Source organism: Pinus tabuliformis, chromosome 8 (genome assembly GCF_031772625.1).
Source record: "Pinus tabuliformis cultivar Carrire ecotype Pingquan chromosome 8, CPIR1, whole genome shotgun sequence".
Lineage (NCBI taxonomy): Eukaryota > Viridiplantae > Streptophyta > Pinopsida > Pinales > Pinaceae > Pinus > Pinus tabuliformis.
Window position 1 is genome coordinate 1,122,088,166 of NC_142294.1, and position 72,089 is coordinate 1,122,160,254.

The following is a 72,089-nucleotide window of genomic DNA, read 5'->3' on the forward strand; positions in this document are numbered from 1 at the left end:
AGTTAGGGCTTGAACTGGTTGAACCTTTGCAAGACCAGCCTCACAAATCCCGACGGCCTCCCATGGCGGACGAGAAGAAAGACGAGGGGGCAGGAGATCCCATCAAAATCTTGCTCGAAGAAGCCCTCGAGCGACAACGGAACGCGATGATGGACAACTTTGCCCAGATCCTTCAGCGGCTACCCAGAAGCAACGCATCGGCTTCCAGCAGCTACTCTGGAAACGCCACACCCTTTAAGGTACAAGTTAATTTTGAAATCCCCATATTCGAGGGTCAGATAGACGCAGATGCCGTAGATAAATGGTTAAATCTACTAGAGGGTTATTTTTCTGTTCATGAATTTTCGAGTCGGGAAAAGATTGTTTTTGCTCTTCTCAAAGCAGCGCCCCACGTCAAGGACTGGTGGGAAACCTACTGCGAGCAGAAGGATGAAAGTACTGGCTCACTATTTTCAGCCGCACCCACCTGGGATTCGTTCCGGGATGCCATCAAGGAGCAGTACTACCCTGTCGGAAGCTATGAGGATGAATACATAAAGTGGACCACGTTGCGGCAGGGAAGGGACCAAGACGTGCCGGAGTTCACCAATCTTTTCCATACCCTTCGCACAAAGTTGGGTATCAAGGATTCGGAGCAACATTTGATACTCAAATACCGTGGCTGCCTGCACAAGTACATCCAGAAAGAAATACAATTCCTAAACATCCCCTCGCTTGGCGCAGCATACCGATATGCCGTCAAGGTCGAGCAAAAGTTTAAACAAAAGAAGCGAGACTTTGGATCTGCGAATCCAAAGCAGGGGAAAGGTGCCCCTAAACCACAAAACAAAGGACAAAGCCAAGGCGGGACAACCCAAGACAACCAGCCGAAGCTGCAAGCAAAGAACAGCGCCGCGAAGCCGAGAAAGGACACTGGAAAATGGTGCGAGTTCCATAAGAGCTCCACTCACAACACAAGTGAGTGTCGGGCCAAGCAGTCACTGGTGGCTGAGCTAAAGGTTTCAGAATCATATGCATGTTTCGACTCTGAGTCAGAACCCGATAAGGGGTATGAAAAAGGGAAGCAGATCATTGATGCGGATCCCAGCGCCACTATTGCTACCGCAAAGATCCAGAAAAATGAACCCGAAGATCCAGAGGAGGAGGAGCGTCTCTTCCACTCCCAGATGTGGGTAAAGGGCTCCCCGATACAGTTCATTGTTGATAGCGGGAGTCAAAAGAACCTCATTTTGGCAGAGGTCGTGAAGCGTTGGGCTTACCGACCACAGCACATCCACAACCATACACCATTGGGTGGCTTCACCAAGGACGAGATCTTCGCGTGAGCCAGCAGTGTCGCCTTCCATACAACATCAAGCCCTTCACGGATGAGGTATTGTGTGACATTGCTCCCCTTGAAGTTTGTGATGTATTACTAGGACAACCATACTTGTGGAAGCGACATGCTGTGTATGAATCAAGGCCCCGTGCTGTTATTATTACATTGGGAAATAAGTTGTTCAGGATACCAGAGGTAGCACCACCTGCCGCCATCTCTTTGATTACTGCAAAACAATGCAGTAAGATCATTTCCAAAACCAAGAAATTTGTTTTCCTGATGATACGCCCTCAAGGAAAGAAGAAGACAGGGGCCACGGCCTCCAAACGGGGTCCCTCTGCACGATAACTACAGATGGAAAAGGTTGTGGAGGAGTACGAGGACATCTTCACCTCCTCGGCAGGGGTTCCTTTGCACTGTCAAGTCAAGCACTCCATCGATCTGACCCCAGGTGCGCCGCTACCCAATGGACCAATTTATCGGCGCTCCGTTCTGGAGAACAATGAAATCAAGAGACAGATTCAGGAGCTCCTGCAGAAAGGTCACATCCGTCCGAGTTCATCGCCCTGTGGGAGCCCGATCGTGTTGGTACAGAAGAAGGATGGGACGTGGAGACTCTGTATTGACTATCGGGCGCTTAACAAGATCACTGTCCGTAATAGGTACCCGATCCCGCGGATTGATGACCTCCTAGACCAACTAGAGGGGGCGAAATATTTCAGCAAGATTGATCTGAAGTCAGGATATCACCAGGTACCAATCGAACCCTTCGATGTGTGGAAGACTGCCTTCAAATCCAAGGAGGGCCTCTTGGAATGGTTGGTCATGCCTTTCGGATTGACGAATGCTCCTGCAACCTTTATGACGCTAATGGATGACATCTTGCGGCCATTCACCAACTCCTTTGTAGTATTACACTTGGATGACATTCTGATCTTTAGCCAGAGTTGGGAAGAGCACCTCCACCACATCCGACAGGTTCTCCAAACATTGCGGCAACACAAGCTATGTGCCAATTTGGAGAAATGCACTTTTGGCATAACCCAGGTTCAGTATCTGGGATACATCATTGATGAACAGGGGGTGCATGTCGATCCAGCCAAGATCCAAGTCATTCGGGATTGGCCCTCTCCAACCACTCTAACAGAGCTCCGCAACTTTCTAGGTCTTGCCAACTTCTACCGCGGGTTTGTGTTGGGGTTTTCTCATATTTCTTGGCCCTTGAGTCAAGTCACCAAGGGCGGGGCGAAAGCCAAATTCTTTTTGTCTGAATCTCAACAGAAGGCATTCAGGGAGTTGAAGGATCGCCTCTGCACGGCACCAGTGCTCGCGTTACCAGATTTACAACAACCATTTGAGGTCGAGACAGATGCCTCTGACTATGCTATTGGGGTAGTCCTTACTCAACATGGACATCCAGTGGCATATCACAGTGAAACACTTTCAGACACAGTCCGGAAGTACCCCACTTATGATAAAGAGATGTATTCCATTGTACAGGCCTGCCGACAATGGAAGCATTACATTTTGGGGAAGGAAACGGTCATCCACACAGACCACCGACCTCTGCAGTTCATACAGACCCAAGGGAAATTGTAGAATGATCGTCATCAGAAGTGGTCTACATACCTGCAACAGTTTCACTTGAATATCAAGTATAAAAAGGGCAGCACCAATAATGTTGCAGATTGCCTCAGTCGGCCACCGATCATGGCGCTAACCACCGTGCTCAACTCTTGTGGGCACGAGACTTCTGATTGGCCACTTCTCTACAAAAGCGACCCAGAATTCGGCCACACATACCAGACACTCTTGGAGGGTCGGCATGTTGCAGATTTTCACCTCTAGGACGCCCTATTATGCCACCTCGGTCACCTTTGTGTTCCTTCAAGCGAGCGTGCCAAGATGATTTGGGAAGCACACTACAGTCGGGCTACTGGGCATTTCGGGGTTGAGAAAACAGTGGCAGTACTGCAAAATTATTTCTATTGGCCGAATCTTCCACAGCCTCTATACCCCGTTGCCTACCCCTAGTCGACCTTGGGAATCCATCTCCATGGATTACATGTCAGGCCTTCCTTCCACTAAGCATGGAAATGACTGTGTTTTTGTGGTCGTCGACAGGTTCTCGAAGATGGCCATTATGATGGCCCGCAAGAAGAATATCACAGCAGAAGCCACTGCTAAACTCTTCTTTGAACGAGTGTGGGTGCACTTTGGGATCCCACAGTCTATCATCTCAGATCGGGACAGTCGGTTTCTCAGCACATTTTGGTCCAGTCTCTGGTCAATGCTGGACACCAAACTCATGAAGTCCACAGCCTTCCATCCTCAAATTGATGGCCAGACAGAGGTTGTCAACAGGATGATTGTGCACATTCTGCGCATGTATAACTCAAAGCATCCACGCACATGGGACGAGAGCCTCCCCTATGTTCAGCACAGCTACAACCGAGCTCTTCACAGCTCCACTGGCCATAGCCCTTTTCAGGTGGGTTTGGGATTCCAGCCACTATGCCCCATTGATGTGGCCATGCCCCTTGCAGCTACTCACATGAATTCAGCTCATGTCCAGTCCGAAACAGATAAGGCCACCAGCTTCATTGAGCGCATCCAACATATTCGCCAGCAGGTCCATGACATTCTTGAGAAATCAAATGCCAAGTACAAGCAGCGACATGATCAACACCGGGTGCCACACAAGTTTCAGGTGGGCGACAAAGTCTGGTTGCATTTGCAAAAGGAACGCCTTACTGGAGCCTATCGGAAATTGAGACCACTCCGATATGGTCCTTACACCATTACTAAGGCTATGGGAGACAATGCATTTGAGCTCAGCATTCCCCCATTCCTTGGCCTGCACCCAGTGTTCAATGTGGACCGCCTTCGGCCATACTTTCCACCATTGCTAGACACATCCGACATTGCAGAACAGCTCAAACCCACAGAATTAAATCCAGATTGCATGGAACAAGCTGCAACAGATCGGATCATGGACACACAGATCAAGAACACTTGCCAACAGAATATCCAACTATATCGAGTTGTCAATGCAGGCCAACTCCTTCAGCAGGGCAAGTGGCTCACCAGGGAACAAGTTCAGCAGAAGTTTCCTCATCTCATGGAGGAGCTCAACGCAATGGGGACCATTGCTTCCTAAGGGGGGAGGAATGATCCAGGTGGATATTGGTGGCCACCTGCCAAGTCCACCTGGACCCCCACCATTGTCTTTCTCAGCATTTTCAGTTTTCTTAATTGTAGAACAACTTACTATTTTTAGCAGTTTTTCGGGTCCTGAACTTCCGGAGCCGTTTTGAGGCCCTAAACGACGTTTTTTGGGGAATTCAGGGGCACCATGGGTCCATGGAATGGACCGATGTTGCCCATTCCAACAATGATAGTGCTCGGATAGATCTTTCTAATGAGCTATTGTACGCGTCAAACGGAGATCATATGCCAAAGTTACGACCCCGGGAAGTTGATGTACCAATTTACCCCCAAACGGGGCCCACAGTTTGGCGTTTCATCTCCTAGGGTTAGGTTTTGGAATGTTAAGGGTTTTCCATTGTTTCTCAACAATAAATAGGCCTTCGAGCCTCATTGTAACACAGTTCAGAGGCATGTAGCCATCACATCTCTTCTCAGAGATAAGCTACCATCGCCCTAGCTGGTTTATTTCCATTTCTGGTTGTAAGCATATTTCAGTATTTTCCATTAATGAAATGAAGTATTATTTCCGCTGCATCTTTGTGTATATGGTTATCTCTGTAATTTGTTGCGTTCCTGTTTAAATCCGGATCAGGGTCACCCACTAGAGGACCCACCCAACCCTAAATACAATGAAGACATGTGGATGGAGGCCAACGGGGTTCAAACTGCCCTGCCCTAGGTGGGTTGATCCGCCAACAGGCAGCCCCAAGTTTGAACACCGTCGAAACCGTTAAAACAAAATTTCGTTCATTAAAACAAACCGCACCAAAAATATAATGCGGCGGAGCCATAACTGGGGGTCCCACAGGTTGGACCTCGATACCTCCCCCAACCGAACGCCTTAATATGACTCTGCCAACCAACGGGCCAATGAACCATCATTTGTAAACTTCGTCGCCGATGCTACATAAAACACTTCTCAAATACACCAAAGGGGGGAGTGGCAGAACCGAGCAGTGGGATTTGAGTTGCAGGTGGAACCAAGAGCGTGCCCATGCGGGCATTGATTTCGAGAAATATTCCTAGGGAATCTTGGGATAATATTTATGCAAGGAATCTTGAGGGAATCAAATATTCCTTAGAGCTCCAGAAGTCAATTGATTAGAACAGAGTCAAGTTTATAGTCATTTGACACGATTTCGTGCCACGAATCCAACAGTGATGTCTCTTTCTGCATCTGAGTTTTTCATTTTTATTCCATGCCGCAAAATGGAGGTATAAGGGTCATTTATGTAAATTTGATTGTAATTTATTTATGTTTTCATTTAATGAAAGAGGCCTCCCCACATTGAACAAGGCATGGAGACGTAGCCCACACTGGGTGAACCCCGTAATCAAATTGTTTTGTGCCTTTGATCTCATGGTTTCTTTTGATTTCCATTTATTTGCTTGTGTTTAAGTTACTTGGTTACATTCTCTTTTATATGCAATTTTGTATACATCCATGAAGTAAAAGATTTGGATCAAGTTTGGTATCAGAGCAAGTCTTCTTGATGCGAGTTGCATGAGTGAATGCTAACCAAGAAAAGCTCCAAAGAGGAGAAGGAAAACTTAAATCCTTTGATCCCGAAGTGGGGCATGTACCACGAAGACGGAACATGGCAAATGAGGAAGCTCAAATGGAGGAAGAGCGAAATTATCACAAGATCTTCTTCACTATGGCAAAGAAAGTTGACAAGTTGTTTGCAGAATATGAGAAGACAATCAAGCCTGAGAAGAAAGAACCAGATGACCATGCCTCGGTAAATCATGAAGGTGGAAGAGGAGAGCCTCTTGAACCGCCCTCTCCATCCTCTAATGATATTTCTTCTTCTTCCTCTTCTCATCACTATAAGAAGCATGATAGGAATACATCTAAGAATCCATTTTTTAAGCTAGATGTAAAGTTTGACTTTCCCACATATAATGGAGAATGTAATGCGGAGATACTAAACAATTGGATTAGATAGATTGAGGAGGATGAGGCTAAGATCCAATTAGCATTTCTTCGGATGAGTGGCACCACTCGCGTCTAGTGGGAGAGAAAGTTGCAGAAAGACAACAAAAACTTGGGTAATCTCATTTCTTCTTGGTCCAATTTTTTTCTGCATTAAAAGATCAGTTTTATCCTTTGAGTTATCAACAAAAGGCTTTAATGGAATGGCAATATTTGAGACAAGGAAAGGGTCAAAATGTACAAAGCTTCACAGAAGAGTTTAGAAAACAAGTTTTGAATTTGGGCATTTCACTTGATTCACCAAAAACTGTAACAAAATATATTGGTGCTTTACATAGTTACATCATGCATTCTTTGTTGTTATTTGAGCCTACTACTATTAATGTGAATAGTGTGAAGGCCATTCACCTTGAAAGCAAGGGAAAGAATGATAAATAAGAGCAATCGAAGAAATCATCTTTCAAACCTCATAATGGAAAGTTCAAAGGAAAAGGCAAGGGAAAGGACAAGAAGGCAGCTACAACCAAGAAGGAGGAAGGAGCAAAGCCATCTTGCACACATTGCAAGAAGGAAGGCCATGATGATGAACATTGTTGGAAGTTGCATCCGGAGTTGAAACCAAAGAGATTTGGTGGAAAGAACAAGCAAAAGATGGTGGCATCTGTGCAGTAGGACCTTGGATCCAATTTCAATGACGATACATATATCACAGTAGTGGGCATACAAGGTACTCTTTGTGTTCATGCTAATGAAAATTTTGAATTGCATGCAAGTACAAGTTCTTCAAATGAGTCTCTTGTTAATGAATGAAAGAGGACTGAATTATTCCACTTTAGAGTTGTAATGAAACATACTAATGTGGAAACCTTGTTTGATCCAAGCTCACAAGCAAATTTGGTTTAAGAATCCTTGGCTAAGAAGTTAGGGTTAGAAACCAAGCTTCATCTGGAGCCATACCCTCTTGGTTGGGTGTGTGATAAAGCCAAATTACATGTAACCAAGCAGTGTATATCTAGATTTGTGATTGCATCCAAACTAGTAGATGAGATTTATCTTGATGTTGTACCCTTAGATATATGTGGCATTGTATTGGGGAGTCCATATTCGTTTGACACAAAAGAAGTTTTCTTTTTCCATGAAAACAAGTATCATCTCACGAAAGATGAGGTGGAATACATTGTTAGAGCTCATCGCGCCAATATCAGTGCCAGTCTTGTAAGTGTGGGACAGATGAAGAGATCGATCAATTTGAGCAAAGGGTGCATGCTCATGATTGTGAGAGAAAAAGATGCAGAGACATCTGAATCTTTCCAAGGTTGTGATCCCACTCATAAAAAATAATTGTATGAAGTTGTTTCTAGCTATGATGGGTTTTGTCAGGAACCAAGTGGGTTGCCTCCAAAGTGTGCGATCCAACATGGGATTCTCTTGTAGCAGGATGCTCCTTTACTCAACATAGCTATGTACATGTTATCATACATTGAGATGGAGGAGATAAAGAAGAAGTTGCGGGAAATGTTGAACCAAGGGGTCATAAGGCCAAGTTCTTCTCCATGTGGCTCACCCATTGTGTTGGTGACAAAGAAGGATGGCATATTGAGGATGTGTGTGGACTACAAAGAACTCAACAAAATAACGGTGAAGAATCGGTACCTTCTCCCTCGCATTGATGATTTGTTATATCAATTGAAAAATGTTGTCTATTTCATAAAATTGGACTTGTGCAGTGGCTATCATCAAGTCAGGATTGCAGAACAGGATGTATGGAAGACTGCATTCAAGACAAAACAGGGGTTGTTTGAATGGTTGGTGATGCCATTCAGACTATGCAATGCTCTGGCCACATTCATGAGGGTGATGAATGATATTTTCAAACCTTTTCTTGATGATTTTGTACTTGTGTATCTTGATGGCATTCTTATTTTCAATAGAACATGGGAAGATCATGTCAGTCATGTTAAAAAGGTGCTTTATGTTTTGCAAAAATAAAAATTGTATGTCAAAATGCCTGAGCGTGAATTTGGTAAGACCTCTTTGGTTTACTTGGGTCACATTGTCGGAGGTGGACAATTAAATATAGATCCTTCTAAAATTGATGTGATTGTAAAGTGGCCTAAACCCACCAATTTTACAGAGGTTCGTAGATTTTTGGGTGCAGTACAATATTGGAGAAGGTTCATTGCCAACTTCTCCATCATTGCATCCCCCTTGCATGCATTGACAAGTGTGAAGCAAACCTTTCAATGGGGAGGAAAGCAGCAAAAATCCTTTGATACACTGAAAGAGAAGATCAGTACTGCACCAGTTTTGGCCTTACCTAACCTCCATTAGCCTTTTGAGATTGAGACATATGCCATTGGGTTACGCCATGGGAGCAGTATTGATGCAGCAAAGGAAACCTATATGTACCATTCAGAAACGTTCTCCAAAGTTGTTGTGAACTATCCCACATATGAAAAGGAGTTGTATGCCTTAGTTCAAAGCGTGAAGAAGTGGGAGCATTAATTGATTGGTAAGGAGCCCATCATTCACACAAATCACCATCCCTTTCAGTACCTCCAGTTGCAGACCAAGCTTCAACAGGCACGTCATTTCAGATGGATGGGATTCCTCCAGCAGTTTCACTTGGTAATAAAATACAAGGGCACTAGCAACAAAGTGGCAGATATGCTTTCTCGCCCTCCTATTTCTGCATCTATAGTTTTGCAAAATGCTTCTTTATCTTTTGAAAGTTATGTTGAATAGTATGTTGATGACGATGATTTTAAGGATATTTATGCAAAGCTTACTCATGAATCGTAGGTGAATAATTACCATTTGCAAGGTAAATTATTGTACCACCTTGGCAAACTTTGTATCCCCACCAGTGAGAGAAGCACATACCTCTCTTATGTCAGGCCATTTTGGTGCAAGGAAAACTTTGTGTCATTTGCAGAGGTTGTGTTATTGGCCTCACATGAGAAATATTGTGACTCGATATGTAAAGGGATGTGTGGTGTGTTCAGTTAGCAAGCCCGCTAATAGAAAATTGGGGCTCTAGACACCACTCCTTGTTTCAAGTCGTCCATGGGAAAGTGTGTCAATGGATTTTGTTGGTGGTTTTCCTTTGTCTAGGAGAGGTCATGACTATTTCTATCTCGTTGTGGATCAATTTAGAAAAATGTGTGTCTTAATGCCTTGTAAAAAGTAGGTCACTACAAAGCATATTGCTCATCTCTTCTTCCAATTTGTATGGGTCCACTTTGGGCTTCCCACATCCATTGTGTCTGATAGAGACTTTCGCTTTCTTGGATAGTTTTGGACGATTTTGTGGAGAATGATGGAACCAAGTTTAAGAGGATCACAACATTTCATCCGCGGACCGATGAACAAATAGAGGTTGTGAACAACACAGTGATACATTTAATCTAAGGCTATTGTGGCAAGAATCCCAAGTTGTGGGACGAGCATCTTCCTTATGTACAACATGCATACAACCAGGTAGTGCATTCATCCACTCAGAGCTCACCGTTCGAGACATGCTTTGGATATTTTCCAAAGGATCCCTTAGACATGGTCTTTGGGAGAGATGAATATTCCATTGGAAAGATGACAAAGACAAAGCACGGAAGTTCATTCAACAGATCCAGATGATTCACTAGCCAATGCAGGAGCAGTTGGAGAAAAGTCAAGCTCAATACAAAGCTCGACATGACAAGCACCAGGTCGATCACCAATTTAAAAATGGAGAGAGAGTGTGGCTCCACATTATCAAAGACGGGATGAAAGGGGAAGGAAATAAGTTGAGACCAATCTGATATGGCACATTCACCATATTAGAAAATATTGAAGACAATGTTTTTCGTCTCGGTTTGCGAGCATACATGTAGATGTACTTAGTGGTGAATGTTGAAAACTTGAAGCTTTATGAGCCTCCTTTGATCATGGACACCGAAGAGGTTGGACATGTTCCTACAGTGGATGAATTTTCACCTGAATACTTGGAACAATGTAAATTTTGAAACGGGAACCATAAACTCAAAACGAGAACTCTGCCCAAAAAACCCCGAAAAAAACATGAAAAACAGTGCTAAAAACGAAAAGTGTGTACACTAGAACGATGGTTTTTTTTAGGGTCAATTTTGAACATGTTTTAAAAATGGCAGTAAGAACGAATTTTTTGTGCAAAAAGTGTGCAAAAACCAGCCTGAAAATGAAAAGTGCTAATAATGGAACGATGGATTTTTTTTTTAAGGTTAATTTTCAACATTTTAAAAAAATGCCAGTAAAACCAAATTTTTATGTGCAAAAATAGTGCAAGAAACACCCTCAAAACGAAAAGTGTTGATGCTCGAATAACACTTTTTTTCTTTTTCTTTTTGTAAATTTTCAACATTTTGAAATAATGGTGTAAAATATTTTGTTATGACTTCAAAAAACATTAAAATTTCAAACAAATAATGAAAACATAAAATTTAAAATAAAAACAAAAATAAAAGCAATGAAAAAAAAACACAATAAAAAAGGTTAAAGAAAAAATACCTAAAAAAAACAAAGGTAAACTAAACTATAAAATATAAGAATTAAAAAAAAATAAAGAAATAAATAATAAGAAAAACATATTTTCAAAAAAATAACATTATTTTTAATGTGGTAAAATATATATATATATATATATTATTAAATTAAGTAAAAATAAGAAATTTAAAAAAAACATTAAGAAAAACTAAAAAAAAATTAAAAACAAACTACATTTAAAAAATATATATATATATATATTTAAAATACTACAAAAATTAAGATTAAAAACATTTCAAAAAACCCTAAAAAACAAAAATATGTTGAAATTAAAAATAAAATAAAAACAAAAAAAACAATTAAAATTTAAAAAAAATACATTTTTTCAAATTAAACATCATTTAAAAAAAAACATTAAAATTAAAAAAGCTAAATATATTTTTGATATCTTTTAAAATAATATTTAAAATATATATATTTTACAAAAAAAAAAAAATATTTAAAACACACACACACACACATATATATACAATAAGCATATTTAACATTTTTTTTTATTAAAAAAAAAAATTTATCGACCATCGCCCCCACGAGCGGCCGAACGGTCGCTATTCGATTCCGTGAATCGAATAGCCACTTCCCGACCACCCCCACGGGCGGTTGGGCGGTGACTATCCGATTCTCGGAATCGGATAGCCACCACTTAGCCACCTGCGGGGGTGGTCGGGTGGTGGTTATCTGATTCTCAAAATCAGATAGCCACCGCACGAGCGGCCGAGCAGTGGCTATCCGATTCTGAGAATCAGATATCCACCTCAAGGGTGGTCAAAGGGTGGTTATTCGATTCTGAGAATTGGATAGCCACCGCCGGTGGGGGTAGTTATCTGATTCTCGGAATCAAATAGCCATCGCTCAACCGCCTGTGGGGGTGGCTATCCGATTCTCTAATTCGAATAGCCATCCCCCGGATGCCCGTGGGGGTGGCTATCCAATTCTCGGAATCGAATAGCCATCGCCCGGTTACCCATGAGGGTGGCTATCTGATTCCAAGAATCGGATAGCCACCGCTCGGCCGCTTGTGGGGGTGGCCGGGCGGTGACCCCCATGGGCAGTGGGGTGGTGGTTATTCGATTCCGATTACGGGAACTAATACTGTTATGCATTCAATATTTGTAATATGTGATTTTCGCATTAATTTTTAAGTTAATCATTATTTTTTGGGAAAAAAAAAAAGAAGAAGAAGGAGGAAGCGATTATTATTATTTTTTGACATTTAAAAAAAAAAACTATTATTTAATCATTTGTAGTTAACTTTTTCGTATAAAAATTGTGATTTTGACATGTCAATTCTAACAAAAAAATTATCAAAACGTGTAGTTTTTTAGTTATATTTATGTTAAAAATGGTTATTTTTATGTCCATTGTTAAAAATTATTGTTTTTTAGAAACAATTATTTCATGTGGATTGAAAAATTAATTAAGGATGTATAAATATGTAAAATATCGAAAATTCAAAATATCGACCTTCTAATTTAAAAATGCAAAACAATAAAAACCTCACTACAAAAAATTAAAATTAAAATAAAAACAAGAAAATATAAAGAAAACGACCACTTCAAAAATTATTAAATTTGCAAAATAATTATTTACATTTCATACATTAGAAAATTTAAAGTAAAAAAAATAGGTCTTTTAAAAAAGGGTTTGATGCAGAATTACCACTTTTTAAAATCAGCATGAAAATCACTACCATTCTAAAATGCAATGTACATAAAAAAAATTAAAGTGCCAAAAACTATGCTCTAAAAAAAACATGTGTGTTCTGCATCACCCCTTTTCAAAATCAGGTCACTGTTTTGCTATCTCTATGAAACGGATAACAGTATCAGTTCTCGTTTCAAAGTTTACTTTGTTTTGGACAAGCTACCAGAGAATATCATTATCGACAGGAAGACCAGGAACTTCATGACAGGGAGACATGGACTACCTTCGTATCGGTTTCAAGGGAATGCATCCAAATAAGGCACGATGGATTGAAAAGGAGAAAGTGAGGGAGAAATTCCCTCACTTGCCAATTGACTAATAAAGCTTTTTGCAGCCCAAAATATCATCAGTGGGGAGGAATGATCTAGGTGGCTCCAGAGATAGAACTGGCCTTGAAAAAACTAAAAAAAATATAAGTCGTCGGATTAAAGTGAAACTAGGACTAGATCGTAGTGTTCGTCGTCCTGATTCCAATTGCGTGAATGGCACTCAAATCTGAGTTCGTATGCTCAAGATATTCACGGTCAAAGTTATGGTCAACCTAGGCCATGTGGCAGCTACCAACGAGGCAACAATTTGGAAAATTATCAGCGCACAGAATCCCGCCGCCGAAACGGACGAATTTGTCGCCTCTTTAATTTGTCCAGTGACCCTTAAAAACTGCCATCAAAATTTTAACTATTATTATCAAAAAAATAAAAATATAAAATATAAAAAGTGGGGTGGCAAGCCGCCACCCCCCAACGGCATATGTTTAAACATAATATGGTGGGCAGGGCACCTACCGGCATACCCGCCTAACCCTCAATACAATGAAGACACGTGGATGGAGGCCGACAGGGTTCGAACCCGCCCGTCCTAGGTGGATAAGCCTGCCAACGGGCAGCCCCAATTTTGAACACCGTTAAAACAACATGTCGTTCATTAAAACAGATCGCATCGAAAATATAATGCGACAAAGCTATAACGAGGGGTCTCACGGGTTGGATCCCGAGACCTCCCCCAACCGAACGCTTTAATATGACTCCTCCATCCAGTGGGCGAACAACCCATCCTTTGTAAACTTCGTCGACAATGTTATATAAGACCCTTCTCAAATGCGCCAAAGGGGGGAGTGGTAGAACCAAGCAGTGGGATTCGAGTTGTAAGCGGAATTTGGAGCATGCCCAAGAAAGAACCGCGCCCAGGCAAACACATATTTCGAGAAAGTTTCCTAGGGAATCTTAGGAGAATCTTTTTGAAGAGAATCTAAAGATTCCTTAGAGCTCCAGAGGTTACTTGCTCAGAACAAGGTCAAGTTTACAGTCATTTGACACGATTTCGTGCCACGATTCCAACGGTGATGTATGTTTCTACAGTTGGGTTTTGCAATTTTAGTCCATGCTGAAAAATGGAGATATAAGGTTCATTTATGTAAATTTGATTGTAATTTATTGTTGCTGCCATTTAATGAAAGAGGCCTCCCCACATTGAGAAGGGCCCAGAGACGTAGCCCACATTAGGTGAACTCCACAATAAAATCGTTTTATGCCTTTGATCTCATGGTTCATTTTGATTTCTGCTTCTTTTTATGTATTTAAGTTACTTGGTTACATGCTCTTTTATATGAAATTTTGTATGCATTTGTGAAGTAAAAGATCTAGATTAGAGACCTTTATCTAAAGCTAAAAACTCAGCAACATTATTGGTGGTGGTGCCACATACCGCTGCGAATACTTTGAGAGTCTCCCTTCCGCACCCTGAATTAGGCCACCCAAGCCAGCAGGGTTGGGATTACCTCTGGAGGCACCATCAAAGTTTAGTTTGGCGAAACCTTGAGGAGGATAGAGGAAGTTGTCCACCAAGGGTTTCACCTCCACTCGTTGTCTATGAGATGTCGAAGAGGAAGTAGAGTGGCGAAGATCTAGGTCTCGAATAATTTGTGCCTCTCTTCCATCCACCTTCCAGTGTTCATCCTCCTAACATTCTAAAAGGATGGTCTCTTTAATATTAAGCTTGGTCGTTGTCCAAATGTGATTAATTCACATGGGATTTGATTGGAAGATCTCTCCAACCTTCACAGTAGCTTGCCTTACTTCGTCAAGTTCACCAACTTCAGTGTTTTGCTTGCACAAAGGTAGCCTGTCGATCACAACTTGATGCATTCCCCTCACAGGTTGTTCACCCGGACTTACTCTAGCTGCAAGTTGAGCAACTTCCCCTATAAAATTGCGTATTTCTAGAGGGCAACCAGCCTTCCCTCCATAAATTATGCAATCCTGTCTGGTAGCCAGCTGGGCTCCAGGATCGCGCAATCCTATCAGTCAACACTCCCAGCAGGAATTGCGCAATTTTCCCTAGTAGGGCTGCTCAGCCTAGAATTTGCACAAATCTGGGCAACAGTCAGCTGCTCTGCCCATAAATTGCACAAATCTCTTGGGCAGTCAGCCCAGCTCCTAACCAGAATGCGCATTTCCTTCAAGCAGTCGAATAGCCTCTTGCATGTGCAGCTGAGTTGATCGGTTCCCTCCCGGACTGAGAAAAATTGACTTTCATGCATGGGCTACTTCTACCAAGGCCGCATGCAAAGGTATCCCTTGTTTCAGGGGTCTATGTTTAGCAGTTAGAGGTTACATGCAAGGATCATTTCAGAAACCTCCCACCAAGTGTCGCTTTCCCTAAATTTGTGGCATGAGCATCACAACCTCGATGTTATCAAAACTCATCAACCGAACGCTGCAGAGCTCATTTCTCACATCAACCTTGTAGCTCTGACATCCCACATCGCATCTAGGAGCAATCAGCACACTCAGCTCAGTTGTTTTGGGGAAAGCACGCTTCCCATGCCTTGTGTTGAATTGTTGTCACTTTTTGTGTTTCTTGTATGAGTATTGTTTGCTTGATTTCTTTGAACACTTGCTATCGTTTACATGTATATTAGCTTGTCCTAGCACCGTTTCAGTTTTCGTCAACATCTCACTGTTGTCGCATGCATGAAATTGTTTTTCGCAAACAGTCACTGATTCGGCGACTCGCCTCACCCACATGCATGTTGTTCCATTTTCTGAATCTATCATTCACCATTTTCATGCATGATCATTCACTTATGCTTACACTCAGTATCAGCATGCATTCGCACTCACATTCACTTTTAGTTGCCCGTCGGCAAGTCTGGCCAACCTCGGTCTGGAATCTGCCTCACCAAGACAACATTGTGCAATCCTGAGAGAGAAGGCTCTTCCTTCCTCTCCATAAATGGACATTTCTGCCCAACAGCTGTTCCCCAGGCCTACTTTGCACAATCCTGAGGGACAGTGACTACTGGCCAATAAAATTGCATAATGCAGTCACTGATCATGCAACCATTGCCAACTGAGATTGTGCATTGCGCAATTCCAACAATCAACAGCCAAACTGGACTATGCATTGCACAGTTCCAGTAGTCAGTTAGTCTCTCGGCAGCCTAGACTGTGCCTTGTGCAGTCTTGGTAGTCAGTCTCCCGACTTCCCAGCCGAAATTACGCAACCTTCATGATCAGTCACACAGGTATGTTACATGTTAGTTCTCAAGTTCATTTTGGTTTTAGACTGACAAATTGTTCGTCATGAGTGTTGCCATGTCCCCAAGTATTGCAGGTGTTCATATGCCTCTCAACAGTGCAGGTACAATGGTTTCCAAGAGAGCGGAGTTGAAGACACCGTTCAGAGCACACCTGAAGATGCAGTCGATTAAGTGTCTATGAGCTTGCCTACTCATGAAGATATCAAGTTGTTCATAAACAAGGACATTAAGATATGACAACAACAACATCACAATGAGCAGCATCATGAACAGCAACTGAAGGCAACATACCGAATGTAGCGAATGCAAGAGGAAGGTTGTTGACAACACAGAGGCGGAACGAAGTTGCAAGATCAAGCAGATCCATTGATAACAAAAGAAACTTTGGAGACTCAGGTTATGAGGTGACGACATGACATGAAGGTTGCGCAAAGACAGAGAATGGAACAAAGAAGGAGTTGCATGTGTTGAAGCAGCAACTCAAGAAAGAACATGAAGTTGCACAGATAGACGAATGAGTTGCAGCAGGATCAGGAACAACAGTGGGCGCAACGTGCACTCACGAATGAAACTGCGCCTATACAAGTTAAATATCCATCCCAGCAACTAACACAGAGCAGACATGGTGAGCAGTGTTGTTGATCGCATGCAAGGGATTCAACAACATGCATGTCATTGTGCGCACACATGCAATCCAACCCATTCAACACACTCACCAAGGCGAAGACAAGAAGCAAGTCCAACTGGAGCTGAACATGTACTTCGACAAGTTGATGTGCATGACCACCAGCACACACTTGAAGATTAGCACAGACACTATGCATCAGTGTGTTGTCGGTTCAGCCGCACCCAAGAAGACCATGCACATGTTAGTAGACGAGTTGGATGAAGGGGCCGAACCAATGCACCGGTTGCAATGGAGGCAAGAGTTCGCTTCAATAAGATGTCACCATGAGGTGCATACACACCATCACGGATGACCAAGCTTGGCATCAACTCACCACCTTCACGATCACAAGCATGTCAAAGAGTTGGTCTATCACAGCAATCTGAGTGTCAGTGATGTCTTGCAAGGCTTGCTCAAGCCATGTTGTCTCACATAAGTACATGTGCATTGTAATGTTGAGTCATGTCAAGTGTAAGTTAAGTGTCAATAGTTGTATGTAACAGTCATAAAGTAGGTGAAGAGTCACGAGGGTAGTTAAACTGTCACAAAGGGGAATGTCAAGGGTCACCCCACCCTTTGCTATAAATAGTCCCTCGTAACTCATTGTATAGGCTTTTGGTCCTCTAAGCTTCTAATAAGACTATCCTGGAAAGTGCTTGGACAATACTGTAACGCACCTTGGCTTCTCCATTGCACGGAGCTAGTTCATCTCTTTGGAGGAGCAGGCGGATGTGGCTATAACGTTCCACTGTTGGGGCTAACAGGTTTACATGTATGTATTGTATGATCGGAACTTACACTTCTTTATATAATAAGAGCCAACATGTTTTCACACATGTATTATACATGTTGTAAGACTGATCTTTAACACTTGTAATGCATGTTGCTTTAACTCGTGTTCTAAATTTGAACTGTTTCATTTGTTGTAATGCATAATATATTAATGGAAATGTGTTGTATATGTTGTTAATGCTGTCCCATCCGTGTCAACTGCTCTGTCGGACATCAAACAGACCTTTCATATGAAGCTCGTTGTAACAACCGTTGCACTTGTTCAGACTGATCTGTGAGTGTTGTATGTGTTATCTTACCTTGTATGTTGTGACTGCTGCATCCGTGTGGACTGCTCTGCCGGAAGCTGTGTATGTCATGTGTGTTGTGTGTTCCTAGCCGAGTTGGGACTGATCCCTTTCAACCTGGAACTCACCTTCACCCTCATCTCAACCCACCTGTGTTAGAACCTCTCATACACCTTCCTTGACTCACTGCAGCGTTCACATCCTTACTACTGACAGAGTTATCTTACTTTCCTTTGTGCGACATCGCGGTCAAGGCATTACCATACGACCCACTGTTGGGACTCCTATACCAAACGGTCTAAGGTCTGATTGGGACCTCTTACTGGGGAGATCCCCTTACATGTTGGCGGGTCCAGCATCGTCAACAAAGCTTATGATGTGAACATGTTAGTTAGTTATTGTTATGGATGTCATGATTTATGTTTGAGTTGATATGTTGTGAAGTTGTATTGTGCTAGTATGGATTGATTGTGTAGACAAGATTGCCTCCCCTGAGATACATTAAGGTATGAGTTTGCTTATGTCATATATTTGGTACTTGATTATTTGATTATGTTGTCTAGTAGATTTATTTAACATGGTATGGCCGCAAGTTGGTTGAATGTTTGATGAATTGCATAATATGAGTATGTGTTCAAATGATCTTGTTTTAAGATGGTTGTACTTATACATATGTGTTGAGACAGTTGACATGTACTTGAGTGTAGTAGTTGATAGTTGTAGCATTATGTCTAATGATTGTGAATTTACTATGGATTATGACATGAATGTTAGTCTTGGTAAAGGTTGATTTCAAATTGATACATATGATTGTCTTGATGTTTCGAACATGTAGTTGACATGTGTGAGCAGTTGCAGGAATCATGTTTGGTAGTAGTGTGACAAGGTAATAGTTGATGTGTTTATATAACTAACAATTGGATGATGTGACAATGCATAGTAAGCCTTAATTGCAACAAGGTAAAAAGGGCAAAAGAAAGGAATTAGGCAAGAATTCCTTTGGCTATGTTTGGAAACCCTTATTCCAAACAAATGAGTGTTTTTCATACAAGGATTCTTCTTAACCTTGATGTCGTCTGACATTATGTGGATATGTGCTAGATTCATGAACATGTACTTGACATGTATATTAACTAGTATTTAGTTACAGGTGGATCTATCAAAGGATTGGAGTCCCTTGAGAGATGGCGTGGATGTGTTCAGTTGCAAGCAATGTGCTTGGCACAACAAGGTAAGGTAACTAGTATGTTGTTATGTTTATTTGTGCACTGACAGTTATGTGTTTATGGTAGTATGATGCAGGGGATTGCATGGCAAGAGACTGCCATGAAATATTGAAGAAGGCTTGGGTTGAGCTTTCCCTGGGAACCATGGGGATTGAGTCATGGTGTCTGATATTAGTCTTGTGCTTTTGGTCTTTGTGATTTGTTTGTGCTTGATTTGCAGTTTTGTTATGTCTAGTGCATGATCATGCCACTTTTTTGTGGTGTCATATTGCTTTTGGTTTCCATGGTTTTCTTCTTGCTTGTTCCTTGTGCTTGCATTTTAAGTTTTGAGTCTTGGGAATTGGTCAATAAAGAAGAAAGTTGATGGAGCTCGGGGAGAACTGTGTGGTACCCAACAGGTAATGTGAGATTCAGATGAAGCTTTGTGCATAAGTAAGCACAACGGAAGGTAAGAATATGACAATCGATTAGATTGGTTCGGTCCATTGGTGTAAATGGATAGTGGCAGTATAGTCATGAGAAAGGTGATATGAAAGGTGAACTAAGTGGATTTGAGACATCATATGCCTTGGCTATGTTGGGAACGATTGTTCTCAATGTTGTGCATGATGTGCATGGATAAGGAATTTCTCTTAACCTAGACCTTATGTTATCTAGTAATTATGTTATGATTATGATTATGCTTATGTTTATATATGTATACATGTAGGTGTGTATGTATGTCATATCTGACAGGGTCATCGTGGATCATGATTATTAACGCTAACATTTATGTGTATATATGTGTGTATGTATGTCGTTGTCTGACAGACCCATGATGCTTTTATGCTAATGTTTATATATATGTATGTATTTATGTACCCATGTCATTGTCTTATAGGGTTTTTAGGGATCATTCTTGTGGAGGAATGATTGCTTATGCAGGTGAATGACATGAAGAGGTTCCTAGTCTCACGAGGAATCAAGTGGAAGAATAGTCATGACAAATGTATGAGGTCAGTATCATGTGAATATGAATTTATATGCTTGTATTATGCCTATGTTTATGTTATGATAGGTAACGTTGAAAGATACATCAACAAAACAAAAATAGCGTGGTCCACGACATGGTAAGACAAGCATGGATAATACATTGGAAGCAGGGTTGCTTGGTAGAGTAAGTGTGGTTTTGGATGTATGGTACCCTTGTTGGGCATATGTTGTACATGTTGCGTTTGTGATGTTGTGTGCATGTGGTGTGGTGTATATTTAGTGTGTGTACCTGTTGTTTATGCAATGTTATGTACAGGGTGTTAGTACAGATAGTGTTGTATGAATGTTGCATATTCAGTGTTGGGTATAGATGGTGCTATGTACATGTTGGATATACGGTGCTGTGTATATATTGTACTGTGTGCATGATGGATATGTGGTGTTGTATGCATATGGTGCTCTGCGCGTGTGGGATATGCGGTGCTGTGTACAGATGATGTTATGTACGTGTTGGATATGCAGTGCTATGTACATGTGGTGTTGCGTGCATGTTGTAAATGTGGTGCTATGTACATATAGTGTTGTGTGCATGTGGTTTTGTGTACATGTTGTGCAAGTGGCGCTGTGTGCAGGTGGTGTTGTGTACATGTTGTGCATGTGGCATTGTGTACATGTGGTGTCGTGTACATGTCATGCATGTGGTACTGTGTACATGTGGTATTGTATACACATTGTACAATGACGCAGTGTACATATGGTGTTGTGTAGGTGGTGTCGGGTACATGTGATGTTGTACCCACGTTGTGCAGGTGGTGCTTGGTACATGTGGTAGTGACATATGTGTGGGATTGAGTGCATGTCATACAGGCTGTGCTGCGGGCATGCGATACTATGTATCTGCATTGTGTGGTCACAATATCGTGATGTGTGTATTCATTGTGTTATACTTTGTGTGGGTACATGTATTGTGTGGTGTTGTACATCGGGTATAGGTGTATGAGTTGTGTTTTATATCAGGTGTATGTGTATGAATTTTGTGGTGTCTCATGTTGTGTGCGGATGTATGTCTTGTGATGTATATTGTGTACGTATACTTTTTGTGTCGTGTTGTACACCAGATGTAGGAGTATGTATTGTGTTGTGTTATGCACTGAGTGTAGGTGTATGCGTTGTATGTTAGGTGTGGATGCATGTATTGCATGTTGTTGTATGTCGTGTGTGGATTGTATATGTGTGATGTACACTACGTGTGTGTGCACACAGTTGAGGAGAAGGCACTGAGTGTTGTCGGGTGCGACAATCGATCCAGTGTGTGTACAAAAAGAACAAAAGCAGAAGTAAGGATCGATTAAAGGATAAGTATCGATATATTATTTCAGTTTTACTATGCATGTGATTTATGATGACTATATGTGATCTATGATTCTGATTTATGATGGTTACATGTGATTTATGATGTTGATCTATTATGGTTGTGTTTTGAGCTAACCAGATGTGATATGTTTGTACATGATGTTTTGATAAAACAATTAGTTTGACTTGTTGTGACAGGAAGCGAACAAAATTGCAAGTGTATCTTATTGACAAGCTACCAATGAGGTATGACGTGAATTTATTTCGATTTATTTTAAATCTAAAGGAAGTTATGTGCTTGGAACAAGAATGCATGAACATGCCCAGTTGGGTGGTTGAAATCGGCTGCAAGGATGGGCAGCAACAACAAAAGATTGAAACATGCATCAATATGCTGGTAAAGCATTCATGAGCAGGGCCATTGTGGGACACTGGTACCCAATAGTGTCCACTAATTTCCATAAGCATGTTATAACCGGTATGATGGTTTTGAGACAAGTATATGCCTTGATTTTTGTATCTTCTGATGCAAGGAAGCCTTGCCAAGGGATGGATTGCCCGAGATGGTGGTGTCAACGAAACTTGGAAGGTGAGCGACTGCACGGAAGTGTTTGACCAGATTGCCTGAGGGACTGTATAGCAGAGAAGGGAAGGCCGGGATGGATTTGTTTTGGTCATTAACATTGCCAGATGGAATCAGATGCACATTGGGAGTGCACCTTGGAACAATGAGGTGGTAACTGTTCACTGAGAGGACAAGTGGCACGGATTATAGCGTTGGACATTGGATGCAGTTTGACTTTTGCAGTGGATTCTGGACTTCTTGGGAAGGAGGCGAATCCCGATATTACTTCGAGGGTTGAGGTGTGAGCCTTTGGATTCCCTTGTTGCATATGCAAACATCATATCCTTTATTCGTTGGTTTAACAAATGTGCATGTGTATATGTGGTTATTGTAAATATTGTAATGAGCTGTGTTATAAATCTCAAGTATGTGGTATGATTGTTATTTGGTCATGTTGTCATGATGTTTTTATTTTGAGTAGTTCTTTCATTATAAATACTACATCGAGTTGTGTTATAAAGCTCCATGGGAAGTATCTTTTGTTTTCAGCAGTCTTGTTGGTTATAGGTGTCATTGAACACCGAGGACGCTGTCCCCCAAGGGGGAGGGTTTTGTAACAGCCCTGGTGAAAATTCCATGTAAAATATATAAGACCATGGTTGATGGGACACTTATTCCAAGCTGAATGTTGGGAAAAACATCCTAGGGGGTGTTCATTTGGTTGTTTATGGATAAGGAAATTGGAAAAGGCAATGGCTAAGGCTTTGAAAAGCCAAAATGACATTTTGGCACATTTATTTATGAAAATATTGGAAAATAGGAGAAAAGGAAGGTGAAAGGTCAGAGGTAGCATGTGAGGAGGAAAATGAAGGAAAATAATGGAAAATGAAGAAATTAGAGGCCTCATTAATAAAAAGGCTTCTGAGGATCAGTTGGAAGGCTCTTGGTCAGTGTAACCTTTTGTCACTTGAGTTTTGGAGCTCTCTCATTATTCTCTCTCTCTCTCATACTCTTGGACACTTAGAGTTTCTTGGAGCAATTTTGGCATTGGAGCAAGAAAGGCAAAGAAGGCAAAAGGAAGCAAAGTTCAAGCGGGGAAAAGTAGCATCAATCAACTACATGAGGCTTCATTGCAGGTATCAACTTGCATGCGTATTTTCCTTGCTAGATTTGGCATGCGTGGCATTGCACATGGTTCTTTTCTATCATGGCATGGGTTTTTCCAAGTGTAACAGTGTTTTCAGCCTAACGTTGCCATTTCCAGATAGCCATTGTGTGATGGGGTTCTCATGTTTTGGTTGAGATGGCTTGTCAGATGGATTCAAAGTTGAGTGGGGTGGATCTTCGAATGATAGAGCACATGGCCTAGTGGTCCCTCACCCGAACTATGGATCACTGTAAAGCCACTGGCTTAGTGACCCCTGAGTTAGACTATGGATTGCAGTAAAGCCAAGATTTTGTTGCCTCGGTGGGCCTAGGAATCCTTGTTGGTGAATGGCAGGATATACGGTAAAGCCAAGAGGTGGTTTGCTCTCCGTTGGGCCTAGTAATCCCAGGTTTGGGATATGTGGTAAAGCTTGGAGAGTGGGTTGGAGAGTGGGTCTTGGTTTAGGGCCTAATGATCCGGGTTTGGATTGCGGTAAAACTTGAGAGACTAGGAGATAGGAAAATTCCTCATGGTGTAGGTGGATAAATCCGGTGGCATTCATGCTTTTTTGGCCTAATGATCGGGTGGAGATCACGGTAAAGATCGTTATGATGTGTTCATTGTGTTGGCATAGTGATTTAGGATGGATTGTGGTAAAGCCTAGTTTATGTTGATGAGGGTGAGGTGGTTTAGCCTTGATATGCCCTGGTTGGTTCTTTTGGTTTGAGTCCCACATTCATGCTTGGAATATGGCATAGGGGTGAATGACAAAAGAGAGATTTCGCTCAACCATTCTATGGTCGGGTGGAACATGGTAGTCCCATCTCCGATTGGTTTATTGCATTCATTAATTAGAAATTCATTCCCTTGATTTCCATTGTGCAAATGTATTGATGTATATGTGGATTTTGATGGCTGATATGTTTATGATAATTCTTTTCCTATTATGCTGGTTATATGTATATTTCATGACAACAACTATGTATGGCTCTCAACATGTTTTTAGTTGTAAATGAACAGATAATGTATCTATGGCCTAATAGATGATAATGTAGTAAATGACATGAGAGAACAATGGTTCATATCGATTCTCAAATAAGTATGAGATCCCTACACTTAATTCTACTGTTTACACGTATAGGTTACATGTTGATGATATGTTTGACGAAATGCCTGGCATGGATAGTAGGGGTCTGATAAAGGTCTTGTTTGACTTATTGCTTTTGCATCATTGTTTCCCTGTATTTTTACTGATTTCAAGCTATCACTCCATTCTGGGCAGTGGTCTCGGCCTGAAAAAGTGGCTTAAGTCTTGGTGTCGCTAGCACAGAACTGGCAATTTTGGTCTCTGGTCGCTGGCAGGCAAGTCTATGAGAGCGACTTTGGGTTGCTGGTCACTCCCTTGCCCATAGCATGAGAGCGACTATGGCAAAAGAGATCCAAAACAACAGTGGGACCCAAGGACAGGCTGTCTGAGTCGCTGACATGTCTCTTGAGGATTCTGAAGCTGATGTTGGATGATTGTGTGTGATGTTTCCATCGATTCCACTTCCTTAAGGTCACATGGGGGTTGAATCTGATCATTGTAGCCTCTCGTCTCATGTTGACTCCGATTGGCATGGTTACTTGGGTGGATGTGGGAGTTGGGTGTTACAATAAATTCCATAGACGAACCCATTACAACATGTCTTTGGAGAATCTGAGTCCATATGTTTGACAATGATCCATGTGGATATTAATTTAGGATTGACACATAATCAAACCAACATTAAGGGATGTTACATGTGGTGTGCACTTCATTTTGGACAAGTTCACCTTAGTTTAATGTTATGACCCTTTTGGTGCATGTATTAGCTTTGAAGTTGAGCTCACAACTCACATGGAAGGATGAGACCTTATCCATTAAACTGGCCTCTTTTTTGTCTCAAGCTATAACCATAGCAATTTTTTTTCCCTTGGTGCAAATCTCCCACACATGGCTTTGATACTCACCATGATGTCCCTTAAGACAATCAATGATTTGACCTTTACTATTTTGGTTATTTGGAGACCTCTCATGCTTTCAAAAAAACTATTAAATCCCATCCCAAAACACCATCCACATATTTATATTGCTATTCTTCTAAAACATAAAAATCCCCTCACTCCCATCACCATTGTGTGCCATCTTTAACTATAACTAACCTCAAGTCTACCATCCTAAAAACCTAGCAAACAATCAATAAATTCAACTTTCCCATTAAAGAATGGGAGGAAAATTTGTGACAAACTAAAGATTGGTATATTTGCTTGGAGGCATTTCACTTAGAGAAATTGTGGTAGGTGTTTGGTTCTAGTACATTTGAGCACTTGAGTTGGGGTGCTAGTGGTCTTGTCCTTGCCCTTTTTCTCTCGTAGCTCGACTTCGTGGTAGTATCGATAGTAGCTTCATAAAGTTGGGTAACGAAGCCATTATTTGCTAGTATGTTGGTGGTAAATTGCTTGGGAAAGGTGGTTTGAAAACCCTAACCCTACACTGCTCTTACGTGCAACGTGTAGCATTTATTCGAGCAAACGAACCCGCCTTACCTTTCTTACCATACGTCCGACAAGTAGTATAGCATCCCCACCTCGCCTTTCTTTAGCATAATCTGTGAGGCAGATAGACGCCATCAACATGCAGAACGAAGAAGGACAGAATATCGATCTTTACATTCCAAGGAAATGGTAAAATTGTTGTTGTGTTTTTTTCCGGTTTTTCTAGGGTTCACACCAGTTTTTGTTTTTAATTTTTTGGTTTTTGTGGGGTGAGGTGTTGAAGAAATTGAATTTGTGTGTATTCGACAGCTCTGCAACCAATCGACTGATAACTTCAAAGGACCATGCATCGGTGCAATTAAATATCGGGCACCTGGACGAGAACGGAATATACACGGGCCAGTTCACAACCTTTGCTCTCTCTGGCTTTGTCCGAGCACAGGTGTGTATGAATCCCTTTTTATTTTATTTTATTTTTTGCTGGGCTAACCTATAAATGCCCAGAAGCCCTCCGAAACTGGCCCTTTTTCCTGTGTTTTTTTGCTGGTCTGCTCTATCCTGTAGTGAATGTGACCACAGGTGACCAAGAAGACTAAGTAGCACACCAAACCAACTAGGGCATCCACGATCATAACACGGGCATTTTGTGCTATTTTCTTCTTTCACTATGCACAAGGCAACAATTATGGACATCTGTTTATATTTTGCAGTTTATGGGCACAGAATAGTTTGATATAAATGAAAATTTATCTTTTTTCATAAAGGCGTTTATTTATTCTTTTATATTTTTGTGCTTTGCTGAGATTTTCACTAGTTTAGTCTAAATCCTGGGTATTCTGTCTGGTCGAGTATGTTTCCAAGCGGATTCCAGTGCCAGTGGTTGAGATTTGTTTTGATGCAAGTATCTAGGAGTGGATGCCACTCAATCTATCCCACTCAAGATATAAATCTGTATTTTCTCGGACTAGGGCTTATTGACCTTTGTTGAGATCAGTGTTAACAGGCTTGAGAGTGCTTGAAATTGACTACATTTGGCCTGCTAACGAGGCTAATCAACCTATCCAATTCAATGTATAAATATATATTTTCTTGACAAAGGCTTATTTGCCTTTGTTGAGATTAGTGCTATAAGGTTTGCGAGTCCTTGAGTTTGACTCTGCGTGGCCTTCAAACAAGCAGTTTTGACTCTCAGGGAAGTTAAGCTTGGCCTTCTTGACGATGGTCAACACTAACTAAACTTGCAAACCATTGTACATTTTAAAAATTAACCTCTCCTACAATTATATCTTGAAAAGCCTAATAGGTCGGACCCCTCTTAAGAATTTATGGCCATAAATTATTAAACTTTGTGAAAAAGATTCAGTTCATAATCATTGCATGAAGGTGGCTATCCTAAAGTAACTTATCATAAGATCCAAAAACAAATGTTAGTGTCTCATTATATGTGTAATGTGGAAAATGGCTAGTTGCAAAATGGGATGATGTGTTATAATTTAAGTTTGCTTCATATGATACGGTGGGGTGTCATTCTTTTTACATTATAACATATATATATGCACCATGACCGTTGATAGACATTTTATGGCGCAATCTATTGATTACATATGATTAATAGTCGTGGTTTTATGGTATGTTTTGACGCTCGACGGATATGTTACGTGGGATTGTTGCACTGATTTGATTTTTGACTAATTTTGAAGATTATAACAAAGGTATTCGACAATTGTTTTGATTGGCATTTCATTTAAATGTTATATTGTATGGTTATGATTCCTCGACCATTGAGTTTGATATTTCGTGGCATTAATATGGCATTAATATATATTTGATGAGTATAGCCGATTTAATTTCATGACATGAGATGTATTGCTGAGCTTCGTTCCCACTAGAAAGCTTGTATTGTTATGTGTGATGTGACTATGGCGGTAAAGTTAATGTTGTGTGATCTCCACTTGATTTGGTGTGACCTCTGATCTTTTGCATTGTTGATTTAGAATTGTGTCGATATAATCGGTTGGCAGTTGACTTGGCATTATTACACTTGTTTGATTGGTCGGTTCCATAGTTTTAAAAACTGGGCGGCATGAACCGGAAACCGGTCAAACCATTTGGTTCATTAGGTAACAGGGTTGAACTTGCAAAACCCTATGATATTGCTATTCTCGTCATTTTGCAATTCTCCAATCTCTGCAAGTAAGTTCCGGTGGTCATTGAGTGTTTGTTGTTTTAGTGTCTAACCTTTTGATTTAGAAATCCCAAAACTAGCCTTTAGAAGTCCCTCCTCTTGACTCTAATCAACTTGATTAGGAATACAACTAATCTGTTCTTTTAAGTTTGGATATTGCCAAAACCACTCGAGGCCTCTTTAAAAAGAGGAGAGGTCTATGAAGGCAAAGGAAGAAAGAAGAGAGTTCTATCTCTAAGGGAGAGACCAATTAAGGTGACTTCCCTCAATTATACAAGGATTTCTGTAGAAAGCAAGCTGCCCATTCACCCAAATTGCTTGAAGGAGCGATATGCTGCCATTTTCATTGGGTTTCTGTGACTATTAAAACTGGACACCTACTTCAAGTTCAATCCTATTTTAGAAGTAGACACTATCTAAGTCGCCACACTACACCTAGAAGGAGAAGCACATGATTGGTGGTATCATGGACTGGTTATGTTGGAGCATGAAAATATCACTTCTTATGTAGAATTTACGCTTTAGAGAGTTGGCAGAACTCAAAAAGACTGGATTGCACAAAGAGTATATCGTAGAATTCGCATGGACTACAGTCATGGTCACAGACATAGAGGGGTTAGTCGAACCCCTACAGGGCTGAGTTAAGGCATTCAATCCTACAACCCTACAGGACGCCATCAAGAAGATTCGAGATATGGGATGTGCAACACCAAAAGTGAAGACTCCATCCATGCCACAAATCCCTTTAAAAGACAAGGGCAAGAAGATATCTTTAGACAATGTAGCCAAGAAGGAACAGTTGGATGAAGAGACTTGAAACAAGCTTAGAATGAAGAAGCTTTGTTTCACTTGCAAAGAGCCATGGGAACTAGGTCACCGGTGTTTGGGAAAGGGAAATATTCACTACATTGAAGTATTGCCTGATAGCGACAATGAGAGTGATACAACACAACTGTCAAGCAAGGTGCTTAGCATTTATGAAGGAGCACTACCCCTAAAAGCAGCTAGGAAGCCACTCTTGAGAATTGAAGAAGCTACTATCGCCACTCTCTCAAGAGTTCCTAAATATCACACATTCAAAATCAAGGGTGCTATACAAGTGCAACAGATCATAGCGTTGATAGATGGTGGAGCAACATACAACTTTATCAATGCAGCCATTAGTGGTAAGGACTTAGGAGAGGCATCCTCGCCCAAGAATTTGAGGGCTTCGAAGTGAGGGCAACTAATGGATATCATATGACATGCTCAAAGGTAGTTCCACGTTTGAGCATCACATTTGGTAAGCATATACTTACTGATGACTTTTATGTAATAGAATTGGTGGATACTAATGTGGCGTTGGGAGTACAATGGTTGTACTCGTTGGGAAGATTCATAATGAACTACCAAGCGATGGAAATAGAATTTCGAGATCCAAACAATAGTAAGGTAGTACTAAGAGGCATGACTAATAGGGGTCCCTGAATTGCCATAGCCCAGCAAATGGAGGTCATACAAACACAAGACAAAATCACTTTCATGACAACTTGTAGAACTACAAGTAACAATTTACAATCTAATGAAGCTAGGAAGGAAGAGATTACAGAACATAACACAATCTGGAGAGAACGGAGAGCCCACCTCTTAGTAGAGTACTCCAAGAATAAATTTTCTTGCGAAGTATGGGACAGACTCATTCATGATGATAGGTACAAGGTGGAAAATGAGATTTACTTCTATAAAGATGAGATATACTTTCTCCCTGAATCTACACTCAGGGAGAAGCTTGTCAGAACTACGCATAACAAACCAGCCGGAGCTACACATCCTCAGCTCAAGAACTATACAACAACGTGTATAGAACAGACTGCTAGTGCAAACAGGGGCCACGAAGAACAAATTGTAGTAGCAGACCCTTCCAAAAAGCTTAAGGGAAGAAGCACATGTTGCACTGGTTATGTGCACTTCAAGGGATGTGGAAAAAGGTACACAACAACAAAAATGCCTCTTGGGATGACTGAAATTATAGGAAGAGAAGATCTGATCTATGGAAATAAGATGATTCTTAGCGCACTTACAAGTCAGGTCGTCATTATGAAGGCTGCCAAATCATTCTTGTCGAAGGAAACGGTTGCAAGATTGGAAGAGGAATTGTTGCCACTAAATCTTTGCAGTTTGATATGCTGTTTTCCCACACAAGGCTGACGATTTTCAATGACTAACCATGCCTAGAAGACAACACCCAGAAAATTAGAAATAAGTCACCCTCAAGGTGAAGGGAGCCAGCTGCAAAGCATGGACACCATGTGGAAAATATTGCAAAGGGTTCACTACTTAAGGGGAGGATCCACCACCAACAAAGTGTTTCTAAAGAATTACAGCTGTATCTTTTGCACAGACTTCACGTATAATGAAACAAGTGAAAGTAGTAGCTATGGCGTGATGATGATCATTGCCAGCATGTTAATTATCCGGCAAAGAAAGGAAGTTACTGTAATGGGGTAACAAATTTTTTTGCCCTAATTCTCTACAGGGTTTCTCAGCAAATATAAAATTTAGATTAATAAACTAATAACTGTGGTACTGTTCAAAGTAAAAACTTCCAATTTACCAATCACATTCACAAAGTATCGTTGAAAAGTCAATGTAAAACCAATTTTTTGCCAATTGAAATATACATCAACTCCAACAGTGCCAGGTTCGTACTTCATAAGGTTCTACACTTTTTGCTACAAAAAAACCAGTCTAATAGTACCTCAAATTCTCTGCTATGTACTATACTTCTGGAAGCTGACTAGACAAGTAAATGCAGATGACAAACCCTAACTAGTCTGTATTAAACCCTGACCCGTTTCTCTGTTTGGTGGTATTATCCAACACGTTGATCACTACAGGCCGAGGTCCTGTAGGTACCTTCTAATGCGAGTTGGGTAGGTTAGTTTCTCTGCAGCTTGTTCTGACTGTGTATTTGACCCTCCGCAACACAATGAATCCAAAATCTGTTCAATGCCATCACAGACAGGACCCTGGCAGCAGTCTGGACGTGCCCCGCTAAGGTTTCTGTGCAAAAACAGGAGATCTGCTTCAAGGGTGCTTCGCTCCAGTTATTCTGTGTTGAAACGGGATCAGATATCAATAAAACCCTTTGCTGTTCTCCACAGGGTTGTTATCATGCTGAGTTCCAGATTCCTCAAAACTTCGCTCTCCTCTATGTCTAATAGAGTAAGAAAAGGAAACTCGCTGCCTCTCCAATGGCTTTGCTGCCCTCACAGGTTGACCCAGAAATGAAACAGAGATAGAGAGAGAGAACTCGCTGCCCTCACAGAGTTGCCCAGCAAACGAAATAGAGATAGAGAGAGAACTTCACTGCCCTCAACCAGGACCCTTGTGCCCAAGAGCAAAAAGGTAATCAATGCAAAAGTTTGATCTTCCTTCAAGGTATTCCTGTGCAAACAGAGAGAGAGAGAGAATGGAAAAGGTGTCAACTAGGGTGGAATCTTTCACCACCACAATTGGCAAAAGAGAAGGGGTCTTAAAACAGCTAATGCTCAAGAAACAAATGAGATGCTTCACAGTGATACCCCAAATGAATTCAATCCTCTATTTATAGATTTTCTAAAGGGGTTTTCATCTTTTCAATTGATTGAGTGAACCTTACTCAAAACCCCAGTTTTTGTATTTCCGGCCAGCTGACCCAAAACTTGCCCAACAATGGGTATTTTGGGTTTTTATCCCACTTTATGGAGGACCATAGCCTATGGGGATGGATAGGCTAGTAAGTCCCATTTGTCCTCAATTCGTAGAGGACATTACAGTTACAAAGGCTGAAGAAGAGTTTTTAGAAGGGCAAATTTTGCTGCACCCAGATCTGTCATTGCTTGAGGACAAGCAATGTTGGGAAGTATAGGCTAATAAGTCCCATTTGTCCTCAATTCGTAGACGACATTACAGTTACAAAGGCTGAAGAAGAGTTTCTATAAGGGCAAATTTTGCTGCACCTAGATCTGTCATTGCTTGAGGACAAGCAATGTTGGAAAGGGGGGACTGTAATGTCCCCAAGGGAAGAAGTAGCCTATCAATCCCCGTAGGCTACAGTCTTTGATAAGGAGAAAACCCCAAAATACCCAATGTTTGAGCAGCGAAGGGCAAGTTTTGGGGCAGCTGGGGCAAAAAAGCCCAAAGTCGGGGGCTTGCTATGAACCCCACTCAATTAATTAAGGAGGAGAAACCCCCACAAGGAAATCTATAAATTCAAGAGAGTTAGAATCATTTGATCATCATTGGATTGGATCAATTTGTCTCTGTTTTCTTTGAGCCTGAGGCTCTGAGGGTTTTAAGACCCCTTTTTCCTTTGACTAGTTTCAGTGGAGGTGATCCCACCCTTTCTAATGACTCCCTCTTCTTGTTCCGGCACAGGTTAAGCTTTGGTCCAAGGAAATCACAGAACTTGTGACATATTGTTAATTTTAGATAACAATGGTATGTTCTATGTATGCTTTAGAGCAATTTACTTCATTTTTTCTTATTAGCCCAATATCAACTTCCAGATTAGCAATCACGTTAACATTGATAGTAAATACAGATAGAACATAAACAATAAGCAGAAGACAAGCCAAGACAAGAGGACACAATATTTGGCGGATGCCAGGGAAAAGCCCCAATGTGGGGAAAACCCTTTGATCAAATCTTCTTATTGTTCTTCAAAAGTTCAGCAGAGAGAGTACATCATACAAAATTTACTTGCTCTATCACTGTAAAACAGTCCAGTCAAATTGCAGTCAACAGGATGCCCTAACCAGAAAGTCAACACTGGTCAAACCAGCAGAAAGTTTCCTCCAAATAAGCTCGGTCAAACCCAGTCAACTCAGCCTCCAAAGACAGTCCGAATCAGCCCAAAACAGTCCTGAAATTCTTGGTCAAACCTGGTCAACCCAGTCAATGCTGCTGTCAAAGGCACTGTGGTCAATGCTGGTCAAACAGCTGCAAATTCCTCGATTTCTGTGCCAGGAGATGTGGCCGAAGGAAATCAAATTTCGTGCCTGAAAAATGCAGTCAAAGGAGAGAGTTTGACCTTCGGTCAATGCTGGTCAACGTCCCTGTAATTTGCCCAAAACAGATCTGTAATTTTTGGCCTGAAATTTCAGTCAACCCAAGTCAACGCATGAAGAAGATGCTCCTGTTAGCTGTATGAACCAATGAGAAGAAGAGAGAGAGATGTGTTGATGATGTGTCCAAATGAGGAAAACACCTCTTCTATTTATGCACAACGTTGAGGGTGAAGAGACACAACGGTTGGGCATTTGACTGTAGCTGACCTTAACAATTTGTCCATGGAATAAATAAATTCATAATTCCATTTCTGCTTGTCAGAATGAGATGATCTTTAGATCAATCCTGCACCTCTCCGAAAGAGGAATCCAATAAAAATATCATCTCCATCATATGAGCTGTCGAAGGTGGAGTTTGGCCCTAGTTGCCAATTTTAAAACATATCTATTAATTTGGGACATAAAAATGGTGCATCTCATGAAGAAGATTTGTGGCTTAAAGTGGTGAGAATTGTGGGCTTCCTGAGGCAGCGAGATTTGGGAGGGAAGCCTGAGTTAGTCGAGGAGCAGATTTTCAAGTTTGGCCTTAATTAGGCTGTGGATCCCTTTTTGGAAATTCACTCTGAGATAGCAGGGTTAGACAGGAAGGAAATTTGGGCTGTTTTGGAGCTGGTATTGAGAAGTGAGGTTGCGGATTAACTCAGGGAGTTGTAATGAGGCAGCAAGGTTACAAGAAGGTCAAGACGTTGTGTGAACAGGAATTTTGTGGGGGGACCAAACAACCTTCCTGAAGCAGTCCGAAACTACTGAGCATAGTTGGAGGTCATTCAATCAGAAATCAAGCCCTCCCTGAGGCTAAAGCCTATGCGAAGCTCCCCTGGGACAGAATGTGATAACCCCCGTGAAACAAGTCGAGAATCTTCTGCGCATAAACGTGGATCACTCAAGCAAGAAGTCGAACTCTTCCTGAAGGGAAATGAGAGGAATGATTAGAGTGGTAGCATACCCAGTGTTCTTTGAGACAATACAAGGCCCTCTGACAGGCTTCGAAGGAGCTTGCTGAAGATCTTAAAGGACGAGAACAAGATAGATCCTGAGACAGAGTTTGATCCTCCTCTTGCATAGTTGGTTATTAGCCTGTGGAACTGGGCCTTACCCACTGACTCTTGGTTAACTTTTCTGTAGCAGATTCAGTCTGAGGCTAGCCAGCATCTGGTCTGTTCAAGGCTTGCAAGGAAATACAAGCTGGGTACTACCATCAGTGTACGGATTAGTGTGGAATAGTTCAGGTCATTTGGTAGATAGGATACAATTGCACATTGGTGAAGTCTGGTGAATCTGGAATTTATTCTGAATATATTGATTGGGTTGAATGTCAATACTGTGTTGATGAACTATTGTATTGCATATTGTTGAATGAATGAGTACTCTTGTTGTGGATCATGTTGTTTGCTCTTACACTGTACTACTGGTTAATCTATTTGTTTCATAACCGAATTATCATTTATTATTATTATTGGGAACCCTAGTTAGCTGAGGAAACCATAGGGCTAAAATTTCCCTAGGATATTACAAAGTTCAATGAATCTTGTAACATAGCACCAAAGCGACTAGGGCATTTGTGAGCTTAGCTATGACATCGCAACAGAGACGGTTTCTGCTGGTTTCTTGTTCCACCATGCACAAGGCAACAATTATAGACATCTATTTATATTTTGCATTGTATGGGCATAGAACAATTTGATATAAATCAAAATTAATTCGTTGTCTTTAATGTGTATATTTTTTTAGATTTTGTACTTTGCTGAGATTTTCACTAGCGGAGTCTAAATCTTGGGTTTTCTGCCTGGTCGAGTATGTGATCAAGCAGAGTCTGGTGCCAGTGGTGTAGATTTTTTCTGATGCAAGTTTCTAGGAGTGGATGGAGATGATAAAATCCCTTCAGCAGATCATGTAACCCAGTAACAGCCATAAGAAATACAGTTAATGCTGAAGAGGTCTTTTACTAATTATTAACTAATTATTCATCTAGGCACTTTATGATCATTTCTGACTTGTCCACTAAGTTGTACAACAATAAAAAAAAACTGACTGGGATTTAACAATCCTCATAATTTGCTAAAATCATCAAATGATGCCCTTCTCTAATTTGACCGTATGATATCTATGGCATTTTATTTTTCTGCACAGATAATTGGTTGCTAACTACAATTTCCTTTGTTTCCATTTCCATGCTGCTTATTATTCCACAATCTGCTGAACTGCTCTTGATTGAATTTTCTTTGTTTTGTTTTCCAATTGATTGCAAGTTAAATTTTCATGGGACTTCTTTATTAACAGAAATTTACTCCTAAAAGACTTCAGAAATAGGGCTTCCAACATACCATATCCCCAACCACTCCTGTGCTGATAACTTTTTATCACTGGGACTCAATGGAGGTGATTCGACAAAATAAATTGTAATTGACCGAGTTGATATAATGCTAAAAATTGGTATAATTGCCAATGCTGTACAGTAATATGAGTACACGATTCAGTGCATATGTTGTAGTTTGTTTACACTGAGTTTACCTTTTCGGATTATAGAATTTTGCAAGATCTGTTTGTCCAATTTCCAAAATATGAGAGATAAGGAGATGTTGCTGTTCTTTTCTATAATCTGTAGGCCTTTTGTTGTTCAAACCAGCAGCATCATCTACTTTACCTGCACTTATACCATAGGACTAGGAGTGCACAATGAAGTCTAAGAGCTTCACTTATATAAAAATGTTACATATCATATGCAATTGATTGCATGAATAACTTGTAAAACGTATTCTAAGAATACATGGTAGTTCTAACTTTTATCCCCTTATTAAGGAGATGCATGCATCCAAGGAGAGGTTGCTGTTCTTTTACATTATCTGTAAACCGTTTTTTGCATAAACCAGTCACATTATTTACTTTAAGAATGAAAGGAGAGCACAATGAAGTAAGTGTTTCACTTAGATAAAATTGTTAGAAATCAAATGGAATTGATGACATGACTAACTTGTGAAAAGTATTCGAAGAGTACATGGTAATTGTATCTCCTTAAAAAGGAGATGCAATCTGAGCAGAAATATAAATGAGTAATAGTTTTATGGCAAATACCCTCCTCGCTTTGCACAAAATGGAAGATAAAACACATTTCTGTTTCTACCCTTTCATCATATTCTTCATTATTTCCAAGGTTCTTGGAAGAGAACAAAATGACAATAAATATATAGATGTGAATCTGAGCATCAATCTGATATGCATTCAGTCAAGTCCTTGCTAGATCTGAGTCACAAGAAAAAGATTAATTCTAATATTTTTCCTTTCCAGGTAATAACATATCCCAGGCAAAACTTTCTGGGCACTTCCCCTCATTCAGAGGATAGTACCTAGGGTAAACTATAGATTCTTCAGGGCTCAAGATCAGGTCATCAAGTCATGATTAGAATGTTTATAGTTCATCAACAATTGGCTAAAGAGCAAACGTGTCAGATAGTCGGATTTGAACTGGGTAGAGAGCGTAACAATTTTTTCCTCAAACATTTGTGCTACACTTATTATCTCTTCATTAGCCGAAAAGAAAATGTGCACGCTCTTGACAAGATTAACAATGTTATTTTCTTTCCAATGAAAATCTTGTTGGAAAACCCAAGGATTGCTTTCCCACATTTATGGATAGCATCCCTAGTAAACCTTTTCACTAAGATTAGTGTCTCACCCAGGGGGATTTGTAATGGGCACCTGCTTGCATGGAACTAGCTAAATGCCCAGCAACATTGGCAACAATCAGTTGAGCTAACCTCTTGGGCTAAGAGGATTAACAATGTTTTGCCCATGTTTTAGAAAGGCAAGCTCGCAGGCATCGCATATTTCAGATATTTGCATGATATACATTCCAATGGCACTTCCATGGGCCAGGATGTATATGATTATTAGGGTTTATTTCTTGCCACGGATGGTTTTATACGGCCTTAAATACTTGTTTTCTTATCAATGAACAAGCTTAAAAGATTCTGACTTATTTTCAACCTAATTAAAGAAATTATCCTTAATCTAATGCATGTCAATAAAATTAAGACAAAAAAGCTACCATGCAAATAATTGTATGTATTAATAATGAAACTCTGTAATGATTTAGCTTCCTGAGAACTTAATAATACTCTGTACTTGGGATTGCATTTTTTTTCAGTAATTAGGACGCACATTAATGTCTTGTCCGTAGATCTATTTTGTGGCTTGCTATATTTGTGTTGGATAATTTTATCATGTAATTTGCAATTCTTGTCCTTTGCAGGGGGATGCTGACAGTGCGTTTGATAGGCTCTGGCAAAAGAAGAAAGTAGAACTTGGTCAGTAATTTTTGCAAGATGGTGAAATGCAGGATTTGAATTTGAGAAAAATGTGTAAACTTTAAATTGCTTTATGGCAACATATATTTATAGACACAATTGGGGTTCTGTTTAGTTTAGTAGTTAAATATGATCTCGTAGGACTTTTAATTTTGATCATCTCAATTTTTTAATTTAAAATAGCTAAACTTTCCTCATTGTTGAGCATTTCTTTTTATTGGTTGATACTGTAATGAAAATTCATCTTGGGGTCTATATAATAGTAACAGTGGGAGGTTAAATAAGCCATGTAAGGTGAAAGACGCTTTTTCGATGTCTGATTTTTTGCAGGATAAAAGCAATTGAGCGATAAGCCATGTAAAGTGAAAGTTTTCATACAATGATATCTTTTTACATGCATGATTTTTTCGCGGGATAAAAACAATTGAATGAGCGTATCACTATTGCAGTCTGCCCACAAATGAATTAATGATAATTTAAATTTCTAACAGGAACCATCATAACCAGTTTCGATCAGGAAACCAAATTGTGGGAACTCAATTGTATCAATTCTGTATAATTGTTATGCATATATGTATACTAGCCCATAAATGAATTAATGAGAAATTCAATTTTCTAACCCGAACTATTACAACCAGATTCAATCAGCAAATTGTGGGAACTCAATTGAATCAATTTTGTATCTGCTATGCATATATGTATACAAGTCACCGGTGTTCATCATCGGGATTTAATTGGAAAAGTAAGTTTTGGTGAACTTGAGAAGCAAGAGCTTGGCAGATTTTGCCACAAATATATGCCAAGGTCCAGATTATGCGGGTCTCATAAAATTACATAACAGTATACTAGCCCATAAATGATTAATGATAAATTCAATTTTCTAACCCGAACTATCACAACCAGATTCAATCAGCAAATTGTGGGAACTCGATTGAATCAATTTTGTATCTGCCATGCATATATGTATACTAGTCACCGGTGTTCATCATGGGGATTTAATTGGAAAGGTAAGTTTTGGTGAACTTGAAAAGCAAGAGCTTGGCAGATTTTGCCACAAATATATGCAAGGTCCAGATTATGCGGGTCTCATAAAATTACATAACAAACATACATTTCTTAGGATTGCAGTGGGGTGAATCTGATAGTGAACCGTGTCATTCCTTTTTTTGGTTGTATTGGCGTTATTTTGTAAGATTGCATCAGGGGGTACTTAACAGTGAATTTATCATCTCTTTTAGCATTGGTGATTATTTTTTTTAACACCAGTCACTTAAGTTAAACAAAAACACAAACTGAGGTGGCTTAGTGTGTGTGCATGGCATGCGGTACCTTCAGAAATGATTTATTTATTTAAATTATGATCTTCGATGAGTTACATAGAGGTGGAATGTGCTGAACTTGAAAATCGTTGCATCAAGAGGCACATTTAACAGTGCAGGTTGGTGAGATGCATAATGCATGTGGACTCAACTGCCTGTGCCATATAGCTGCATTTTCTACAGCCCGCGAGATATAATTTGGTATATTATAACCATCGAGGATGAGAGGAGAACTAGCCTCATCTCGTACCAAAGGACAAATGCTAGCGAATGTTGCACAGGCCAATTGTGTAGAAATTTAAAAGAGATTGCAGGGAAGCCTCGAGTCATCTCTGTCCCTCATCCCTAGAATTTGTTTTCACCTCACATCAGAGTAATTTCATTCGTGGGGAGACTTACGGAAGGAAGGGAGTTTGAGACTAAACTTGTTGATAGGATATTTGTTGCAAGTATTGTAGATTATTACTGAATGTTTGGAGAGTGTTTTGTCAATCAAATGACCCATATTTTTGGGGGCAACCTTATACCTAGAGGGTGAGAATAATACATCTGCCATCAAATAGATGGCATGGTAGGTTAGGAGAAAGGAGACGTCTATTCCAGGAGAAGGCTTAACTTAAGAAGACACTATCCCATAAAGTGTAGGATTTCAGAGGAGAAAGAAAAGGAACTAGGCTCATCAAGGGCTAGGGTGGATGCCATTGTAGCTGCTAAGTGGTACCATCAAATATTTATGAACCATGTCAAGCATGAAGCATATCACATTGAGAACCTTGTTAGATAAGATAAGATAAGATAATTATATTTATGCCCAACTAATGACCAAAAAGTAGGTCAAAGGGACTGTTGAGTACACTGATATATATATAAAGCAGGAGAACCAAATGGTCTCCTATAAAAGATACAATGCATGAAGTAAAGGAACATCTGGCCCTAGCGGAGAAGATCCAAGAGCTAATAGGTCCGAGGATCAAACTCATCTCTCTTAACATATGACGCTGAATGAATAACTCTGAAGAAACTCAACAAAGTTTGTTGGCCCGATGAAGAGCCGATGGCGAGTGCATACTGTCCACTAAATCCTATCCTGGGGGGGTTCACACGCTGCTGAATGCTGGAGGACCTAGTCTGTCTTCCAGGAATGGATCCGAGACGAAACTGTTGCTGAGATCTCATGTGGTATGGTGAGGTCCCACGGAACCTCACTGATCTGGAGTCTGGATACGTACTGGTAACAATCGATCTCTTGGTGCCCCTGTTTGAAGGTAGTACCCTAAAAAATGTCGTGATCGTCTGTGGGGTCTGGTCTGATGGGAGGCTGAAGAATAAGTGCTCGGAACCTAAGAGCCTCTTGCATATATAGGGCCAAACATGTCTGATTGAGTTACCTGAAAAAGTCGGCGAGGGTCCGAGAATCTTTGAACAAGCAATGAGACCTTCATCTGATCTCATAGTAAACAGGGCATCCAAGGATGAAGTGCACCTCGGTCTCCACTCCCTGTAAATGACATCCCTCGACAAAGTCTGTCTAGTCTATCCACCTGGTGGTCTATCTCTACCATAAGTCTATGAGAACCTACTCTGAACTGGCCTAGAGGAATGCAAAGAGCATGTATCCAGTGGTGAAACGTATATTGGGGTTGAACAATGAGCCCGTCTCTCAACTCCAAGAAGTGCTCAGCATAGAAGGCCATCTTTAGGTGCAACCCTCTTGGAGGATTGACCCAGGTGACCTGGACGAACTGCTTGTAGATGTCCTCCACTCCCTGATGATCTTGTTTAGCTCCTGTCTAGTAGGTAAAAGGTGACCAGGAGCATCTAAGGAATATCAAAAAGGAGGAAGGCATAGAAGGCCATCTTTGGGCGCAATCCTCTTGGAGGATTGACCTAGGTGACCTGGATGAACTGCTTGTAGATGTCCTCCTTGATGATCTTGTTTAGCTCCTGTCTAGTAGGTAAAAGGTGACCAGGAGCATCTAAGGAATATTGGAAAGGAGGGAGACGATCCAACTGAATTCCCACTAACTCTAAGAGATTTGAAACTCCTGTAAACCAATATCTGGCTCTGCTTGAGGGAGTAGAATGGGCAATAGTCTCAGAAGAGCAATATACCAAGTAAGGATATCGGTCTCTACTCTTTATCGAGTCTGCCAAGCCCTGGACACGATGCAAGAATGAAACCAATCTGAAGATCGTCTCAAGCCAAAAGCGCTGAGCTCCAAACTTTGCAAGGATGATGCGCTGCGACATTGTCAGTTTGCACCTAATGATGCGGTGGAGAAGAAGAATTTGGACTCTCTCCATTGAAGCCCAGTCCGACTCAAGTAAAGACGGCCCCCAAATCTCTGAGCCATATAGAATAGTGGGATGGATCAAGGTGTCCATGAGGCTCATCTTGGACGAGATGTCCTAGAAGTGATGCCAAAGGCACTGTCTCTCGAGAAGAGCTAAGGATTCATATCCTTTGTTGATCCGACGCTGAAGCGTTGGTCGCAAACTGAAGTGGGGACCTGAGAATTGCACCTCGAAGTAAGTACACGTTCTGGTGATCTCAATCTCCTCCCCTCTTAATAGAAAGTGAAGGGTTGAGGTTTTCTTCACCCCATTGAAGATCATAACCTTGGTTTACCCAGGTTTTAGAGAAGAAAAGGGAATATATATACTAAGCAAATTGATGTAGAGCTGGGAAGAGATGGGGCTTCCCAAGAGTTGTGAGACCAGTATTTGAAAATAGTGGAGCTTTAATGACATATAAACACAATCATGGCAAATGTGGTGGAAGATAAGAGCACTAAGCACCGTGAGCTCTTGAACAAACTAGATTGGCCAAATAAAAAAATATGAAGCTTTGAAAAGTACCATGTGAGCTCCAAGGCAGTGAGTGAGGACCAGGAGGATGTAGGGTCAGAGAGGAAGATAGGACAACAAGAGCCCCAAAGGATCGGCCCACTCCACCAATGTGGATTCTGATTTCGAATTTGGAGACGACATCAACTACTACGAGTTCTGAAGCTATCAACAATGTTATTTACATTGAACCGTGGAATAAATTGATAAAGAGCATAGCTGACAAAATGGCTGTCTTCTAGTAAATGACGTGTACTATAAAAGGAGGAAAGATTTGCCTCTGAACAAATCTGAAGCTCGCAACAAATTGATTGTGCATTATTTTTGTAAATTATTAATACAATAAAGTAATTAAATTATAAAAACAATTTAAAAAAATTGAAGTTAATGATATATGATACTGTGGCTTGACTTCGTTCCCATCTTTTGTGAATCTACAAGGGGTAAGTCAAACAATTATTCCAACTTTTTGAGGAATGTTATTGTGAGATACTGAACATATTTTCAGGTTAGAAAATGAAAATCCTAGACCTCATCATTAATATCAAGTTAATGAAGAGAAAGAATAAGAACAAGTAAAATATTTATAGTGGTAAAACATATACAATGTCTATAAGAAACATCTATTATTAAATATTAATCATTCTTATTTCCTTGTTATATAAGAAACATTTTTATTGTTTTGTTACAATAAGCCTCATTCGAGCATAGATGATCCATGGATAATATTGATCTTTAAATGATGAGGTATCAAGACGTTGAGATCTCAATATATAGGTCTCATAATGAAAGACAATGCCACCCAATGAATGTTGGATAAGTAAAATTTTACTTACCAAGCTTTGGTAAAATCTTACTTATCAAGCCCATATCAAAGGTTAAAGAGTCACATAAATATTCAATATATAGGTCTCATAATGAAAGACAATGCCACCCAATGAATGTTGGATAAGTAAAATTTTACTTACCAAGTTTTGATAAAATCTTACTTATCAAGCCCATATCAAAGGTTAAAGAGTCACATAAATATTTATTGTTTATTTTCTGTAATAAGTGTTATATGAGTGATTCTAGTGAGTTTAATGTTGTCACATGCACATTAATGTGCTGTCAACTGATAATCTTAATTATTACACATCATCATAATGATACTAATTCTGTCAACAAATATGACCACTAATCACCATCATCACATGTTCCAATAATGTAACATTACATTATATTGTAATATAGTATATATGTTATTGAGTTAATCATATATTATGTTTGACCTTGTTCTATTTCATGTGAATTTGTAGTATGCATTAGGTGAGAGGTGAGACAAGTTTCGCATATGTTAGATTCAATTGCCAATCTATGACACATATGTTATTGTTCAAAGTTCACATCGAAGTTCATTATTTATCTTCATATAATGAGCACATATTCAATAATTATGGATACAATATATCATTAGTAACATAATTGTCTCCCTTCTATATCTAGAGGAATGTATATTATATGAGAGCAATCAATAGGTCCATGCAGGGGCAGGGAAGGGCACTGTTATAAGGAAAAAATTCTCACAAACATTATGTAAAAGGTATGCAAAAGTGAAGTTCATTGGTGTAAAAAGCCAAAATTCCCATTATACAATTCCCACAAAAACCATATGTTCCTTGAAAAAGTAGAGATTTGTTCATTACTCTCTCGATAATGGAGCTAATCTATTTCAATTGTATTATATGTAATTTGGGCAAGTAAAAATATCATTGAATACTCGAAATGAAAATATTTTATTGATGTTTAATATTTTTAAATAATTATAGCCATCTTTTTAACACTTGGATTTCATAACATAATTAGTGTGTTCTAATTATTATACAAGATACTTATGTTGAGATGTGAGGGAGTGGTACTTGGTCAATTTAATTATGTTCATTAGGATAAGGAGAATGATCAAAGCAATCTTGAGTTTACCTCTTAATGTTACATTTCCATTAATTTGGCATTGTGATCATATTACTTTTTGTTACCTTATCTGATATACAAACATACGCTTCTCAAGAGGCTTTCTTTGATTTTATCAAGTGTTGAGTATCCACCACCTATCAAGAATTGTGACACGATTTGGACATTTTTCTAGCTTGTCAGAAGTCAACTTGACTTTATAGCCATGATGGCTCCCTTGTGAGAGTGCACTGATCACTTTTTTGAGGAATCAAACCTAGTGGGGTATATAACACTATACCTCTTCCACCAACATGATTGTCATATATATATATATGCCCAAGGGGTTAGGTTAACTAATTATCATGATGGTTCTTGTGCATTTGACTAGTTTTGTGCTAGTAGGTTCTCAACTAAAATATCTTTGGGTTAGGTAAATTAATATATGCTGATGTGTTTACTAGTGACGTTATTCAAAAATGTGTAGAAGCATCCTTTGGGTTTCCTTGTGAAGTTTCCTTTTGTCCTCTTTAACATGATCCACATGAACATGGAGACCCTTGTCAAAGTTAGCTCATCCATCTTGAGTAGGATTTTGTGCTTCTTGTGCTTTAAACTCGGGCTTTTGCATGGCTATGTCCAATCTCGACCACTCACCACAACTCACCAAGTTATCTAACTATTTCTCTATCTATCTATCAAGGAAACCCAAACTAACTTGTTAGTGGTGGCTATGTAAATATAATTGGTGTTTAACATGTACTCATATTCCTAACCCAAACAGGCTACTAGTGTTGAATTTGTGGCCTCTTAGTGATGACATCTACCTTTGAAAGAGGATTGTTCAACTTGATTGAACTAACCCGTGATCTAATATACATACATACATATACATATACATACACTCCCCCCTGAACACACATGCATGCAATAATGATAAACAAAAGGTCACAAAGTTACCCAAATGATAAAGATACAAACATCAAAAGAAATTTTGGTCTCTTGCTAGTGGACAAAACCATGTTTCATAAGAGAGATCTCATTTCAATTTTGCCTTTTACTTTCTTTTTTTATCAATACTACATGACTATTTCTTTTACAAACTAATTACCTAGCAATAAATACAAGTTAAATGTTTAAACACAATGCATGTTAATTTGGAGCTATACTTCCATCCATCTTAATTGGAGGAGGATTGAGTAAATTAGGTTCCAAGTGCCTTAATCATTTCTGCATGCCGTTCCATGACATTAATTTTAATCCTTCCTAGCATGTCAGGGTTGATGATGAAATGGGACTTGAAAGAAGCATAAGTTTGAAAGTGGTTTTATTTTTAGGCTTTTAAAGAACTTTCTTCATCTGCCATTACTTATTGTCTTTTTGAGTGAGAAAGGGATTTTGCCATTGCATCACCTAGAGGGATACTAGAGTTAATATTCTTGTTATCTTTCTTCATGGTGGATTATGTATTTTCCTAAATATTGTCCTTGACTCCTTGATAAGTTTTTTATTTGAATTAAGCATGGATTTGGACCTAATGTTATTCTCCAAGGGCTCTTTTCTTGGGAGAAACTCTAGGACTTTGAAACTACTTTTCATGTTTGCAATATTGGCAATTTCTTTCCTAGGTGGTGAAAGTGTTTTTATTTTTTATTTTTTTCCTAGGAAGATTTGGAAACACATTGGAAGCTACCTTCTTAATTATAAAGGGGGGTTGTTGTTGAGAAATCTAGGGCATAAAGAGTTAAAATATTTCTCTGCTTGATAATTGTTTGTGATATACTTTTACTTCTTAGCTTATAGTCTTCTCTTCGTTATATTATTAATGTGTTCTTTTCATCAAGGCAATTATCAATATGCAAAATAGAAGACAAGTGACATAGTATGTAGGCTTGTCATCCAAGGCCAAAACCTCTCACCCCTTCAGAGGAAAACCCGATCAAAATTCTTCTTATAGATCTTTAATTGACGAATACCAAGACCATGACAAAGACCCTTGACACTAGTATCCTTCCAAGAACCTTGTCACTAACCTTGATGACTCGCTTCTTCCTTGCCTCGACTTCCTTGTTGATCTCGAACTGCTCTCCTTAGTTTCCTCTAGAGAATCTTGGTCTCTAGACTTCACACTGCTCTTCTCGACTTCCTCTAGAGAATCTCAATCTCTAGATCAAAAACCCTAGAATATGCCTCTTAACTAGTCTCCTTAAGAGAGATACCTTTGATTCTTCTCTTCGGCTTCCTTCTGCGAGATTCTATGCCCAAACAAGGTCACTTCAATGCAACAATAAGTTCTCATTTTATCTTCTCTTGATGCCTTTGGTCCTTCTTCTTTTGCACCCAAAACAAGTACCCCAGAAGAATCCTTCCTTTGTTGACCCCAGAAGAAACCTTCCTTCGCTATACCCATAAGAACCCCTCCTTCGCTATACCCAGAAGAATCCCTTCTATCTCTTCTTTGTACTTATACTTTGTAGGTCTCTTCTTTGCACTTATCTTCATCGAGTTGCTTGTCAAGTTTCTTGCCTCTAAGTGAGGCTGAGTTGTGCTATTTATACACCTCATCTCATGTCCCTTAGGTCGACATGATCTCAAGTAGGTAGGCCGACTTCTTCTAACAAGTTCTTCCATCATTGTAGACCAAGTTGAAGAGGATAAGTGACAAGGTCTTGGAAGATACTTTACATTGACAAGTTTGACATTTTACAAAGTGTAACATGACTTCATTACATTACAATGACTATCATTTTATGACTAGATGACAAATAATTCCTAAAGAATCTCAATGGGAGTCTTGACTCAAAAATAAAATCTCTTGCTCATGAAACCCATGAAGCAAGCAATACAATAATTTTATTTTCTTTATATATCATTACATAAAATCATAATTACTTGGCATTATTCAAACCAAACCTAGTTACACTTTTCAACACTCCCTCTTAACTAGGGAGGTATTCATAATGGTACTTGGTCATTCTCAATCTGAAGAATTTCTCATAAGAATAATTCGGATTGGTAACTCATTTGTATAGCATCATATCAACTAGCATTGTCACATAGCAAGGCCTTGACTAATAACTCTATCTCTTCACAAGATCTGAGCTCAATGCCGACGAGACCAATGATTTATAGATATACTCATCATTGTCTCTCCCGGAACATACCCTACCCGGCTACTCACGGTGTGTTTCATCAAGACTATTCTTATCTTGGATTCCCAGTCCTCAAAGAATATCGGTCCTCTATGATCACTCTTCTTTTGGATGCCCTATCTCATCCTCAAAGTGTATCGAATGCCAAATGATTACCCAATCCTCCATTCTATCTTCCCAGGTGAAGAATGATGTGTCTATCTCTCCCTCTAAAATAGGGAGGACATATTCCAATAAAGGAATGTACCTAAGCTCCCTCTTGGCTTAGGAATTTCGAAGTTTCTTCCAAGTAAGAAACTTTCCAGGCTCTTAATTAGGGACCTACAAAAACTTCTCAGGTGGAGATGATGGGACAACTAATTGCTTGAAGAACTCTCTTCTTCGATGTCATGAATTTCTTTTGTCATGGAGTCATATTTTAGGACTTCTTCATATGGCACAAAACATCCATCACTTTCATTCATGAGTCAGTGACGTCCTCGTTCCTTTTATCATAAAGTGATCCATCAGGTTTCCATCTGGCTTTGCTTCATGTCATGTTGCTTTCTTCTTACCATATTTTCCGAAGGATCTTACATCCTTCTATATGGTCTTCCTGGAAGTCATCCACAGATATTCTCTTTGATAGTCCTACATAAGCCCATCCAGATATTAGTTCAAAATAAGAAATGAACACTTAAACAAAAAATTATCTTTGTGATCGTCTTTCATCATGACCTCTTCCTGTAGGTATCAACATCATGCATGCAGGTTGACACATCTCTCAAAGATATCCATTATAAAGGGTCTCTATCTTTTTCCGACTTTCATCAGAGCCTTTATATCTTTCTTGGAGATATCCTAGTCAAATATTCTTGATCTTTGGATGTTGAATTCCTTCTACCATTGTTGCATATCTCATTATCTCTTCCCCCATTTTCATCACACTCTTCATAATTAGAGTTCCTTAAGTGTAGTCAGCTCCCTCATGCTTCATATGAGAACATATTATGTTGATTTCATCTAGTGTGACCTATGCCTTTCTGCAACTTTCAGAGGAGGAGATCCCTATTTTCTTTGATCATGTTTCCCAAGATGGAAATAGTGATCCATATTATCTGCAACCATATGACATGACTTTCATAATAACCTATGTAAGCATACATACCTCATCTTTCCTTTGGGTCATCCAGACTTCCTGCAACAACTTCCTTTGAACGAAAGAGCTTTATCCTTTAGACCTGCTTCATTGTTATGTCATCATACCATCATCCCTTGAATCCCATGAGTTGGAATTCTTGATGAAACATTTGCTTCCTTTCTAGATCAGTGAATCCTCTGATAAGGATTCCATCAGAGAAACTTGAGGATCTTTCATATCCTCACCCAACAAATGTTTCCTTATTGACTATTGTATGATGATCCCAGTCGATGATGACCTCTACTTCTTTCTATAAGTATCACTTGAGATTTCAATGAGGTTTCCAAGAGCTCTTATTCTTTGTAATCAATAGAATTTATTCCAAACATTCTTTCTGCTTCCCATGTCAAGAGCTCTTACTTCTAATGCTTCTATCACGATGTTATTTTCTAATCTAATGCATCCTATCTTATTTACACTGCTTCCTATATATAAATTACAAGTGAAAAGTACCTTGTAGTGAATAAGATCATCTCAGTCATAGTAGAGGTCTTTTACTTCTTCCTTCTTAGGCTTCTTTATCTTAGGTTCTTTCACTTCCTCAATAATATGGGCTTCTTCCCTATCCCTCTTGTCCTTATTACGTTTAGGACAATCTCTTCTATAGTGCCCAATTTCCTGACATCCATAGCACCTTACCTTAGCCATGTTCTTCCTTTTCTTTTGAGGACCAAACTTTCCAAATTTCCCTCTTCTTCTTGTCATAGCAGCGTATGCTCGATTCTTCTCATTTGGTCCTACATCAAAATTTTCCTTTAGTCTGGTTTCTTCGATCTTACAGAGTGACCATAAATCTTGAAATGGAGTAGTCTCTTTCTTCCCATATAAACTTGAAGTGAATTTACCCCATTCTTTTGGTAGTGCATTCAATACCACTGTGGTCATCTCTCTATCAGACATGACTTCTCCCAACTCTTGTAGTTGATCTTGAATTTTTGATATCCACATGAAGTATGAGGCTATTCCATCTTCCTTGGACATCTTTAGTTTGTAGAGTTCTTGCCTTAACGATATTACTTCTCTTGTAGTACTTATAGAAAACGACTCTACCAATTTGTCATATATAGCTTTTGTAGTTTCCAACTTTGATACATATGGGATCAGAGAGTCTTTTATAGATTCTATAAGAATCCTCTGGGCTCTCACTTAATAAATCTAGCATCTGCTTGAGTATCTTCCTTTGGAGGTTGGGTTATCGATCTCTTGATGTGATCCATGACCTCATTCTCAATAAGATTTAGGTTCGTCCTTTTCTTCCATGCAAGGAAATTTGTAGCGCCAACCAATTTATTGCTTTCCTTGCAAAAAGACATTTTGTTATTATCTGATATAGTCATAGACTTACTTGAGAAATTGATGCTTTCTTCCTCCTTAATCTTGATTTTGATAGAGGATTTGCTTCTTGAGAGATTTATGAGAGAGAGCTTGATTTATGATCCTTCTTGAATGTTCTAGTCTTCCTTCTCTCTTGAAGATGGTGTCAAGATTCTTGCTTGAGTAGATTTCTTCGATCTAGGGTTTTGAAGATCTTGCCCTTGGTAGCCCTTGAATGTAATATTATTCTTCTTTGAGGCTTGATTTCTTATTGATTGAATGCCCTTTCTTGACTTTAACCCCTAAGCTTTGAAACCATGTTGAGAAATCTAGGGCATAAGGAGTTAAAAAATTTCTCTGCTTGATAATTGCTTGTGATATACTTTTACTTATCTTATAGTCTTCTCTTCGTTATATTATTATTGTGTTCTTTTCATCAAGACAATTATCAATATTCACAATAGAAGACAAGTGACACAGTATGTAGGCTTTGTGTGTTGTTTTCTTCCGGAGTTCTCGCATCCATGATTGTTTGTATCGACGTTTCGAGCCATCCACCATGGCTCATCATCATGATAGATCAATAATTGTGTAGGACAGATCTCATTGGATTTGAATAAATAGGGTTAAGAGATGCACAAGGAATGGAAGCCGACCTTGCCAGACTTATTTTGTAATTTATGGGTTTTGATTTTATTATGTGCTATTTAATAAACTAAAATAATTTAAATTGAGTTTGAAATATTTAATTATGTAATTAAATTGTTTAACTATTAATTTTTATTTTTATGTTCATATCAGTAATAATTTAATTGTTTAATTTGGTATTCTTTGTTTTTTAGTTAGAATGTAAATATATATATATATATATATATATATATATTTTTTTTTTTTTTTTCTTTTTTAAATGAGAATTTATGTAATGGGTTTTTTAATTTATTCTTATTTCTTTTTATTTTTATTTCTTCTTGTTTTTATTTATTATTTATTTATGAATAATTATATTATGTTAGTTATTATTTTATTTTATACTTACTTTTATTTTAGTTTTGTTTTTGTTGTTTAGAGTTATATGGAAATTTTTAAATTATGTGATAGGATTATTTATTTATTTCAATTTTTTTTTTGTAAGCTTAGGTAGGCCCCTCTCATTTTCGAGTTTTTACATGTCCATTATTCACCCCATTTCCAAGGAGGGTAGCACAAGAATCGAACCCAAGATCTCCAGTTTGGTGAGACTTCATTTCCACGGCCATTGCCACTTGAGCTACCCCTTGCAGACTATTTATTTCAATAATTTTTTTTTTAACATGATCGTCTACTCTTGTATTATAAAAAACTGCTGAAAGCAGGAGCTGTTACATAAGATGAAAAGAGAGAGAGGGAAGAAGTCCAAAATAGGCTCGCAGTCCTTGACTTCTGAGAGTTAAGCTTAGTGAAAATGAGTTGAAATAGGTAACGGCTGTATTGCCTAACGAAGAGGCCGGCCAGAAGACAAAATTTGCTTGACATATGACTGTTTACCAGAACTGGTTAACCGAGTCTTCCACCTGGGGCTCCTTTTTGCTGGCCTTGGTAGATGCTTCTGCTTGCATGCTTTGCGCGATGGACTTTATGTAGGTAATGGCCTCCTCCAGGTGTTGGCATCTTTCCTTGAGTTTCTCTATTTCTGCCTTCTGTTTCTCGAGTTTCTTCCTCTTGGACCTGCTGTCTGCATGAAAGTCATCTTCGAGCTCCTTGTGGTGTTTAACGAACCGGGCAATCATAAAGCAGTGTTCTTTGCAGAGGGTGCAGGTGTCATTTCCCAGAACGCGGTCCAGCGGGGTCTCCTTCTTTTCTTGGCCCTTCTGGGCTTCTTTCTGCTTTCTGTTCTCAGATGGCTCTGCCATTTCTAAAAAAGAAGGAGTTAGATAACAGAGATACGATGAGTGATGCGGTTTATACCTGAGAGCTGAAGAAGGAGCTATCTCTGCACGGATGCTTTGCTGTCGGCCTCGCTTGATGTTGAATGACTGATCCCGGTAATGAAGCAACAAGCGCTTGGTGAGACAAGCGCTCAGTTGGCTTCTGCTGCTGAGGGCGATTCTATTCCTATCAAAACCCACTTCGATCCACAACTGATTCAGATTGCACAGAGAAATGCTGGGACGGTCTGGAGAGGGAAGATGGATATAAAGAGGAGAGGGAGGCCTGTCATGATGAGAGGTCAGATTATTTTTATTGGGGAAATCTGAATGCGTATCCTGAACCATATCCCTGCTGCAGTCGGTGAGGGGGAGGAGGGGACGTTTACCAGCATTCGAATGGAGAGAGGCACGCGTGAAATAGAGATGCTTTGCGCTGATAACTGAGGTGTAGGATGAGGAAAGCATGGAGGAGAGTGCGTGGTTGAGATCGAGGAGAGATTGGCTTCCAGATTGACTGAGGAGAGGACGAGTTCTGAGGGCGCTGGACAGATTGTCTGAATGACGGCTGAATCTGCTAAGGGATTGCCTTGTCATAAATCTTTTCATTCTCACGCACTTGTCCTTGCTGTCTGCTGACAGCCTTAGTTGCTAGGTGATCTGCATCTGCGTTGTTTTCTCTTAGAATGTGAAGGAAGGTTGGGTCTCCCAGGTGTCTGAGGTTGTCGTGAATCCTGATCTTGATGTTGTTGAGGCCTTCCTTAATAAAATCTCTGCCTGAAACCATAGCGGCAATAATAATAGCCGAGTCCCCCAAAATTAGTGCATTCCTGATTCCCAATCTAAGCAGAAGAGAGGTCCCTAGGAAAAGGCTGTATGCTTCAGCTGCATTGTTGGAAGCGTTCCCCAGGCCCCATTCATAACTGAGAATGCTTTTCCCGTTTTGATCTTTGATGATGCCCCCTGCACCGGCTTTTCCCGGGTTGTTCTTCGAAGCACCGTCGAAGAGAAGAACTGGGCGCTTCTGATTTGAAATCCACTGTTGGACCTCTTCCTTGGAACCTCTGAGTTTCCAATTTGGCCTTGTTTTGTTAATTGATGCCTGAGAAGGCTGATTTTGATTGTGATTGAGACTAAATTTGCTATACCAGTCTCTCTCTTCTTGGAGCCAGCTCGTTTGGTCTGGAGGAGCTATGTAATTTGCACTGATGGATTCAGAGATGCTGGCTATTGTCTTTGCCAGAATACTAGCCATGTTTGGCTCTTTGTTGTTAAAAACATAGTTGTTTCTTGCTAGCCAGAGGTGCCAGCAAAGGGTGGCAGGGATGCATTTCCACACTCGGATGAGATTGTGCTTACCTTTCCTGGTGTAGGGGTAGCTGTTCCTCCAGTTTTTCTGAAGGTTGGGAATCTGATCAAGGCTTTCTCGAGATTCCATGGGACTTATCAACTGTTTCCAGCAGCGATGTGCTAAGGGGCAGATTAGGAAGGTGTGCTGGATGGACTCCTCCTCTGCTCGACAGAAGCAGCAAATTGAAGGGCCCTGAATTCCTTTTTTCCTTAAGTTCTCAGCTGTAAGGATTTTCCCCTTGAGGAGTGTCCAATTGAAATATTTCACTTTGGGGAGGCACTCTGACTTCCAAGCCACTGCGTGCAGATTCCACTTTGCTGAGGGAGATAAGTTTTGCAGAGTTTTGTATCCTTCTTTCACTGTGAAATTCCCTCCACAGGGGTCCCAGATATATCTATCTTCAGTCCTCATATTTGTTGGAGCAGAGCCAGAGAGAGAAAGCTTGAGGTTGATCCATTGATCCTTGAGGACGGGGGGTGTTTGAATATCCTTCCAGTCTAGCCATCTATTGTGGTTCCATAAAGAGATGTCGAACAGGGATGTTAGCTTTCGTGCTTCCATCCAATCCTGCAGGGGTCGAAGGCCTTGTAGAAGGTTTCTCGGTTTTGAACCCATGATGCGGTCCAACCAAATCTTGGTGTCCTTTCCATTTCCTGGGAGTTTGGATACATTTTCTTTAAAGTGAGGCAGGACTTTTTTGATCAGTCTCCACATTGGTGTGCAAGGCCTGTCTACAATTGCTTCAGTGAGGATGTTAGAATTCGGACCTCTGAGATATTTCCGTTTTATGGCCTCTACCCACCATGATCCTTTGTTTGAGAGAATTTTCCAAATCAGTTTGAGCCCCAGGGCTTGATTTGAGAGATTTGGGAGTTTAATGGAGAGGCCCCCTTTTTCATAAGGGAGGGTTACCTGATCCCACTTTACTAGACTGAATTTCTTGGTCTCCTGCTTTCCTCCCTGCCAGAGGAAACTTCTCATGATGAGTTCCATATGTTTATGAATGCTGACCGGAGCCATAATGACTGCGTACTGGTAGATTGGAAGAGCTGAGAGGACAGCCTTAATAAGAATTGTTCTACCGGCTAAGTTGAGCCAAGAGGCTCCCCAGCCCTGAAGGAGGCCTCTCATCTTTTCAATATGTTTTGTCCAGACTTCAGACTTAACAGAATCCTTAGCCAGAGGCAGTCCTAAGTAGGGGAAAGAGCTCCAATTCCTTTGTGCTGGAATGTCCAAAATCAGAGATATTCTTTGTTGGATTTGGGGAGGGACATTCCATGTGTATATCCTGCATTTTCTATTGTTCAGTTTACCCCCAGAAGCTGAGAGGAAAGCATCCAAAACTCTTTTGAATCTCCTTGCCATTAAGCTGGAGGCTCCACCAATTAAAAGAGTGTCATCCGCGAAAAGCGAATGATTTATCTCTTTTATCCCTCTTTCTATACAGATTCCCGGGATCTCTTTGTTGCTGCGAAGGTGATCAAGATGGGTACTCAGAGTCTCAGCCATGATAATGTAGAGGAATGGGGAAAGGGGGCAGCCTTGTCTCAGCCCTCTAGAACTTCTGAAATATTTGCTGGGTCGGCCATTAATCAAAGGTGCAGTCCAAGGGTTGGAGATGCACCCATTGATTATGCTAATGAAGTTGCTTGAGATCCCAAATTTTTTTAGAGCTGCTGTTAGGAAGGAGTGGTCCACACGGTCGAAGGCATTGGCCATATCCAGTTTGATTATCATTCCTCGTTCCCCTCTGTTGTTACTGCTGTGGATGGCTTCTTGTATGAGGATGACATTATCTGTTATTTGCCTGCTTGGAACGAAACCCCCTTGATTTTCAGATATTAAAAGAGGAAGGACTTTTTTGAGTCTATTTGCAAGGATTTTTGTTATAATCTTATAAGAGACATTGCATAAAGAAATGGGACGAAACCTGTCAAACGAGAGGGGGTTTGCTTCCTTGGGGATCAGGGCAATGTGTGAAGATTTGGTGTTCTCTCCCAGCTTATGATTTCTGAAGACATTCTTTATCATCCGGACAAAATCTTTTTTGATTGTTTCCCAGTGTTGTCTATAGAAGGCAACCGTGTATCCGTCCGGACCCGGAGCCTTATCTTGCTGCATGCTAAATGTTGCTACGCGAATTTCCTCTTCAGTGATGTCTTGGTCCAGCTCTTGGTTATGTTCCTCTGATAATTTACACTCTATTTTACTGAGAAAGTCTGCGCTATCCATTTGCTGAGGTGCTGCTGAGAGGAGGGCCTTGAAGTGATTGTAGGCTGCATCTTTGATTTCTTCTTGGTCCTTCACCTCTTTCCCATCGACCTCAATTTTGTCGATTTGATTGCCAGCTCTCCTGAGTTTAATGTTATTGTGGAAAAATGAGGTATTCTTGTCACCGGCTTTCAGCCATAGGCAACGAGATTTCAATCTTTGTTCCTCCTCCTCTACTCGATTTTGTCGATAGAGTTCCTTGTAGAGATTTTTTTCCAGCTCTAAATCTTCTTCTGAATATTGGATGGACTCTTTGTCATTATGCCACCGCTCCATCTTTGTGATCAAGTCTGTTTTTTTTTTCCTTTCAGCGATCGCCGCTTCCTTTGCCCATTGCTTAATGACAACACGGAGGTGTTTTAATTTTGTTTCCCAGACAAAATGAGGCGATCCGATTACTTCCTTTTCCCACTGATTTTGTATGAGGGCACGAAAGTCTTCTTGAAGGTCCCAAATTTTATTGTATTTGAAGGGGAGTGGCCCCAGATTGCGGTCTTTGACCAAGTTGAGGATCACTGGCTTATGGTCCGATGCTGAGGCGTGGATTAAGTAACTCTTAATGGACTGATAGTTCTCTGCTATTCCTTCCTGAATTAAAAACCTGTCCAGTCTCTCCTTAATATTATGAGAGCCTGATCTTTTATTGTTCCATGTATATTTGCCGTTTGACAAAGGAGTGTCGAGCAGATTGTATGACTGAATGATGGATTCTAGCTTATCCCGAGATGTGTCTGCATGAAAATTTCCCCCAAATTTTTCTTGCACATTTCTTATGACATTCATGTCGCCCCCGATGATTATTCTACTGTTTTGGATAGAAAGGAGATCTGCATCTATGGTATTCCAGCAGCTGACTTTATCCCTGTAATGATTTGGGGCATATATGTTGTAGATGTGGAATACTTCCTGGGTGCCTTTGTTTTTCATATCTGTTCTTATCCACCAAGTGCAGAGGTGTGAGTTGATAATTTCCCAATTATTCTTGTTCCATATTGTTCCTATCCCTCCTGATGCTCCGTCTGAGCCTATAGATAGACCTGTGAAATTTTTGAAGTGCTGTATTTGATGTTGAAAGTCCTGTTCAGTGATTTTGGTCTCCTGGATAAGGAGTAGATCTGGGTGTTCCTGATTTAACAAATCCTTTATTGCTTTCCATTTTAAGGAAGAGCCCATCCCCCTGCTATTCCAAGAGACCAAGATCATTATTTACCATTTGTTGGGTGGGATCCAGACTTCTCCTTTGCCTTTTCTCCACTCCCTTTTAGCTTGCCTAAGTATGAGTCCATAGGTTGCTGTGTTCCCGTTGCCATTTCCTTTGCAGCTGTTTCATCTCTGAGTTCCTTGTTTGTCTTTCGGCCCACTTTCCTTGGGGGGTCGGTGGGCTGATTGGCTTCTTTTGCTTTGTTTCTGGTGAGAATTCTTTCGATGGTGGGAGGGGGGGAAGGGGGGGGGTTCGAGCGGGGAGAAGCTGCCCGAGGGGAGGGCGGGGGAGAAGAAGGTTCTTCGGCAGACAAAGATTCGAAAGGGTTGGAGGAAGAGGGGAAAGCTGAGTTTGATGGGGGGGCGGGGGGGGGGAAGGCTAGATTCCGGGGGGGGTTTGTGGGTGTTTCCCTGTGTGGGAGAAGGCTTTTTCCTTTTGACATGTTCCCATGAGCCCTCTGCATTTTCCTCGGTATTCTCTACTTCATTAGCTTTTAACTTAGTGCATCTATTTGCAAAATGGCCATACTCGTGACATACCTTGCATTTGAAGGGGAGCTGCTCGTAGTCCAGCTGCTGTATGTGCATCCATTGGTCCACCTTTATCTTTATAGCTTCTGGCAGTCCTTTCCCTAGGTCTACTTCCACGCAGATCCTTGCGCATGCATGCATGTTCTCCCTTGGTTCAGATCTGTCGATGTATTTTCCGACTGCATTTCCTATTGCTTTGACTGATTCGTCCCCCCAGCAGTGTAGCGGCAGGTGAGGGAGTCGGACCCAGACTGGGACCGCGTTTGGGATATCCATTTCCGGGTCGAAGTCCGGGGTCCATCTGTTCAGATAAAGACCTCTTGTATCCATGAAATAAGGTCCATTGCGGAAGATGAGGTTCTTATCTTCTTTCGATTCAAAGAGGAATGTGTAATATCCACGTCCGCAGAATCTGATGGCGATCTTTCCTTGGATCATTGCACTCCAGTTGCGCTCGACCCATTTTTGGACTGATCTTGGGGAGGGCCAGAGCCCGGTGAACTGGCCTACAAGGCCTCTTTCTGCCAGTGCTATTGCAGATTTCCTTGGCAGGGCAGGAGGAAGATTGACCTCCGGGATTTCATCCAGTTTTTTTATAAACTTTGTTACTGAGGGACGAGGTCTGTCATCTGAAGGTTCAGAGAAAAGAGAGGCGAAAATTTCTTCTTGGTTCTCAGAGACTGGGGGAGGAGGGGCGGGCCCTGCCATTGCAGGCCCGCTAGGTCAAAGAGGAAGCAAAGCGGAGGGGAGGAGGGGGGCCCCGAAGGCAGGTGCCCGTGGGAGGAACGAAACACAGGAGGAGGCGAGGAGCAGAGCCCAGCCAGGCAGGGCCTGGGGGGCGAAGGCAGGCGCGCGCGGGAGTTTCAAATCGCCAGAGCCGCAGTCGCCAGTCCGTCTCTTCTTGTTTTTTCCTTTTATTTCAATATTAATATTAAAATGAATTTTTAATTTATTTTTATTTAATGTTTATTTATTTATGATTAATTATATTATGTTTGTTACTACCTTGTTTCATACTTGATTTTATTTTAGTTTTGTTTTTATTATTTAGAGTAAATTAATTAGTTTGATTTTAATAATAATCTAATGTTAGTTAGCACTGATTTAATTTTATTTCTTGTTTCTATAATTTTAATGTTAATGAATATTAATGTTAATATTAGTAATCTAAGATTTATAGTTTATAGTTTTAAGATGTAAATTAATGTTTTTAATTTTAAGAGTTGGAAGTTTGGGTAGGTGTTTAGTACAAGTGAGAAAAGAGGAGAATGTATGGGAGGGAGGTTGAGTTTTAATGGGGGAAAAAGGTTAGGTTAGTAGAGAGCGTTCTAGGACATTAAAGTAGGAATCTAATTGTCACTTATTTTCCATCCTTCATCTCAATTGAGGTTGTTAGGGTTTTTGCCTATTTCTATGGCTTCTCTCAATTTTCTATGGTGATAATGATCAATTTTGGCTACCACTTTAGAGTTTTCAATGCAGATGTGATGATTGGTTTTACTGGAATGTTCAGCCAGAGCTGAGGTTTTTGAGCGGTTATGTTTTATATCGGCGGCATGTTCCTGAATTCTAGTATGGATAGATCGACCAGTTTCTCCAATGTATGTTTTTCCGCAGGAACACAGAACCATGTAAACTTCTTTGTGGCATTTGGGATCAACAGGATCTTTGACCGATTTTAAGCATCTGCTGATGGTGTTAAAGGGTTTGAAAGTGGTTCTAATTTTGTTCTTTTTTAATATGTGTGCAATTTTATCTGTTGTGCCTAATATGTAAGGGAGGTGTACCTTGCCTAGATGATCATCTAGTGGTTGTTTGTTTTTAGAATTCTCAGCATTCGTGAAGGCTTTGATCACTTGGTGTTTTTTGTATCCATTCTATGTGAATACATTCATAAGATCGTTCTTTTCATCTTCAAAGTGATTTTTATCCGAAATACGAACGACCCTGGTTGCTAGAGTGTTGAGAACACCTGTTTTTTGGGATGGATGGTGGTGAGAGTTGGCATGTAGGTAATGTTCTGTATGGGTTTTCTTACGATATACCTGGTGTGATATGGATCCATCTTTGTTTATTTTGATTAAGATTTCAAGAAAAGGAAGGCTGTCGTTCTCCTCTATTTCCATGGTAAATTGGATAGAATTGGATAGACTGTTTAGGTGTTGTAGGAAATCCTTTAATTTTTCTTTTCCATGAGGCCAAATGATGAAAGTGTCATCGACGAACCTTTTCCAAATTTTGGGTTTTAATGGGGCAGATTCAATGGCCTTATTTTCAAAATCCTCCATAAAGAGATTAGCAATAATAGGAGATAGAGGGGATCCCATGGCTACACCGCACGTCTGTTCATAAATTTCATCTCTAAAACTGAAGAAGGTAGATTTGAGACATACCTCAATTAATTTGGCTGTGTCAGAGTTTACGATTTTTTGGACCACTTCCATGGCCTCATCTATGGGAATGTTGGTATAGAGAGATTTAACATCAAAACTAACTAATATGTCATTGGTATCTAGGTTTAGATCTTTGATCTCATTGATGAAATGGGTGGAATCTTTGACAAAGGAACTAGTGTTGCCCACGAGAGGTTTTAACTTCCGAGCTAGGTGTTTTGCCAACTGATAAGTTGGACCTCCTATGGTATTAACAATGGGTCTTATGGGGACACCTTCTTTGTGTATCTTCGGGGCTCCATAGATTCTAGGGGTGTATGGGTTGTTTTCTAATAGGTTCTTAATGTTGTGTTCTTTACTTGATTTTATCAGATTGTGTACGTTTTTGGATATCTTTATTAGGGGATTATTATTTAATTTAGTGTAACACCCACTGTTGGTGAGGTGGTCTATCATCTTTTCATTATAATCCGTTGTGTTCATTATGACAATTTCCCCACCTTTATCAGCTTTCAGGACTACAATATCAGGGTCTTGGTTTAAGGTTTTGAGGGCTAAATTTTCTTGTTTGGAAATGTTGCTTTTGGGCGGGTGGGGTTTTCTCAGAATGATGGAACAGTCCTGTCTGATGTTTTCTTTGATGTTGTCCGGTAAGTCCCTGATCCCATACTCTATGTTGCAGAGAATGTCTTCTTTGGGAATTGTTCGGGGAGAAATGGCAAAATTTAATCCTTTTCCTAGGAGATCTAGGGTGTTTTGGTCAATTTGTTTGTTAGATAGGTTTACTACGTGTCTGTTTCTAGAGGAAGGTGGATATGCCACTGTAGTTATAAGGTTGATGCTTTGCTTGTTTTCCACAGATTTTCCTGACCCGCATCTTTTATTTACTTGTATTTGTTCCTTAGTGCTAGTGGTTGGCGTTGTAGCCTCCCTTACTGTTAATGAATTAACTAAGATTTCTTTGGGATTAGTAACGTACCTGGGTTCTTGTGTTGTTTTTGTTGCGCTGTTGAGGCCTTGATGTTCATGCGTTTTGCAATGGAAGCTATCACCGAAAAAGATTTCTTTAGAGCCAGCGACATTGGAAATGCTGTTTTCTCAAAACTTGTTGGGATCACACTGTTCTGCCTGGGTTCTTGTGTCGTTCCTTCAGCGCTGTTGAGGTCCTCGTCGTTTCCATATTCCAAACAGTCGCAGAAAACCGTTCCTCTTTGCTGTCATCGTATATGCCTCTAGACGACTCTATTATAACCAGCGCTGGTCCACACTTGTTGTGGTTCTCTTCCAAGCTTCTCTTGGATGCTGGAAGATGCGTAGAGCTTTTATTAGTTGTTTCAAGTAGCGTGTTTTGCTCATGGTTTACTGTGGAATCAATATCAATATTATTGGTTTTTTCTATTTGCCCAGTGTTAATCTGATTTATTGTGGGAAGGCTGGGGTTGTTTTCATGTACAGACTTCAAGATTATTGAGACTTGTGTGGGGTTGATTCTAGAGAGTGTAGGGAGGTTGTCTGAGTTATCCAGAGGTTTATGCTTAGGGTTTGTGCTGTTGTATAGTTTTTCGAATTTTAGGTTTAGTTTCAGGCATTTGCTTTCTTCATTTTTGAGGGCTTTCAGAGTTGAGCATCGGTCTATTCTGGACCAAAGTTCTGGGTCTATTTGCTTAGATAAGCTTAGGTGTAAGTCATAAGCTTTTTTATTTAATGTGTCAAGGTAAGCACGAGTTCTGGCAATTTCTAAAGGGAGTAGGGACTGACTGGCTTTGATAAAGAAGTGATTATTTCTAACCTAACCTTTTTTCCCCATTAAAACTCGACCTCCCTCCCATACATTCTCCTCTTTTCTCACCTGTACTAAACACCTACCCAAACTTCCAACTCTTAAAATTAAAAACATTAATTTACATCTTAAAACTATAAACTATAAATCTTAGATTACTAATATTAACATTAATATTCATTAACATTAAAATTATAGAAACAAGCAATAAAATTAAATCAATGATAATTAACATTAGATTAATATTAAAATCAGACTAATTAATTTACTCTAAATAATAAAAACAAAACTAAAATAAAATCAAGTATGAAACAAGGTAGTAACAAACATAATATAATTAATCATAAATAAATAAACATTAAATAAAAATAAATAAAAATAAATTAAAAATTCATTTTAATATTAATATTGAAATAAATAAATAATCCTATCACATAATTAAAAAAATTCTATATAACTCTAAACAACAAAAACAAAACAAAAATAAAATTAAGTATAAAATAAAATAATAACCAACATAATATAATTATTCATAAATAAATAAATATTAAATAAAAACAAGAAGAAATAAAAATAAAAAGAAATAAGAATAAATTAAAAAACCCATTACATAAATTCTCATTTAAAATAAAAATAAAAATAATAATTTACATTTTAACTAAAAAACAAAGAATACCAAATTAAACGATTAAAGTATCACCGATATGAACAAAAAAAAAATTAATAATTAAACAATTTAATTACATAATTAAATATTTCAAACTCAATTTAAATTATTTTATTTTATTAAATAGCCTATAATAAAATCAAAACCCATATATTACAAAATAAGTCTGGCAAGGTCGGCTTCCATTCCCTGTGCATCTCTTAACCCTATTTATTCAAGCCCAATGAGATCTGTCCTACACAATTACTGATCTATCCTGATGATGAGCCACGGTGGATGGCTCGAAACGTCGATACAAACAATCATGGATGTGAGAACTCCAGAAGAAAACAACACACAAAGCACTGATCGCAGAAGCCTCAAAACAATAGTATGTAGCCTTGTCAGCCAGGGCCAAAACCTCTCACCTCTTGAGAGGAAAACCCAATCAAAATTCTTCTTATATATCTTCAATTGACGAATACCAAGACCATGAAAAATACCCTTGACACTATTATCCTTCCAAGAGCCTTGTCACTAACCTTGATGCTCTACCTCTTCCTTGTCTCGACTTCCTTCATGATCTCAAACTACTCTCCTCGACTTCCTCTAGAGAATCTCGGTCTCTAAACTTCACACTGCTCTTCTCGACTTCCTCTAGAGAATCTCAGTCTCTAGACTTCACACTGCTCTTCTCGACTTCCTCTAGAGAATCTCGGTCTCTATACTTCACATTTCTCTTCTCGGTTTCTAGATCAAAAACCCTAGAATATGCCTATTAACTGGTCTCCTTAAGAGAGAGACCTTTGATGCTTCTCTTCAGCTTCCTTCTGCGAGATTCTATGCCCAAACAAGGTCACTTCAATGCAACAATAAGTTCTCCTTTGATCTTCTCTTGATGCCTTCGATTCTTCTTCTTTTGCACCCAAAACAAGTACCCCAGAAGAATCCTTCCTTCGTTGACCCCAAAAGAAACCTTCCTTCGCTATACCTAGAAGAATCCCTCCTTCACTATACCCAGAAGAATCCCTTCTATCTCTTCTTCATACTTCTTCTTTGTAGGCCTCTCCTTCGCACTTTTCTTCACCGAATTGCTTGTCGAGTTTCTTGCCTCTAAGTGAGGTCGAGTGTGGCTATTTATACACCTCATCTCATGTCCCTTAGGCTGACATGATCTCAAGTAGGTAGGCTGACTTATTCTAGCAAGTTCTTCCATTGTTGTAGGTTGAATTGAAGAGGGTAAGTGAAAAGGTCTTGGAGGATACTTACATTGACAAGTTTGACTTTTGACAAAGTGTAACATGACTTCATTACATGACAATGACTCTATCATTTAATGACTAGATGGCAAATAATTCCTAAAGACTCTCAATGAGAGTCTTGACTCAAAAATAAAATCTCTTGCTGATGAAACCCATGAAGCAAGCAATACAATAATTTTATTTTTTCTTCTTTACATCTCATTACATAAAATCATAATTACATGTCATTATGAAGACCGAACCTAGTTACACTTTTCAACTGTTGTCTTCTTCAAACAATTTTTTTTTATGAAACACATGTCCTTGTGAGAACTCATCCATTCGAATGGAATCTATACTTGTAGTCCAAATATTGGACACAAGACGTAGTAGTTTTCTATTTGGAGTTTTATTGCCTCGAGAATGCCTTCTTCCAAGTATAATTCAACACAAATCCAAGCATAGGGGTACATGCCCAATCTTGGCTAAGCCTTGTCAAGATAACTTTCTAACTTATTTCCAATTTATTCAATTGCTTTGTCATCCCATAAATTAAGATTAAGAAGAAGATGTGGGAGTTTGATCCACAAACTCTCTATGTACTTGCATTGTGTTTATGCCATGAAGAAATGAAGTGATTGTGTTTATGCCATGAAGAAATGAAGTGATTATGTACCCAAAAAAAAAAATATGTTTCATTGTCTTTGGTGATAGCATGAAATACTATAATTCATCGTATATTTGTGGATGGTTTAAACAAGAACCTTAAATATTGTATGTGCTAGAATTTATAATATAGAACTAGATATAAAAAAAATAAAATATAGAGTTAATATGGATAGAGTTGGATATAGAATATATAATTTAAAATGAAACGTAGATTAGAAATATGAGAAATCTGTATAGAATGTGAATAAATTGTGTTAAAGTACAAGAAATGATAAGGCTATTTGACCTAAGAAATTGTAAGCTCATGCACTATCTTTTGAACATTGTGCATTGTATGCATTGATTGCAACACGTCTGTCAATGTGTTTAGTAATAACACAATAAACATGTCACTATACGTTGGAGTAGTTTCCAACATTTAATAGGAAATGATAGCATGTATATGCATTGCTTTCAAGATTATTGAGTTCATTGGTTTTAGCATTGTTATTCAATTAAGTATATTTTTGTACATTTCCACAAGCCCATATATTGGGAGTGGCTTTCAACTTCTCATCATAATAAACGTGATCACATGCACGTGCATTATTTTGAGGATCGTTGTGCATTATTTTCTGCACCATTTCTCTTATGCTTAGAACATATGTAAAATATACAATAAATAAATAAATATTATCTAAGACATTTCTATATAATTATATAATCACATGCAAATTTGGTTGTAATAAGCAAAATTAAATGGATTTACATTTTTCAAATTTCCATTGTCTTTGAACAAGGACAATAATGTAGTACAAAAACATGAATTTTAAAGGTGAATTCAAATTACATTAGGGAGACCAGTGGAATGGAAACAAAGAGAGAGTAATAGAATAAACATAGAAATAATGTCCAGAGAATGCTAAAACCAAAGTATCAACATTTTTCTTTTAAATGTTGGTACAATGCTCAAACAGAGGCACGTGAACAAAATCTTTTCCCTCAATGGTCAACATGGTCAGAGGCTAGTCCAACATGAGGACATAAAAGAAGAAATGATCAACCACTTTCAAGCCATTCTCCAAGAACTTCAGATAGACAGAAGGGAAGCCATCTCCAATATTTGATAATGCATCCCTCAAGTGGTAATTGAAGAGCAAAATGAAGCCTTAATGCAGGAAATATCTATTATGGAGGTAGAAGAAGTGATTCATGATCTCCCTCCTAATAAAGACCTAGGACTAGATGGCTATACTTTAGAATTCTTCAAAGCCTATTGGCCCTTTATGGGGACAAAGATCCATGCGCTGGTGGAAGAAGATCCTCAACTCATAGAATCTGGTCAGGTCTAAACGCTACCTTTTCTATCCTTATCCAAAAAAAAGGAGTGACGATGGATCCAAATGGCTTTAGACCCATAACTCTCCAATGTTATATACAAGATCATCTCAGGTATCATGGTTTGTTGGATCAAACCTTTAATGAAACACATCATCATCCCAAAGCAAACATGATTTGTAGAAAGTAGGCAAATGATAGATGGCATCATCACAACTCATGAAATTGTAATCTCTTTGAAAGCCTAAAAACTCTAGGTATGCTCATCAAACTAGACATGTCAAAATATTTTGATCGCATAAGTTGGAATTATCTCCTTTTTGTGCTTGATGCTTTTGGTTTCTCTCACTCTTGGATCTCTTGGGTTAAATCCATGATCGAAACCCCTTTCTATTCTATCATTGTCAATGGCTCTCCCTCCCGGCCTTTCAGAGGCTCAAGGGGCCTGAGGCAAGGGGATCCTCTCTACCCCTTCTTATATATCATTACGACAGAGGGTTTGGTTAGAATAATCAAATCTTCCTCCCTCCACGACCTCATCCAAGGGTTGAAAATATCTCCGACACTCCTCCAATTTTTTATCAGAAATTTGTGGATGACAATTTCCTCTTTGGTAAGTCGAATCTACGTGAAGCTCGTCATCTCAGCTCCATCCTAGAAACTTTTAAACAAGCGTAAAGAACACTTATCAATGGGGACAAATTGGACATTTTCTTCTTCAACACACACAGGGGCATCCAGTCTCACTTGGTCAGGTCCCTGGGCTTCAGAATCGGTGTCCTGCCTAGTACTTATTTGGGGGTCCCTCTAGTTCCCAACTCATTGAGAAAATCCTGTTGGAAATATCTTCTAGCACGCTTGGATCGTAAGCTCTCTAGCTGAACCTTCAAGCTTTTGAACTTAGCGGGAAAACTCACCCTTTCAAAATCTGTCGTGCAAGCTCTCCCTGTCTATCACGTGAAGCTCGTCATCTCAGCTCCATCCTAGAAACTTTTAAACAAGCGTAAAGAACACTTATCAATGGGGACAAATTGGACATTTTCTTCTTCAACACACACAGGGGCATCCAGTCTCACTTGGTCAGGTCCCTGGGCTTCGGAATCGGTGCCCTGCCTAGTACTTATTTGGGGATCCCTCTGGTTCCCAACTCATTGAGAAAATCCTGTTGGAAATATCTTCTAGCACGCTTGGATCGTAAGCTCTCTAGCTGAACCTTCAAGCTTTTGAACTTAGCGGGAAAACTCACCCTTTCAAAATCTGTCATGCAAGCTCTCCTTGTCTATCAACTCTCGACTCTTCCATCCCCCAAGAGTGTCTACAAAGATCTAGTTGCCACATTCCGCAAGTACTTGTTGTCAGGTGCCCAAATTGGCAAGAAGTGGTCACTGGGCACAAGCTATGCAAGCCCAAAATTCATGGGGATCTAGGGTTGAAAGACCCAAAGACTTTATCAAAGGCACTTAGGGCTAAGATTTGGTGGAAATGGCTCCAAGGAGGTAATGAAACATGGAAAATATTGTGGGTTCATAAGTACGACCAACACTTCATTCACGATCCCCTGTTAGATATTCAGACCTCGCCCACTGAATCTTCTATCTGGACCCTGGCCAAAGAAAGCAGACATTTAATCCAAAAGCACCAATTCTAGGAGATACAAAATTGACATAGAGCCAAAATTTGGGAGGAAGCATGGATGCAATATCCTAAGTCGACGCAACATGAAAATATCAGGGAAATCCAGGCCTTCTCTACACATCTAGTGGCGGTGCATGTTAGAGACTTCTGGATTACCTCCAACCCTCCTTCTAAATGGAGGAAATGGAAATCGCAGGATCATTGGCCTAACCACGGACCATCCCTTCCATGGGAAAAGTTAATCCATCTTCTTCATCAACATCGCATACTGTCAAGCGAAGACCCAGACAAACTTTGTTGGGGCTACCGATCCAGTGGTATGTTTTCGGTAAAGGAAGCTTATGCCATCCTCTTCACCAGTGATACACCTGACCCAAATCCTCTCTGGAAGCGTATATGGTACTTGGGATTTTGGCCCAAAGTAGTCTTCTTCATATTGCTGACCGGCCATGGCAAACTTCTAACATGGGACAAAATTACAAAAAAATGGCTTTGAAGGTCCATCTCGATGTCCCCTTTTTCTAAATGAAGAAGAGATAACATATCACCTTCTGAACTCATTCCCGGTGGTGGATGAGCTCTGGATGCATGTGGAAAATATTTTCGGAGCACAAGACTGTTTGGTCAACAATATGAAAGAATCTCTGGAGCTATGGCGCTAGAATCTGTTCAAAAATCCAATAGTCAACAAAGCATTGCACTTATCCCAAGGATTAACTTTGTGGAACCTATGGAAAGAAGGTTGGAAGGGAGGCTCCAAAATGAAGCTAAGGCAAAATTTTGGAGGGTGGTTGTAGCCGCTACAACAAGCTCATAAGCATTTTTCATTCATGCATAACAATCACATATGAATGATCACTCTAGATTAGTATGACACCATATCACAATTATGTCGGCTCATACCTAAATATTGCAACCATAACCATTTGCATAGGTCAAACCAAGGTAACGCAATACATATAACATCAAGATCTTCAATGCAATGAACATAACCATCACGCATATGACCAATCCAAATTACAACATCAAGATCTCAATGAAATAACCCTAATAATCAAGTTAATAGCATATAACAACAATAAACTATATATCATGCTCATCAACAACATATAACCTAAGCACCAAGTTATCTAACATAAAACAACAATAACAATGCATACAACCACATGTTACCATCATTCTTGACTATCCGACTCATGTGCATTTGACTACACTAATCAACTAACATCTAATCATGAAGGTAACCATAACATCAAAAGACATGTACATAAACCTAATGTATATAAACCTAATGCATATAACAATCCTTGACTCACATACCTGCATGCCAAATATATAATACATGTATGGCGATCTGCTCTTACCCCAAAGTCCAATATTGCAACCTCATTATGATGATCTGCATCTCTTGCTCTATCTGAGCCAACACATTAGCATCATAACATACCAATAGCACCATAATGACCTAAATTGCATACTATGACTTCACAAGGCATGTTTGACCTACTATTCATGCATAACTATAACCAAGACCATACATGCATAACGATTGCCTATAAACATATAACACGAGTACAAAACCATATAAACATACTTCTAGCTAGAGTCCAGTGATCAATGCATGACCATATCAACTACACAGACCATGACCTCATCCATGACAACAACAACCACATCACGCCACTGTACACATTTCCCCATGTAAATCATCAACATGCATAAGCTGTTGAGATTGCAACAAGATGATGGAGCTTAGTGAAAAGAGTCGCCTTCACTAAGTGGGCCCGCAAGAAAATTATGGCGCAAGTTTTATTTTTGATCACAGTGTGGATGATCACAGTGTGGGTGACAACAGTGTGAGTGATCACAATGTGGGTGACCAAAGTGTGGGTGACCACAGTGTGGGTGATCAAAGTCTATTTTTAGACTGGCTGTCAAAAATAGAAAAGTCAAATATTATTGTCTCATAATAATATTTGGACTATAAACTTGATCTTATTCTCTTGGAGCACTTCAGTTTGAGCTACAGATGTGGCCCATGCAGCTGTCAGAAGGAAGTACGCTTTTCTTATGAGTCAGTTGAGTTTTTGCATGCATGATTTCAGTTAGAACTCAATCAGTTGAGTTTGGTGGAGTTGATTGTGGAGTTGATGGAGTTGTGTTCAGTTTGACTTGGTTAAACTAGTTGTAGTTAGTCTAACTGCAAATAGACTAATGATGAGTTGTTAAACTAATTATTAACTCATAATACAACTATAGAATACATCAGTTAACTCAGTTGCATGTCAGTGCATGTTCAGTTCAGCAGGGACAGGTGTTAGAGAATCAGATTGCTATCAGTTGTGACTATAGTTGTGCATCAGATCTTGCACAATCAAGGGATTGAGTATGCCAATGAGTTTGCTCATGTATTTGCCCAGTTTGTAGCTTCCGCTCACGTCTTACACCTTGTGAGTGATTCTTTGGAGGTGAAATACGAGTTTGGTAGACCATTCTCATTCATTCTTGAGCAGGTATTGAGCAGTGGAGGCAGGCAAGCAGTGGAATAGATTTGGAGATCAGATCTTAGCTGTATTGTGTGTAACAGGTGGAGCTGGTACTGGATTGCTTGTGATAAGCATTGTACTTTGTAATGTTACATGGTCTCAATCATTAATATACAGATAGTGTGGGGTTTTTAGCGAGATGCTTTCCCTGGGTTACATACTGTGTTAATGTGTGAATGCTCTTGATGTTTTATTGTTATTGATGCTGCTATATTGATGATCAACGTAGAGGAGCTTATGTATTGTGTATGTATTCTGCAATAGTACATGATCAGGATAATCTCTGTTGAATATGTGTTAAACTATTCAAAATTTCTACATGGTATCAGAGGAAGCTAGATAATTGTAGAAAAAGTTTCTACATGGTATCAGAGCTGCTTGATTTGTAGAAGAGATTCTTACATGATATCAAGCGAGGATTGATCATCAGATCTACTATTAAGGAAGTGTTTACATTCTATTTCTTCAGGCAGAGTCTGTAATCGGTCCAGGTAGCCTCTGGATTCATCCTTCCTTTGGAAGGTGAGATATCCGGTGAATGCCCATATAGTCAATATCTGTACGAGAAATATTGTGTTCTCACAAATTTTAGATCTGAAGCGGTTGAGTTGGAGCTGGTGGAAATTCGAATTTGCAGCAGTGTTGTTGAAAATGTCTTTCAACGGATTGCAAATGTTATTCCAAAGCAAGAGAGATCTGGCACTCAAGGATAAACTCAAAAACAATAAAGGTGAGGATGGATCTTCATCAAAGGTATCTGATGAAGAGAATTGTGCTTTGGCTGCCAAAGCAAAGAAAGGGAAGAGCAAGAAAGCTTCTCAGTCTGGTGCGAAAGGCAAGAAGCAGGATATGTCTAAGGTGAAGTGTTTTCACTGTCACCAGCACGGACACTATGCCACTATTTGTCCGCAGAAGAAGAAGAACAAGCAGGCTGCTGGATCTTCAGCAGGAGAGGCTCTAGCCTCACAGTTTGAGCTTGATTTTTCATTGATCGCATGCTTGGTTTCAAGTGTGATGGGATCAGTGTGGTTCTTGGACAGTGGTGCGCCTTTTCACATGACGGGAGATAGAGATTTGTTCTTTGATCTGGAGGACAAATATCTTGGAGTGCACATCGAGATGGGTGATGATGGTAGATACAGTGCGACCGGTATCGGTACCATTTCCTTTGAGAGGGAGTCTAGTAAACCCTTCGTATTGAAGGAAGTCATGCATGTTCCAGGATTGACGAAGAATCTCATCTCAGTGGCGATGCTAGAAGACAAGGGGTATGATGTTGTTTTCAGCGAGGGAAAGGCTTTCCTGCGCAGCAAGACAACTGGTGAGACCCAGAAGATAGGGGTTCGAGTGAGGAACCTTTATCAGTTGCATGTAGATGGATGCGCAGCAATGGCAGGCAAGGTAGAAGGATTGGTGAGCCGGATGATGGTGAGTTGTGGCACAGGAGATTGGGTCACCTTCACCATGGAGCCTTGAAGATACTGCAGCGGATCACTACAGGGCTTCCTAAAGGCACACTTGCGCAATCAGATCAGTGCAAGGGGTGTACTTTGGGGAAGTTTGTGAAAGCCACCTTTCACGAGAAGGATAGTTGCGCCACGACGATCCTTGAGAGAATTCACACAGACGTGTGTGGACCTTTCTCAGTTGCTTCGACAGCGAAACACAGGTATTATGTGATTTTTGTTGATGATTTCTCTCGTAAGTGCTGGATCTTCTTCATGCAGAAGAAGAGCGAGACATATTCAAAGTTCTGTGAATTCAAAGCACTGGTCGAGAAGGAGTCGGGGAAGAAGGTGAAGGCTCTTAGGAGCGATAATGGTGGTGAATACATCTCGGACGAGTTCAAGGATTTCTGCAAGGCAGAAGGGATTCGTAGAGAGCTCATAGCTCCCCATAACCCACAGCAGAACGGGGTAGCTGAGCGAAAGAACAGAATGATTGTGGGTGCTGCACGGGCAATGTTGCATGATCAGGGCCTACCCCTTCACTTGTGGGCGGAAGCATGCAATACAGCAGTTTATGTGCAGAACCGTTGTCCTCATAGGATACTTGGCATGAGTACACCTGAGGAGACTTATTCTGGTAAGAAGCCTGATCTTTCTCATTTGAGGATTTTTGGTGCTAACGTTTACATGCACGTGACGAAGGATGCCAGGAAGAAGTTGGAGCCGACCACAGAGGTTGGGATATTTGTGGGGTACACTGATACGCCCCACAACTATCGTGTGTATTTTCCAGACAGTGGTAAAACTGTTGTACGACGGGATATAAAATTTCAGGAGGAGAAAGCCATGAAGTGTTCGCTTGAGAGGGAGCTACACTTGCATGTAGATGAGGAGCAATTAGTTCCTAAGGATGAGCTTCAGGATGTGGATCAGCCACAGGACGAGGTTCATGGAGTGGAAGAGACCACTCATGCAGCGCCAACCATTAGAGGGCGAAAGCATTTGACAGAAGCTGAGCGACTGACTCAAGATGCAGAGAAAGTTGTAGGACCACCTACAGCCCAACGCAGGCAGAGAAAGTCACCTGATCGGTACACTAGATACATGGCTCTGATGAGAAAGTGTGTTGTGACTGAGCCATCCTCTTTCGAGGAAGTTGTGGAGGATCCCGCATGGGTAGATGCCATAGTGGAAGAGTATGATTCTATTGTCAGAAACAGTGCATGGGAGATTGTTCCTAGACCGGAAGGGAAATCAGTGGTGGGTTCGAGATGGATCTACAAGGTCAAGCAGGCAGCTGATGGGAGTGTGGAGAAGTACAAGGCAAGATTTGTTGCCCGAGGCTTTTCACAGATAGAGGGGATCGATTATGAGGAGACCTTTGCACCTGTCGCAAGGTATTCTTCCATACGGACGATTCTTGCTCTCTCAGCGCAGATGGGATGGCACATTCATCAGATGGATGTGAAGACTGCGTTCCTCAATGGAATCATTGAGGAGGAGGTGTACATTGAGCAGCCCGAAGGCTTTGAGGTCTTCAGCAGCGAGTCGCATGTGTGCAGGCTCAAGAGAGCGCTGTATGGGTTGAAGCAAGCATCACGTGCTTGGTACACACGGATAGACAGCTATTTCACAGGGCTTGGATTCTCCAAGAGTGAGGCAGATCCTAACCTATACCAGATTGTGGTGGAGGGTAAGTTGCTTATCATTGTACTGTATGTTGATGATTTGATTCTAATAGGTGATGAGCTGTTGATACTGTCATGCAAGAAGGATCTTGCTATAGAGTTTGAGATGAAGGACTTGGGCCTCCTTCACTATTTCCTAGGATTGGAAATATGGCAGCGCAGTGGTGGACTGTTTGTTTCTCAAGGCAAGTATGCTCGGGAGATACTGGAGAAGTTCAACATGCATGGCTGCAAGCCTGTTGATACTCCTCTTCCTGGAGGTTGGAGGAAGGAGGATGCCACTTCGGGAGAAGAAGTGGATGCCACTGTTTATCGACAGTTGGTGGGGTCGCTGATGTATTTGGTCAATACACGACC

At 40.0% G+C, this 72,089-nt stretch overlaps 1 protein-coding gene across 1 annotated transcript; it reads left to right on the top strand.

Moving 5' to 3' along the window:
- Nucleotides 1-25,719: 25,719 nt before the first annotated feature.
- LOC149239283 (small ribosomal subunit protein eS21y) lies at nt 25,720-37,578 on the top strand. Its single transcript, XM_089373383.1, has 3 exons — nt 25,720-25,981; nt 26,102-26,234; nt 37,317-37,578. Exons 1-3 carry the CDS (start codon nt 25,932-25,934, stop codon nt 37,377-37,379), a joined length of 246 nt encoding a protein of 81 aa, XP_089229509.1. The 5' UTR covers nt 25,720-25,931; the 3' UTR covers nt 37,380-37,578.
- Nucleotides 37,579-72,089: the final 34,511 nt, after the last annotated feature.

Coding starts and splice junctions, on each gene's coding strand:
- LOC149239283 (XM_089373383.1), top strand. CDS start 25,932: ATGCAGAACGAAGAAGGACAGAATATCGATCTTTACATTCCAAGGAAA. Junction 25,982..26,101: donor CTTTACATTCCAAGGAAATG/GTAAAATTGTTG, acceptor TGTATTCGACAG/CTCTGCAACCAATCGACTGA. Junction 26,235..37,316: donor CTGGCTTTGTCCGAGCACAG/GTGTGTATGAAT, acceptor TGTCCTTTGCAG/GGGGATGCTGACAGTGCGTT.